A 72,089-nucleotide genomic window follows, 5' to 3' on the forward strand; every position below is an offset into this window, starting at 1 on the left:
AAAGGTGAAGTGGCCAACACTAAGGTGCCCCTGCGGGGACTATAGGGTGGTGAGACCGAGGAGGGCAAATGCCTGGCGCCAAAAGGATTCCGTGGGTGCTCAAGTAGATCCTGTGCCTGCAGCAGCAGCTACGGCAGATGCAGCTCACCCGGCGGATCCGCACCCAGGCGCACGGGTGGGCCTCGCACGCCCTCCACTAGCCCGGCGCGGCCAGTACCCCAAAGCCCTTGGGCGGCCACGTGTACCGCAGGTTTCGGCGGCAGTGGCTTTGCTCAGCGGGAAAGCTGTAAGCCAAGGTCTGTCTCTGGATGCCTTGAGACAAGCCAAGCTACCTCACACCGCCGTCCCTTCTGCGGCCAGCTGTCTGTCCCCGGGGCTGATGTCCCTCACCCCGCTCTGCAGCCAGGTGGGAGACTGCGCTCCTGAACGTCAGTCTCGCCTCCCCAGCGCTGTGCGTCCTCGGGCCTGGGCCGGGTACTCTGCCAGCGGCCTTTCTCCACCGTGGCATTAGACCACCCGGGAACAATGAGAAGGGGAAGCCGCCGGACATCTCCGGGGAAGGAGGGGTGGGCAAACCCTCCACAAGCGTAAGCGTGGGAGCACGCTCCCTTCCACATTTATCCAAGCCCAGCCAACCCAGTCGACAAAGCTGGGGTTCTGGCACAGCAGTTGGACCATCAGCGCGGTCCCCAAGAGAACCCTTTGTTGGCGCAGCCCTGCCGGCAGGCCCAGCCTGTGGGAGTGTGGGAGGAACGCACTGCTAGCGCTCCTCAGATTCACGAGCGGGTGCATACTGCAAGAAGCCTGTTGTATGCAGAATTTGTGGGCGAACCTTTACCACCAAAGGCACCCTGAAGGTCCACTGTATGACACAGGGGCGAACAGCCACCCGGCCGGCCGTGGGAGGAAGCTATGGAGAACACCATGGCTCTAACAGGGCCAAAGAGAGAAAGAGTCTCAGAAATGTTTCCCAAGGAAATCCTGGCCCCTTTGGTGAGCGTGGGCTTGCTGTGTGGAGCCAGGGCACCAGCATGCTCAACGGTGCTTTGGCCACAAAGACCAGTGAGACCTCTGTGGTCCAGAGTGGCCACGTTCCACTCTCCCAGTTTTCCCTGGGGGGCCAGCTCAGTCGTGAATAAGGCCACCATCTCCAAGAGGGATGGCTCCCAGCCAAGCCTCAGTGCAGATGTGGAAGAACCAGGTGCTACTGACCCATCCCAAACACCAGTGTCCTCACTTCCTGGAAGAAAACAAGACTGTGGTCAGCTCAGGCATAGGAGAACTTGCATGGAAGGAGAAATGCAGAGTGAAATCTCTAGAATCTGCTTTAAAAAAAAAACAAAAAAAAAAAGTCCTGTTTTATTGTTCTTACTGATAGGCAAATGTTTGCAAAGGTTGGGACCACAACCTCAGGCAAGTCCGGCAATCACCACTGTTGCTACACTTCTTTGCAAAAAAAAAATTAAAAATAAAAAAAAATCACCCCTAAACACAGACTAGATTGTTTTTTTTATTTTGGATAAAAGCAGGTCTTGCAAAGCAGCTTTATTACTTGTGACAAACTGTATACAGAGAACCTTTGTACAACCTAGAGCTACTTATCCACAAACTGTTACCTACTTCAAGGTAGAACTGCTGAAACTTACTGAACAACAATGGAAAAGACAACTACTTAGCCTAATTGAAGGGAAGGATGCTGTATACTTCCATGGTAACTGAATGCGGGTATCTATTTAGGAAACTGCTTTATATGCCCCCAACCCTGTCCTCATCTTTTTGGTTTTTTTTTTTTTTAATGTACTTAAACACACACACACACACACACACACACACACACACACACACACACAGGCACAGGTTGTAGAATTATAAAATCACTTCAACCTTAGAACCTTAAGTAGGACATCCTCAAATGGATTTATGTTGGTCCTTGGAGTCAAGGTGTGTGTTGCTGTGACACTAGATTTTGGGGGAAGGGTTGTTTCGGAGCTAACACATACACATAAGGCTATTAAATTGGTTTGGTTTGGTTTGGTTTTCTTATAAAAAAATGGAATTAAAGCTAATGTAAACTTCACACTTTTAAACTTGCCACCAGAAATATTAAATACAAATCGTTTCAATGATGATGATGCTTTATTTTTTTCCAAAGCCACCCAAAATGACAGGGAAATCTTTTTATATGGAAAGCACTGTACTTTTAGCTAATTTTCTAACACATAATTTGTCTCTTTTTCTATCATCTTAAAACATATAATTTTGTGAAGGGGATACTCATTAGAAGTGGCGGTGCCTAGCAACTTTTTGCTCTGTTTGCTAAATTATCATTCATAGGAGGAACAGTCTCTGCAGAGACTGTTCAATTCCCACTCCTAGATTAGTGATGGCCCAGAGTACTGAGGGCCCAGCCAGGGAAGACAGTGGATGCCGGACACCGGGGTCTGGTATCAGAGATTAGTGATGAACAGTAGAGATCTCAGGCGAGGTGGCGTGCACAACTGGGATGCTATCCAGCCCAAGCCACACACTTAAAGGAAGCCTGCAGGTGTACAGACAACAGGTCGGAGGCAGAGTCGATGCTTCAAAGCCAACACTATGGGGAAAGACCCGAACTGAGTCCTGCACAAATGAATGAGCAGCATGGCAGTGACTTTGTGGCATGAAATGGTTAAAGACACATTCAGGGAATGAGTCACAAGATTTTCTCCTGTCATTAAAAAGGAGGTATGTTTCTGCCAAATGCAAGGGCTGTACCTTACTTCCTTACTTTATAAAATAAAATTATTCTATGATACCATAATAAACATAGCCAAGTGTAGGGTTCTTGCTTGTTTGTTTTTTCTTTTCTTTTCTTTTTTCTTTTTTCTTTTTTTTTTTTTTTCTGATACAGGCTCTCACTCTGTGGCCCAGACTGGAGTGCAGTGACACGATCTCAGCTCACAGCAACCTCCACCTCCCAGGCTCAAGCGATTCTCCTGCCTCAACCTCCCGAGTAGCTGAGATTACAGGCACTGCCACTCCCACCTGGCTAATTTTTGTATTTTTAGTAGAGATGGGGTTTCACCATGTTGACCAGACTCATCTTGGACTCCTGACCTCAAATGATCCACCTGACTCGTGCTGGGCTTCCAAAAGTGCTGGGATTACAGACATGAGCCACCGCAGTTGTACCTTGGCCAAGTTTTTTCTAAAGTCAAAGTTTGAGAGGACCGGAAAGCAAGGGAAAATCTCATTTTTCCTAATTTTCATAAGTTTGAGAGTTTCTTGTTTTTCATGAGTCACTGACACACATAAAAATAAACTCTCTCTGAGCAAGATAACATCCATTCTGTTTCAATGTCAGAACATAGAATTGGAAATTATTGTTTCAGTTTGCATTAATTTCTTTCCTTATATGTTTGTCTAGGTATGCCTCATTCTGAGAAGAACTGAAAGTGGCTTGTTCAAGTGAGCAAATAAAAAACTGTTTGCTTATCATCTTCCTGAACTACTTAGTTAAGATGCAGCATTGATGCATTTAACAATACATTTGCATAAAATATATTTAAAATGTATTTTGAGATAAGAAGGCAGTCACCTAAGTTAATGCTTTCATGGACACTACATATAATTACATGAGGGATTACTTTCCACTTATACATTTAGAATGAAAATCACATAGAGTAGGGAGTTAGGCAGCAGATTTCATTCGTGTACTTAAAACCAGATAAGTCAGCCAGGCGTGGTGGTTCATGCCTGTAATCCTAGCACTTTGGGAGGCTGAGGCAGGCGGATCACGAGGTCAGGACATCAAGACCATCCTAACACAGTGAAACTCTGTCTCTACTAAAAATACAAAAAAAGTAGCCAGGCACGGTGGCAGGCACCTATATAGTCCCAGCTACTTGGGAGGCTGAGGCAGGAGAATGGTGTGAACCCGGGAGGCGGAGTTTGCAGTGAGCGGAGATGGCACCACTGCACTCCAGCCTGGGCGACAGAGCAAGACTCCGTCTCATAACGAAAACAAAAACAAAAACAAAAAAACCCAGATAAGTCAACAGAAACAAAAGACCTCTTCAAAACTTCCCAGGTTAACACACTATGTAAGAGTAAATTCAGGGATATAAATTATTTCATTGTTTTTCAGAAGCGTAAAATAAAAATTTTAGTGCTAGTAAGTATAGTGAAATGTTTTTTCTTCTATGCTGTTTCTTGCTGTTCCATGCATATGCCACCCCACATTCAATGAGCAGCTAAGCATGTACTGTTAATGTAACTGTGTTACAGCCAGCTTTAGGCTTCTATGATTGAACAGGTAATACTGCTTTCTCTGATCTCACTCACAGAAGACAGTTAAAGTACTCTACAAATTCAAAATAATTATGAAAAGAAATGGATGAGCTTTTGAAAACAGAAATAACAAGGTAGTTGATTGTACTGTGCATATTCCCATACGTGAGGCTATTTGAAAACCACAGATGTTACTTTTCATTCAAGGCTTTCTCCATGTTTTAAGGTCAGAACTTCGCTGTTTTTTATCAAAAGAGTATAGATAAAAAGTTTGAGACTTCATTTTTTATTTAAGAGCTAATTATATTATCACATTACAATGACTATCTTTACCTGTATGACTTATGTAAGGAGGAAAAGATTACAAGTATTTCCCCTGCTCCAATACTTTTGAAAACTGCTTGAGATAATTGCAACCAGATTTGTGAGGCTGTGACCAGTTAGTAGTTACTAACGCAAGGTTGAGGAAAAATGCCATCTTCTTTAAGAAACAACTTAAATAAAAGGTATTGCTCTCTACCAAAAAATTATAGCAGATGTAATTGTCTATAAAGAACATTAATAGTCTTAAGGTTTCAGATCAACAGTCCTTGGATCTGTTAAAGAATAACTCTCAAGATTACAGAACAATGTTTCCTCTTCTTACTAAACATACATACTTTAAGACAGAAATTCAACTTTATGATGACAAGGTGAAAAATAATATTAACTTAAATATTATGATAAATGATATATATTTTTTCTCTACCCTTTCTTATCTTCTCACAATAAAGGGCAATGAATAAATCGGTGCTTTGCATTTTCTAAAGTCCTATGTTAATGGTTCCTTTACTTAAAGAATTCATTAAGTGACACTAAAATTATTTCAACTCTAATTTTAACCAAAGCAGAATGAAAGATTCTAGTACTTATAGTAATTTATTTCTGCATTAGCACAGATTTGTTTCATTAGTCACAAAAATTCAATTGAAAGGGGCATAGTTAAACAACCATTCTTATCTATTTTGATGAGTGAATAAATTTGTATAACCTTTTGAAAAGGCAACTTGAATATATCAAGAGCTGATATTAGTTATCTATTGTTACATTAAACATTATCCCAAAACAAAAGGCATTTGTTACTGCACAGTTTCAGTGGGTCAGGAAGTTGGGAGTAGCTTAGCGGGGTGGTTTCAGGGTCTCTCATGAGACTGTAGTCAATATGTTGGCCAGGGTTGCATCCATTTAAAGTCTTGTCTGGCACTACAGGACCTGTTTGCACAATGATGCACCTGCCTGGCTGTTGGACAGAGACCCTGGAGAAGGTTGCTGACAGAGGCCACCACGTGGGTCTCTCCATAGCGATGCTGGAGCATCCTCGCATGTCATCTGGCTTCCCCAGAGTAAGTGTCCCAAGGGAAAGCAAGGAAGTGACCACAGCCTTCTTATGACCTAGTCTCCAAAGTCACACACTATTATTAATACTTCTGTCATAGTCTATTTGTTGGAAGTGAGAAATTAAGTCCCTCTAACACTCAATAAGAGGTAAATTAAGAGACTTTTCTAGAAGGAAGAAGTATGAAACAAATCCTAGTCATACTTTAAAACCATTTCTATTACAGTATTATGTGAAAAAAAGTATTATATGAAAAACATACATGGAAAAATATTTAAAAGAATATTAAAATGTTAAAATCAGTTGCCCTCGTGTGTTAGAACTGCGAGTTAATATTGTCTTCTCTACTTTTCAATATTCCTATGCAAGGAAACATCCTTCCCTGTCTTCCCAGCCTGAAGTATTCTTACTTGCACCTTGTATGCCATGTGTTTTATTATGAGTACTATCTTTTATTCAAAAGTTTCCTAGTATTTAACATAAGTTATCCTTTCCATTTTAAAATTATCAAACTCTTGATTTTTTAAATTATAAAACCTCAGTCCAAAAGACACAGCACAACAAACACCCCTGTTCATTGCTGGTGGTGGGGAGAACTCCTACCCTCCGCCCCACAAGGGATTGTGTCCCATTCATGAAAGTCCTGTTGGACTGCTGGAAGGAGACAAGACACAGGCAGTGAAGGGCATTTGCAGGCCAGGCCTCTGATCATACCAAGGTGGACTGCTGATCCCGGAAAGTAATTCCTGGCCCCAGAGGTTGGAAGCAGGCCTTTGAGCCAGTTCAGCTCCCATGAACTCACACTGTCACTCCTATAGTTGCCTTCTTTATCCACCTGCCTGAAGACTTTCCAGAAAACAGATCCGCAAAAGACCATTCTCATGAATGGGATGCAGGGGCCTGATAGGTCAGATCCATTCCCCCTTTTCCACCCACTTACATACAGCTTCCACCCACCCTGATCCATCCATGTTCCCATCACAGACACTTGTTACAGACACTGTCTGTGCTGGCCCCCTGGAAGCCTCCTTACTAGTTCTGAGTGTCCATCCCCTCACTCCTGGGTGCTTTGTTTCTAAGGACTTGGACCTGCAACTTGGTTCAGTGATTGCTTTTGAGCTACTGGACTACTTTGGCTACAAGCCCAGAGAGCTGAAAGTTCTTAGGATTTCACAACTAATCCACTCACTGCAATTGCACTTGCCTCCACAACACACGTACATGCATGTACACACACACACACAACCATCCTTAGCCAATGACCGATAGAAGTGGGAACACAAAAGCCCACCTCTTTTTTCTCAAGCCAGGGCAAACTGAAATATTACTCTTTCTTGGTGTGTTCTCTTATTCTGTCCTACTTCCCCAACACCCTTTCCATTTCTCCTGGGAGCTCTTCCTTAATAGGCCCTTTGCACACATTCCTCCTTTCAGGGCTTGCCTCGGGGAACTCATGCAAACCCCAACGACTAGAAGGAATTTAGTTGCCTGGAGACCAGAGATGTTAAAAGACATCCAATGCAAAGAACATCCTATCCAACAAAGAATCATCCTACCCAAAATGGCCATAGCACACTGACCAAGAAATCTGTGGGCAGGGGAGGTGGGGGAGGGAAAGAGGAGGGAAGTGAAGAATATTCAGTTAAGACCAAAACAAAATAAGTCCAAAGTTTGATTTGGTTAAGGAGGAGTCAGCTGATGATATTGACAGGGAGTGGCCAGAGCGAAAGAGGGAGAACCCAGGAAAATGGGATGAATAGAAACCTAAAGTACATGTTTCAAAAAAGAAGGAGGTGTCAACAGTATGTGATGCCACTGAGGTCACATAAGCAAGAACAGAAAACTGGCTACTGGGTTTGCTCACTGGAAGTCACTGGTGCCCTTGACAAATGGAACTGCTGAGAAGCAGGGAGAGCGAAGTCAGGTGAAAGTGGGTTCTACCTAGGTTTCAGAAGGCAAAATAAAATAAAATAAAGTGGGTCGAAGATTGAAAGGACATAAAGGTAGAAGAGATAGCTCATGTGTTTGCCCTTAGATAGGTGCAGAATAATGGGAGAGTGATTGGAAAGGAATGTGGGATAGAGAAAAATTTTAAAGAATGTGTTTTTATAATGAGAAAAATAATCCAGTATTGAAAGAGCAGTAGATGGTGCATGAAAGAGAGGAGAGAACAAGGAGAACATAACTTGAGCAGGCAAAAAGGATTGGGATTTAGATCTCTGAAAATTTAGTTACCCTTCCCCCAAGGACCTAGTGTTTAGTGTCATAATGCCTCCCCAGCATCCCACTTCTGATCTTTCTGTAGGTGAAAGAAAATGCATTAATTTTTCATGAAGACCCACCCTCCCCAAACAACAGATTGAAAGACTTCCTGCTAAATCACACACAAAAACCATAATAATAACACACACACATGTCCACATATATTCAGTTTTCATACCCTATGTGGTCTTGAATAACAGGGCCAGCTGGGGAGCTCAACCTTGATTTTTACAAAGCAAACTTTGTTCCTATGGCCTTCTGTGGCCTCTATGGTGGTACACTACTCAAATATTTCAAGAGAGAACCTGCTGCAAGGAAAGTAGTTAGTGGACCATCTTCAGCTGCTGCATCTTTGGGATCCATCCCAGTGTTCTCTCTGAGGCCACCCTCTTCCCAGGCTACTCCCAGCCAATGACTGAGGTCAGCAGGGCTACCGGAGCTGGGAGATTCCTACCCAACACAAGACTCCTTTAACTGGCAATCTTTGCAGTGAAACTCCCCATCAAGCTGGTCTAGACTTTCTCTGAACTGCGTTGCAGTTTGAGGCTCTTCCACAAATCCTCTCAACTACCCCCTCTCCTTTCACAGCGTCCAAACCTGTGGCATGGTCTAACTAGTTCTAACTACTTCTGTGACCTCTCCCTTTATCTTTCACAGATATTTTCTACAACAAACCTCTTGTACTTCTAATTCTGTCTTGGTGTCTGCTTCCTGGAGGACACAAACTGACACAAATCCCTTTTCCTTTGGAGATTCAAAGTTTGTCCCCCAATTGAGATCTTGTTAGTTTGCCAGTTTCAATCTTGATTTTACATATATGGCATTTTTCAGCCAAAGACTTGGCATCTGTAGAAATTCTAAATCAAATTTTGTACTTCCAAGTAGATGATTAATAAATTGTTATTATTGATAGCTACGCTAGTTTTATAAATGATTACCATAACCTCCAAAAGATCTGGCACCAATTCATATCTCTCTATCCCTATTGAATAAGCATAGTTCAATAGATTGTTTTTCTTGTTTGCTCTTTTCCAACAAAGAAATCACAGTGCACAGTTGCCAAATGAATAGACTAGAATAATGTCATGATACAAATAGAGCAAATGCCACTCAGGCACTCTGTATCAATAGGGTTCTTGATTACAAGCTATAGCTAACTGAAGCAATAGGGAATTTAATTTATCAGCATCATATAGGGTGGAGGAAAGAGAACTGACAGAATCAACAAAAGACTGGGGCACTAGGCTTGGGAATGGATAGAAAGGACCTGGGGGCTCTTAGAGTGGAGAAGCAGGAAATGACTCCACAATCATTTCATGGCTGGGCAATCCTGGGCAGACTGCCACTGCTGCAGCAAGACACCTGCAATCACTCTGATATTCACATTTGTGTGTTCAACTGGTTGGGTTCAAGTCAAAGAGGTGCCATCTGCGTGCACCAGGGAAAGGGAGAAAAGAGATCCAGGAAGATCACCTTACACGGTAGGGGAACAGGTGTTTCCACCACCAAGGCTATGAACAAAGGGGAAAAGAAAATCCTTCAAAGGAAATAAAGGATTTTATGAAGGTGCTGAATGCTGGGAAAATCGAAATTACAAAGACAAATTTCACCACGCATTTCTACATCTGAAACCAGTCCTTTTCCAGCATTCAAAAACCATGGAAAGTTTGTTAGAGCAGTGGTTCTCAACCTTGGCTGATGGAAGAATCACCTGGAAAGGCTTTATGAATCCTAACACTCAGGCCAAAACCCAAACCAATTGAAGAAGAATTTGGGGGGTGGGACCCAGGCATCAGCACCTTTTAAACCTCTCCCAGATGATTCTAATGTGCAGCCAAAGTTGAGAACAACTGTATTAGTAGAAAATCCAATAAATAAAACAGAGCTATTCCAGTGGGTAGGGAAGTTGGCACCTCTCTGATCCCCATTGGTCCCCAAGACATCTCTAAGGAATCCTTTTATACAAGCACTTAAGATAGATGATTACAATACATTTGTTGACTCCTCGATTTTTCTCATACTCCACATCCAACCTGTCAGTTTGACTCAAGCTTCTAAAGATAATTAGAAACTGAGCACCTCTCCCCAACTCTTCTGCTGCCACTTTGGTCCAAGCCCCCAATATATCTTGTTTAGATTAGTGCAACAGCTCCCTGATGGGTCTCTCTGCTTCTATCCTGCCAAGCTGCATGCTTTTCCCAACATAGCACCAGGAGTAATTCTTAAATAACATAAATTAGATCCTGTTCCTCCTCTGCTCGAAACCCTGGGATGGCTCTCATTTCATTCAGAGTAAAGGCTAAAACCCTCCATGCTCTACACCAGAGGTCAGCAAGCTTTTTCAGTAAATATACCAGGCTGTGTAGTCCAAAAGGTCTCTGTCACAGCTATTCATCTCTGCAGTTACAGCCAGAAAGCAGTCATACATGATATGTAACTGCAGCTGTGCTTCAATAGGACTTAATGTACAGAAACAGGCCAAGGGACAGGATGTGGTCCACAGGTTGTATTTTCCAACCCCTGCTATGATCAGACCCCATCACAGTTCCAGATCTACGTCCTCCTGCCCTACTCTTTTCTCTCTCCTTTGCAATCACACAGGCCTCCTTGGAGTTCGAGTTCCTGGCACACTCCAGGCACTCTCCTGCCTGAGGTAACGTGTTCTATGCTCCCTCTGCCCACGATGCTTCTCTGTTCTAGCCCCTCACCTCCTTCAAGTCTGTATTGAAATCCTCCCTTCTCAGTCAGGCCCAGCATGGCCACCCTAGTTCAGACAGTGCCCTGCTTTCCATTCCACCCCCATGGTACCCTAAGTTCCCTTACCCTTTCCTTCTTCAATTTTATTTTTTTCCATAGCGCCTTTAACTTTTAAACATATATACAATGTGCTTATTTATTAAGCTGCCTACTGTCTATCTAAAATGTAAACTCCACAGGGGCAGCATATCAGGGTTCAGAGCAGCAGCACCACTGCAAAAGATATAGAACAAAGGATGCAGTTGGGGGAGAAGGTGGGACAAGCGATGCGGGCTGCTGCCTCTGCAGGTCCTCTGTCACTGATCCCTCATTGTGGATGACTGAACTGGGGCTGGGTTGTCAAGCCTTCCCTTGCTTCCTGCCCTGCCCCCCCGCAGCCTGCAGCCCTAGCTCCCGTCACACTTTGCTCCATGTCCACAGCTGTGAGCCAGCTCTACTCTTTCCCACACTGAGTCTGGAAACAGTCTGAGCAGAGTCCTGGACTCCCCAGTTACTGGAGAGGAAGGCAAATATAGATGAGGAAATCAGGCCCAAGAAGAGGCGTAATATACCAAAAACACACAATCTGCCAGGTCAGGCGGCCCAAGTTTGAAATGCAACTGAGACATCTACTAAAAGTGTGGCCTTGAACAAGGGCCTTAATGCCTCTTAAAGTTTCTATTTCTCAACTATAAATAAGGTATAATGATAATACTGTTCTCTGTTCATGGCTTTTCAAATATTAAATAAGATGGGTATAAGTTAAGTGCTAAGCACAATGCTTGAGACCTGGTAAGCTGTCATAAATATTAACTATCATTATTACTGTTATTATTAAGGTCAAAGAACAAGTAAGTGATAGAGCCAGGAATTGAATCCTTCTCGATCTCATTTCATTTCTCATAGCACACAATTATAGAAAATTAGCATACGATGATAGATAGAAATGGTCACTAGCTTGTGACTAAATATAGACAGGTTTGATTACGAGCTTACTAGGGGTGAGAAAAATATTACTTGCCCTAGATAAGTAATACTCAGCAGTGTCTATTATTTTATTAGTCTTCTCTGACAGAAAGCTCTAAAGGAAATCGCTTTGTTAATAGCTTTATGTGTAAGGTGAAACCCATCTTATTGGTATTTGTTGTTTTAAGCAAATACACATTATTAAATCCAAAGGCAGTCTTTGCAGACTCACAATAGCACACTGCTAAAAGTGTTCTGGGTGGAATGTTTCCCTCTTGCAGGAAAGTTCTAAAATTATTGTACAAAGTTATCTGTGCTATTAACATGTGCAATTTTGCAGTGACTTCCTGGTAAGCTGTGTATGGAGTAAGGGGCAGTAGTCCTTGGGATGACTCTCAATATTAGGGCTACTTTAGGAACTTCCCTGCAGTAGTAATATCCCATGAGGGTACATGGTCCCAAGGAAGGCTTTCAAAGCAGTGCACAATCTATGTGTCAAGTCCATCAGGTAATTAATCATGTGTGTTCCAGTGGAACTGTAACAGCACTTCCAGTTTTTCTCAATAACATGTCTGCAGTAGGTTTTTAATCTTATTTGATGGACAAATTGGCCAGAGTGTTTATTGCGGGCCTCGATCTTTATGAATGTTGACAGATTGTCTTTTGATCATTTCCAGCAGTTGCTGCGGGAGAGGAGATGTGTTCTTGCTCAGATGATAAACTTAACTTACACTTTGCAAAATTTTAAGACATATTTCCAGGTTTTCTGGCAAAGAGGTAAATTCTGGGGACAGCTAGAGCTCTGAAAGGAGCTGGATCATCTATTCAATAAAAAGAAAAAAAAAAAACAGCTTAGCTATGGTTCCTCCGCGTTCACCAGTGGGGGTTTGCACTTCATTGTTTCAAGGTTCAGCCAAGTGTGATTTTATTCTGCTCATCCTGACAATGACCCTAAAAATCCATAGCAAACTGAACATTAGGCAAACAAACCTAATCTAGATGAGAGAATAACTGCTCTGGGCCAAGGACTGTAATAAACACTTCACATTCATGAGCTCATTTGATTCTCATTACAACCCTGTCATGTGGGTGCTACGATCAAGCCTATTTAAAGATGAGAAAATTAATACTCAGAAGGATTAACTATCTTCCCCAAGGCCAAATTGCAAGCAAGATGAGGAGAAGGACGTTACCAGACTTCCTGACTCTAGAACCCCAGCGCCCAGCCATAATTGCCCTCCTTTTTTCTGATCCGGAACCTGCCAAAACAAATACCGCATTAGGGTCTTTGCCAACTTGTTGCCTCAGCAGCAAACACGCTTCTCACAGAAGACTTCTTGTTGTCATTCACAGCTCAGTATAAATTTGTTCTACCTGAGGAGGGTTTCTTTGTCACCTGTCACCTAGTGTGCTCAGGTTTGTCTCAAGCAAGGGACAAGAAAGCTGCAGTGGTTATCCCTCATCTCCTGTCCCTCACTGGCTGAGTACTGCACCTGTGGGCTCTCTAGCTGCTGCTATCTGCACAAACAGAATCTGTGGCCTGCACAGGAAGGGCGAGGGCCCCCCCCAGCAGGCTTTCAAGATTGGTTAGTAGGGAGGTTCACTGATGTCCTCCGAAACCAGACAATTTCCTTCTTTACACTCAGCCATCCACAGTGTCAGATATCCTCTCAAGAGTATTTTCTTCGTGGCCATATACCAGCTTCTAGGAACAACCGAGTCGGCTTGCTTCCTCCTTCATATCTACTGAGATGGACTTTCTCTTCCTATTAAGAGCAGAAAACTTCCCATACATTTGCAGAAAACTCCCCTCACAGCTGATTGGCTCAAATTGGATCATGTGTCCATTCCTGAACCAATCTCTGTTGACAGGAAAATACCTTGTGCTGAGTGGATTAGGCCCAGATTCTTAAATCAATCACTGGCAAGGTGGATGGTGTTACTGGGTGATGTTAATCAGTGCCAAGCCTAGGGACTGGGTCCCTCAGCCTTCCCTGAGATATACAGACACTTGGGAAGTGATTTGTTTAGGAAGGAACAAGGGGAAAATGAATGCTAAGAGGCCATCAAGGCCTCCACTGCATTTAATAACTTCCAGTCTGTTTTAAGACTTTCCTAGGTCCTTGGCATTCTTATTTGCATAAACAAACAACTATACCTTTTCAGTATCCCCTACCCTGACCCCAGTCAAAAATCTCATATACTGGTTTAACTTTCATCATAGCATTTATTTCTATCTAATATATACTTCTTTGATAGTTTATTCCCTTAGTCTGTTTTCTCCACTAGGAAATAAGCTCCAAGAGAATAAGGATATTGTCTGCCTCATGTATCACTATAACCTTCACCCATAACGTAATGTCTGGAATACAGTAGATGGTAAATAAATATTTGCTGATTGAATTCATGAACCAAAAAAATTAATGAATCAATTAATAATGACTTTTACTACATAAATTCAGGAGGTGAGGGAGGTATTTGAGGCCACTGATGGGGGATCCTGTAGTCCCTGGAAGTGCTGGGTGAGAGTGAGAAACTGAGAAAGGGCTAAGGGGAAAGAAATCCCGCTGCTCAGGTCTCCTGGGTCCCAAGCTGCAGTTCGAGCAAAATGCAACCAAATAGTCTCATTCCTGTTGGATATCCCTGGTGGGGTGTGGCTGGAGTTAGGATGGGGACCCTATTTGTGGCAGGAGGTAGCTATTTAAGAAGCTGAACAGACAAGCCAAGGTAACAATCCTGGGGCAGTGGGAACCCATATCCCAAAGTAGATGCAAAAGCCCCAGGGACATAGCCACATCCCAGTCATTTATGTCCTCAGACCACTTTCTCTCCTAAGGATGCTGGATTTCATGTAGGTCTAGAGGATATGCCAGAGAAATGCAAACAAATAATGCAGACTCCATTGGCCTAACAGACTGAGCACTGTGGATGCATAGGACCTAACAGATTAATTACACTCAACACGCTAACCATTTCAGACACACTGGCCTCTCTGGACAGAATGATCACATTCAAAATATGAACCTACTGGGACATGTGAACTAGTGCTGAGGCACTGACCACTCTAAGTATACTGATGATTTCAACAGCAGCAGCAGACTCCAAGTCTCTAAACAGGGGAGCATTAGAGGTGGAAACCTGTTTCGAAGTGGGGACTAGAGGAATTGTTGTAAAATGAAGTACGCGCACCATTGTTACACAGATGTGACTCGGTTGTCAGATCTGCCGCTATGACACTAATCACTCTGGAATTTTGACAGTTTTATATACATCTCAAGGCTGACTCAGAGCATCCTTCCTGCTCAGTGTTATTACTCTGGGTACAATGCTTTACTTGTGTGGACTTGATCCCCAACACAGTGAGCCATTGCTGACCTCTTGCACACTCCCCCAGCCCCAGCATTTTCTAAGATATTACCCTTCAGATTAGAAGTAGAATAATCGGTGTCACAAGGTGGATAGGGAGCAGAGAACTCTCTGCCTTAAAAAGCAGTACCTATGCAGTAGACAAGCTACATAGAATAGTGATCAGTACAATCCTCACCTTCAAAGAGACAGATAAGTGGATGGGATGAAGCTTCTCCCTAACTTGCTAGTGGGCATGTGGAGGCTATTTCTGCTGGCAAAGCTTGGATGAGCCATCTATTATATTTTTTTAAGCAAATCCATCATATCTTCAAGATTCTGGCGATAGGTTGAATAACAGCCCCAGCTTTTAAAGCTAATTTTATTTTTGCTTCACAGGGATTGTGGAAAGCCTTTGGTATGGGCTACATATCTATTGGCCTTCCCAAACTGAACTGTTGGATGTAAGCACATGAATTCTAAGGCGTTCACATCTTTTAATTTTCAGAGGTTTATTCTTGCTGTCTTCAGGGTCTTTGTCCTTTTCTTCAAACATTCCTCATATTTGGTTCTCTTTCTCCCGAGCCTTTCTTTTTGTTGTTGTTGTTGTTAATTGAGGTATAACTTCAATACAGTACAACTAGCTTAACAGTAAGGTTCAATGAATTTTAACATATGCATAACCACAACCTAGATCAAGATATAGAATATCTTTCACTAGAAAAGTTTCCTTTGTGTCCCTTCTTTGCTAATATACCCTCCCCCCCTCAAAAGTAATCATTACTTTAACTTCTAGCACTGCAGATGAATTTTGGTCCGAATGCTCTTTCTTAAATATTTTTTCAGGATAAAGTGCCCCAGAATTCAGAGCACTGCAATCTGCTCCCTTTGACTTCCTGTCATAGGAAGTTAAAAGAGAAGGCCCAATGGTGACGAAGAAAGATGGAACAGAGGAAGCTACAGGCACTTGTGACTCTCGTCATTTAGGGCTGTGGCTCTAAATGGGAGCTGTCTTGGTTGTCACAACTTGGGGAGAGGCTGGAGAGTACTACTATCATCTAGTGAGTAGAAACCAGGAGGCTGCTCAGTCTCACCTACAACAGTTATTTAGTCCCAAATATCAATAATGTCAACGTTGAGAAATCCTGATTAAGAAGATGACTGCCTTTAAACAGGGGCTGACTTAAGATCCTGTTCTATTAGTTTTGAGCCTCTTTATAAAATTAGATGTAAAAAGTGGACAGGTGGTGTGTAGTCCAAGAATAGGATTCTGAATGCATCTTCATCAATGATAGTTACTAAAAATTTCATCCAAAGTTTGACTGGCGGTCCTTCCATTAGTTTCTTCCTCTATTACCAGTTTGGGTTTTTTCTGTGCATACTGGGAGAAAGGGTATCACATAGAGTTAGCCTGCTGTCATAATTACCTATAAGTCTTTACATGTAACTTTTATATTAAAAATGCAATGAAAATCGACATTATTATTTTAAATGGAATGCTTTTGTGACTATGAAATAGTGAGTAATTTGGCCTGATGGGAATTCTAGGGTAGTAGATGAAATTGAACAAACTGTTTTCTTGACTGTCAACCTTAGCTTTTTATTTTAAAAAAGGCTGTGAGGAAGGTTCTTTTTTAAGTGTTTTATTGATCAGGTTCCCAGGGAAATTTGCTAGCACTGCAATGTAGGTCAGACTCACAATTTATAAGTAACCACTGATGCTTTTTCCCTCTAAAATAACAAATGCTGCAATCAAGGGCAATGCATTCTAATTCCCCCTCCTGGATTTTAACAGCGTCTCTCGAGTCTCATTTTCAATAAGGTATAAATTGTACAAGTAGATGAGAAGCACGATTAGAAAGAGAAGCCTCATGGAACCAATGACAGTTTTGTTTTATATCCATTTAGTTTAATCAGACAACAAAATTTTTACAGGAAAACATTCATATTCTTTCCCACTCACCCCATAGCAAATTATTTATAAAGTATATCTCCTTTATCAGTCATTATTATGAAGTCAGGTATTTCATGTAAGTAAACTTTCCAGGTAAAGGAATCTTACTCTTTTAAGGAGGAAAAATGTTACTCTTTTTTTTAAGCATGAAATTTTCTCCTACCTCTGCCAATAAACATTCTATTCATACTTTAAGACCCCTTCTCTTCCTTCATGAGAAGTTTCCCTTATTGATCTAATCAGAAAGAATCTCTTCCTACTAGAATTCTTGCTGTATTTTAATCATGTTTCCATTGCACCTATATCAAGGATCACTTCAAGAATGTGTAAAGAAAATAAATGAGTGTGTGCCCTCAGAGAGATAAACTATCAAACCAACACATGATGGGCAAAAAATGGAGAGAGAGAAAGACATTTTAAAAAGGATGCAATGAGTCAATATATTTAAAGCACTTGGAACTCTGCCTGGCATATCATAAGCCCTAAATAAACATTACTGTAATTATTGATTTTATTATTGGAATTAAATAACATGGATTGCTTCTAGAGAATAATGCTTGATTATACTGGAAAATAATATGCCTATCAAATGGAAGATTTTCCATCATTGAAAATCCAGAAAAGAGAGAATGCTAGAGGAGTATATTGGATGGAGCCATCCCAGCAGTGTCCAAGAGGAACGATGTCTTTGCCTAGGAGACATCCTGTCTAACTAAGGGCAGGTATATTCCATAGTGTGGGGTGGTGATTCCTGTAACTAACCCCACTCTCTCCTGTTCTTCTCATGCTATGCTCATCAATCCAGATTATAAACTATTTTTCACAGTTGAGAGGCTTCACAAAGAGTACATGAAAGGTAGACTGTCATGTGGATATTAAAAAATAAAATAAAATAAAATAAAACTAGATTTGCTGGCATTCAAATGTTAAATTGGCTTTTGGTGTGGTGCATACATGGACAGAAGGTGAGACTGGTTGGACATGTCTGGACCCACGGGCATGTTTTATCTCCTGTACATTCATAAATTGGTTTTGCACTTTGAGCTCTGTGAGTTTGGTCATTGTGTACTTTGGGCTCTGTGAGTTTATCTGTTCCCAAAAAGTGAATCCACTCAGTGAGCCAACAAGTTGTATTTATTAGCTTGCCCATTTTGCTGGAAAGAAATTCGTAATGACATCCCGGGAATAGGATAATACCTCTCCTCTTTGCCAAGCACTAAAAGCTATTACTTCTACAAGTTTAGCTACTTTTACGGTATTATGTTTATTGCCTTATATTACAACGTTCTATTGCAAACTCCATTGAGAGCAATAATCATTCATTATTTCCATCTCCCATGCTTTTTAACATATGAAGAGTTGATGGATAGTCTTAGTAAGCATACTGATTGGGGAAAATATTTGTAGAAAGATTAGGCAGTATTTATTAAGATTTAACATGTGCATACACTTTGACCAATTCCAAGTCTCAAAATCTACTTAAAAACTTGTAAGTGTATGCAAGTAGATGTGTATAACAATGTGATTTAGCATTGTTTATAATCACAAAAAAATTGTAACAATCTATGTGTCCATCAGTAAAATAAACAACCAGTAATATATCCATTTCATGGTTTGTTAATTTGCAATTTAAAAGAATAAGAGAATTCTAATGTCCTAGCATGGAAAGATGTCTAACTATATTGTTAGGAGTGGGGAGGAACATAATACACACACACACACAAACACACCAAAATATAGATTGTATGAGATTATTCATGTAGACAGAAAAATTATGAAAAAAATCAACGTATCAAATATCCTCCCTGGGTACATGTACACATAAGTACATGCTTAGAAAAGTTTGGAGAGGCACATTCCACATTGATAACTGGATAGCCCTATGGCAGGGAAAAGGTATATCTAAATTTGGGATTATAGATTTATTTGTAATGTTTTAACTTTTTAACAACAAGAATGTATTCATATATTAATCATATATTATAGTTGAGTTTTCTAAAGGAAAATTACAAATATTCAATGACGTGAGAAGATTTAAATAAATAGAGAGACATCATAGACCTGGATTTAAAAAAAAAAAAAAAAAACTCAATCTGGCAAGATGTCAATGCCACCCAAATTAACTTGTAAAGTTAACATAATCAAAATCCTAACTCATTTTTTGAAAATTCACAAAATACTTATATAAGGAAACAGTTAAAATTGTTTTAAACAAGTGAATCATAAGAGTAACAGTTAACATGCATTATAAAACAGAATGTTAACAGTGTGATTAAAAAAAAATCAAAAACATAAAAACATTTTAAAAATCCAAAAAATAAAGGGCAAAAATACTCTGTTAGGAAAGAAAAGTCCTGGTATATATTAAAGAATTATATTGACATGAAAGAGTTTTTCAAAATAAATTTACTTTAATGATTAAGTTCAAATAAATGTTATAATTCAAATCAAAAGAAGCTAGGCACTGTAGTACACCTGTCATCCCAGCACTTTGGGATTCTGAGGTAGGCAGATCACTTGAGCTCAGGAGTTCAAGACCAGCCTGGGCAGCCTGGCAAAACCCCATCTCTATGAAAAATACAAAAATTAGCTGGGTGTGGTGGAACGCACCTGTAGCCCCGGCTACTCGAGAGGCTGAGGTGGGAGGATCTCTCGAGCCCAGGAGGTCAAGACTGCAGTGAGCCGAGATTGTGCCACTGCACTCCAGCCTGGGCAACAGAGGGAGACCTTGCCTCAAAATAAAATAAAAGGAAGATAAAATTAATGTCTTTTTAAGCTGGATACCTGTTTTTTACTTTTTATTGAGTTTAGCATGTATTTAGAAGATTTCTAGATCATTAACTACATAGGTTGAAAAAATATTACAAAGTGAAGAAATCCAGATTAAGGAACAGAACATTATCAACACTCAGAGACTCCCCTCCTGCCCATTTGCAATCACTATCCTCTTTACTCCCCCCAAATTATCCACTATCCTAACTTCTAACACCACAACTTAATTTTGTCCTTTTTGAACTTTCTAAAAATAGGGATCATATATTTCACTTTGTTTTATTTTTTTCTTTTAGCGTATGTCTTTGAGATTCATTCATGTTGTTACCTGAATCATATAGTTCATTTTCCATTGCTGTGTAGTATTCCACTGCCTACATATACTACCTGCTATAGACTGAATGTCTGTGCCTCACAAAATGTATATGTTGAAATGCTAACCCTCAAGGTGGCAGTAGAAGATAGGACCTTTGGGAGATGATTAGGTCATGAGGGTGGAATCCTGATGAATGGAATCATCAAAATATATAAGAGATTGCAGAGACCTTCCTTGCTCCTTCAGCCATGTAGGCATGTACTGGGAAGAAGTCTAGGAACCAGGAAATGGGCCCTCCCTAGACACCAAATCCATTAGCAACTTGATCTTGGACTTCTCAGTCTCCAAAACAAAGAAGTAAACGTTTGTTGTTAAAGCCACACAATCTAGGTATTTTTGTTATAGTAGCTAAAACTAAGAGACACCATTATTCATCCATTTGCCATGTATTGTTCATGCCTCCCTCTTATTCATGCATTTACCATGCACTGTTGCCGGATCTGCCTATTAAAATACGATAGAGAAATAGACAGTCTCAAACACTGGTGGTAGGTGATTTGACCACTTTGGAAAATGGTTTGGCCTTATCTATCAAAGCTGAACAGAGCCCTTGTGATCCAGCAATTTTGCTCCAGGTATATACCCAAAAGAAATGCATGCACTTGCTTACCAAAATGAAGCTACAAAAGCATGCATAACAACATCATTTCTGTTTTGTTTTTATTATGTGAACATGGCAATTACTATAACTGTCATATGAGTTTGAGATAAATGGGATAATGGATATGTTTATATTTAGAAACACTGATGGAGAAGCTGTGGAACAACGTTCTTTACATGCTATGTGATTTAGCTAAATAAAATCATGACCAGAAATGAACCTAAATATTAAACTTCAGCCCACTAAAAATAATACTGCATACAGGACTTCCATCTGCCAACCTTACTATTGCGCTGTTTTATTAAAAGAGCTACACACCAGCCAGCTCACAGTCTTTGCATAGCCCTTGGACCTAAGATTTTATTTCATTATGAGTTTAAGGATTACAGTGAGTTTTCCATTTAATAATTAGCTTCACTAATGATTGAATTGTCATCTTAAATTACTGCTAACTGAACCTGAAATCCACTTCATTAACTTTAAAAATATAAGACCACAGCTAAATTGAATTTAAAATGTCAGCAGCTAAAATAACAAAGAAGAAGGATATTCACTCCACAATTTTCGAACCTCCTATTCCACAGAAGATTATTTTAAAGACAGAGAATTTACTCCGTGTGTTACATGTGCTAAAACAAAAATTTAGAGAACATCTTTATTTAAAGACACTCTTAATCAAATCACAAATTGAGCACCAAGATAAAGAACCTATGAGCATAGAGAAATTATTTCTCAATATTTAAAACAGTATGGTGTACAGACATTTTTTATTTAAATAAGCTAAAACTTCAAGTATATCACAAAAGCTAGTTTTATAAATTTATAAGTAATAGCAAAATAATTAAAATTACTTGAAGATGGCAACTTATCAAAATAAAATCATGATGTACATTGTTCTGGGTTTAAAACTTTGAAAATTAATGTAAACACACCCCCAAAACCAGCAATCTACTCCCCTTAAATCTTCACTCAAGAGAGATTAAAACATATTTTCACACAATGTATGAGAATATCTAAAGCAACTTTATTTATAATGGCCAAAAGTAGAAATAACTCATATGTCCATCAACTGATGAATAATAAGCAAAATGTGGTACATCCATGCGATGGAACATGATTCAGCAATAAAAAGCAATGAGGTACTGATACATATTAAAATGTGGAGGAACGTTAAAAACACACTAACTGAAAGGACCTGGGCATGAACAATCATATACTGTATTATTCCATTTTTATAAAATGTCTAGAAAAGGCAAATTTGTAGACAGAAAGTAGCTTAGTGGTTGGCTAGGCTAGAGATGGGAATGGAAAATGACTGCTAATGGTCACAGTTTTTGTTTTGTTGTTTTTTTTTTTTAAGACAGAGTCTTTCGCCCAGGCTGGAGTGCAGTGGTGTGATCTCGGCTCACTGAAACTTCCACCTCCTGGGTTCAAATGATTCTCCTGCCTCAGCCTCCTGAGTAGTTGGGATTACAGGTGTGTGCCACCACATCTGGCTGATTTTTGTATTTTTAGTAGAGACAGGGTTTTACCATGTTGGTCAGGCTGGTCTTGAACTCCTGACCTCGTGATCTGCCCGCCTCATTCTCCCAAAGTGCTGGGATTACAGACATAAGCCACCGTGCCCGGCACATGGTCACAATTTCTTATTGGTGTGATGGGAATGTTCTAAAATCAGAATGCAGCGATGGTTGCACAATCCCGTAAATATGCTAAAAGTCATTAAATTAGTCACTTAAACTGAGTGAAATTTATAGTTTGTAAATTATGCCTCAATAAAGTCATTTTAAAAAATAAGATTGAATTGTGAAAATGAGCCAGGCTATAGCAGATTAGTTGTAGTTTGACATCAGTGCACAGGTTTCTTTCTATTTGTCCTCAAAAATTCCAATGTTGAATTATCTGTATTTCCAGAAATTAGATCTCACTACGCAAAAAAAAAAAAAAAAAAAAATACTAAAATACTAAAATTCAAAACATGAATACATTCCATTAGCTAATATAACTGGGAATCTGGGAATCATATATGAACTAATATAACTTTAAAATATATATATCCACGGAAAACAGAATTGTTTATAAGAACTTTTCTTAATTTACCTTCTTCTACGCCCTCACAAAGTTCCTTATCCATCCAGGCTCCAGAGAAATTTTTTTAAGCCTAGAGCAGATCATATCACTACTGTTGGAAGCTGCCAGCAGTGAGAATAATCTACATCTCACTCTCCCACAGTCTGAAAGGTCCTCAATGTTCTCACCTTTGCCTGCCTCTCTGGACCCACTTCACATCATGTTTCTCATCCCTAAATTTAAACACCAGCCACACTGGCCTTGTTGCCATCCTTCCAAAAACCCCAAGCTTGTTCCAGCCTCGGAGTCTTTGCACTGGCTCTGCCTTAAAAGGCCATGAAGTATAGTGGTTAAGTGTGCAGACTCTAGCTTCAGACTGCCTGGTTTTCTGCCTGTGTTTAAATACCAGCTACGATACTTTCAGTAAGTTACTTAATTCCCCTGTGCCTAGTTTCCTCATATGTATCATGGGAATAATAACCATATCTACATCATAGGGTTGTTAGAGGATTACATGAACTAATGTTTGAAAAGTGCTTAGGGCCGGGCGTGGTGGCTCACGCCTGTAATCCCAGCACTTTGAGAGGCCGAGGCAGGCGGATCACCTGAGGTCAGGAGTTCGAGACCAGCCTAGCCAACACAGCAAAACCCCGTCTCTACTAAAAATACAAAAACTAGCCAGGCACGGTAGCACTTGGAAGTAATCGCAGCTACTCGGAAGGCTGAGGCAGGAGAATCACTTAAACCCAGGAGGCAGAGGTTGCGGTAAGCTGAGATCAGGCCATTGCACTTCAGCCTGGGCAACAAGAGTGAAACTCCATCTCAAAAAAAAAAAAAAGAAAAGTGCTTAGAAGAGCTTTTATATAAAACTTCTTCTTAAAGTATCTTCCTGAAATGATCTTTCCCTCCATCTCTTCAGAGGAGACCTCCTATCATTCTGAATTCAGTTCAAATGTCCTTACCTCAAGCCCCTCATTAAGTAATTCTTAACTCCATTTATTCAATACATAGTTATTAAATGCTTGCTTTGTGCCAGGCACTGTTTTGGGTGCTGAGCAAGTATGAGGAAAACAAGCAAAGACTATTGCTCTCATGGAACTGACTTTCTAATGTGGTAAGACAGAAGATAAATAATAATCATACAAATACATCATGTCAGAAGCAATCCGTGCTGGAGAAAACAGGAAATGGAAAGCAGAGTGAGTGGGGTGAGGAGTGCAGGAGAGGGGCTAAGAAGGACTAGTTTGCATCATTACAGGGGGCAGCCAGGGACACTGAGAAGTAGCATATAAGCAAAGAGTTGAAGGAGGCAAAGGAGTTAGTCAGAGGTGATGGACAGGAAGAGTGCTCCATGCATTGAGAACGGCCAGAGCAGAGGCCCTGAAGCCAGGCTCCGGAGGCTGGAGTGTGCCTGGCCTATCTGAGGGCCTCAGGGGCCATTGAGCTGCAGTGAAGGGACAGAGAAGGAGAAAAGGTTAGTCCTAAAAAAAGGGAGCTGTGCTTAGAGAGGTATAAAGGGCACTGGGTAGATTATAGGAGGCCTCCAGGGCCATTTAAGCTCTTTGCCTTCTTATCATGTGGGGGGTGGCAGATAGACACTAAGAGGACACCCAGTTATCCCCACTGACCCACTGATATTGTAAGATAACAAACGTGTGTTGTTTTAAGCCACTACTTGTAGTAATTTATTACCCAGCAAAAGATAATGAAGAGGGAGACGAAAGGGTTTTAGCAAAGGAGTGAAGTGATCTGATTTGTTTTACAAGGAGTGCTCTGGCAGTTGCATGGAGAATAAGCTAAAAGAGAGCAAGCATTGAATCAAGGAAACCATTGCAATAACCTAGGCAAGAGATGATGGTGACTTAGACTTGGACTAGGATGTGGGATCATGAGAAGCAGTCATATTTCCTCTTTCTCATAGAACTTCTGCCTAAAACTTGCATACGTTTTAACTCATTTGCTATAACTTCTTTCATTCCTCAACCCATCCCTGAAAGAACCAAAGTCTTCTGAGCACAGACACCTTGTCCATCTTTTGCATTATTTTAACCACTGCACCTAACACACAGAGTGGGTGCTAAATAAAAGTTTGTAGAATGAGTGAATGGAAGAGTGAATTTGTGAACGAATGAGTAAACGGATAAATGAATGAGTTCAAATTCACTTTTATCCTTTGTGCAGTACACACATGATTTTCAACTTACGATAAATGAAATATTTCAAATTAATGAAACAGCTATTTTTATAGCTGTTACTGGAAGAGCTAACAATTTGGAATAAAAATTAAATTCAATACTTTATACACTTCAAAAGATGGCAGATAGCTTAAAGAGTTTACTATTTAAAAATAAATCCTAAAAAAACAAAAAGAAAATATAACAATTATTTTAATATGGAAAAGGACTCTCCAAAGGCAGAAACTACTTTAAAAAGACTGATAGGTTTGATAACACAAAAACTCTTCTGTGCAGGAAAATCATTATAAACAAAAATTAAAACCTAACAAACATACAAAAAATGTAACTACATATGGACCATGAAATAAAACCCTTCATGCATAAGGACATTTACAAAAAAATAAAGGAAAAATCCTCCATAGAAAAATTTGACTAAAGCATAGAAGAATTTATAAGGACATATAAATGCTCAAAAAACGTAAGAAGTATCCAACCTTACTAGAAATTAAATATATGTAAATTAAAGCACGATAAAATAATACTTTTCACCTATCAAATAGACATTTCTTTTAACGTTAATACCATGTTGGCCAAGTCACTGGTTAATGAACATTATTATTCATTTTGGCTCACATTAGTATTAACTGATACATTTCAAAGGGTGATTCAGTAGTATATGGCAAGTACCTTTAAAATGTCCATAGCCATTGACCACCTAATTTTACTTATTTTAAAGAAATTATCCCAGATGTACATACAAAGATGCATGTGTATACAGTGGAATACAAGACAGACACAAAAATGTTATCATTGTAGGACAGATAGTAATAGTATGGAAAAATGTACTCCATGCAATATGTTGTTAAATGGGAAAAAGTTATAAAGCAGATTATACAGAATTGTTTCCATTTTTAAAATATACATATACCATTTTTATTGTGTGGTGGCTATACAAATATATCCAGGTGATAAAAATGACATAAAACTATATAAACTCATTGTACCAATGTCAATTTCCTCGCTTCTGATGACATAGAACTATATACACTCATTGTACCAATGTTAATTTCCTGGCTTCTGACATTGTACTTTAGTTTTATAAAACAGAACCATTGGGTATGAGTGGGTGAAATGTGTAACATTTGACTAATTTTTATTTTCATCACATGTTTAAACTTTTGTTCAATGAATATTTTCATAAGAAAATATTATTGAATAACGTAAAAACCTAAAGATGTCCCAATAATTAAAATCTTTTTGAATATATATTTATGTGTGTATGTGTATTATAGATGTAAGACATATATATGAGGAAAGATGGATGGATGGATGGATGATAGAGCCATTATGAAACTTATATATTAAAATGAATTATCACAAAAATGATTCCGATAATACAAGTTGGATATGTGAGGAACAGACAGAGCTTTCATATTAATTAGTGGTAAGTTACTATACCTTTAAATTAAGTTAATCAGTTCTTTACATTACGTCACATTTTTATAATTGTATATTTTTTATGTGATCAGTTACATATATAGATGTCAACATTAACAAATATAAAACAGCCTTGTTTTTCTTCTCTCCTGTCCCCATCACTGTAACGTCCTTCAGCTCTTTCCTTTCCCTTGCCTTCAAGAATTACGATGAAAACAGTTTGAAATGGGGAAAAAAAAAAAAAAAACTGCAATTTGAATCTGATTTCTTCTATTTAGCATCTGTGTTCGGGGGCAAATCTCTTATCCTCTCTGAGTCTTGGTGAACTCCTCTGTAAATGGAAATATTAATTAAGCCACTTACAGAGTAGTTGGGAGCATTAACTGAGAAGATACGTGCAAAGTAACAAGGACTAGTAGGTTCTTCACACTTGTGACTTTCCTCCTTTATCTTTCTCCATTTGCTTCCCATTCCTTGACCCCTCCTATTGCCAACACTTTGAAATTCTTATTTTCTGAGAAAACACAAGGATTTTTTTTTAAGCTGTGCAGACTGGGACACTAATTTTCTCTGCAAGATCACATTTTAAGAACTAAGCATCCCTAAGGGCTTTTTTCTTTTGTGGGCGTGAGAGGGTGTGGAGGAGAACAGAGACTAATATTTTTTTGGCACCGCTCACAGCCCAGTGCTGTATGGAGCACAGCCTCCCCCGATTATAACAGCTGTTGGATATCTAGTTTTACTGAACCCACCAAGTGTACATTTCTCTGGAAAAACTCCTCAGAACACTAAAGAAAGCTAAGAGCAATTCTATTCTCGAAGCACTATTTCTTCTCCATGTCGTTTTTAATGCTGCTGAATGCCATTATGCAATGATTTTAGTAGAAGATGGCTTTTCAAAATGGCATATTTTTTCACCTATCCCCAAGAATTCATCTTATATTTCAAATGGCCTAGTTTCAAGCTGTTATATCAGTCAGGCTAACACATGGTCACAGACTTAGCAATTTAGGGGTGGGGGAGGGGAGAGGGGGATGAAAGGACTTGATTTGCCACTATGGTATAGCATGGCCCTTAAATCTTTAGGGTTCTTTAAAGTCTTGGCTTCACCTCCTCTATTGTTCCGCATCCACACATACTCAGCATTTCACATTCAGGTCATCCAGCCCTTGTTTCCAGCTCACTGTCATAACCCTCAGGGCAGTCCACTGTGGTCTTTCCCATCATTCAAATAAATAACAAAATCGTGTGCTGCAAAACAGCAAGAAGTGAAAAATGCAAACCTGCCTGTCCTGTGTGTGACTCATGGTGCAGCAAGCTGAAGGATCTTCAGTGTGCTAGTCTCATTACATAATAACCCCTCTGGTTCCAAGCTGCAGGAGCCCTTCCAATTTATATCAGTGTCTGCGTTGTTCACCTTTTTTTTTTTTTTTTTTTTAACTATTCTGGCCTCCAGCCTATATCTATTCTCTGTTAGCTCTAATCTAAGTAAGTAGAATACATTCTGCAGAGTCAAGCAGGCAGGCCTGATTTTTAAATGTGTGCATATTTAGGTAGAATATTCTAATGCTTCATTGTAGTGGGCATTTGTTTTCCATTTTCTGAGCGTGGTTGGCCCATCTTCTCCCCGCATCCTTGGAGCTGCCAATACTTCCAGCAGACTCTTTTCCTATAGAATGTGGCCCGTTATTTTCTGTTATTTGCAACCAAGAACCCTGAGTAATATAACCTTCAAGTCATCACAATACGGTCTCATAATCTAAGATAAGGGCAATAAAAATATGTGGAGAACTTCAGATAACATGAGTACTAATAAAATGTACACTGGAAAGAAAGATGTATATGAAACATTGTCAGGGAAAACAAGCAACATATAAAACAGTATATATAGTATGATCTTTTTGCAAAAGAAAAAAATACAGGTATATATTTACATGTCAAGAAAACTGAAAGGATACTATCAAAATATTAATAGGGTGGGTAATCTTCATGAGAAGAACTCACGTGTGATTTTTATTTAATTCTTTTTGCTTCTCCATGCTTTCTATAGTTTCTACTATGAACACATATTCCTTTTGCAATATGAAACAAATAATAAATGTTATTTTAAGGAATGCGTGCTCAAGGATGAACTTTCAGAATAATTAGGGGTCGCTAATGATTGAAAACTATGTGGGCAATTAATGAAATGTTAGTCCAAGGACCCGCCTTTACAGCAGCTCTTGAATCTTAATGATACCACTGGAATATTCACCTATTGTTATACAGCCCTCAAAAGCTAAACATGTAGAAATAGGTTATGTTGTTAATCATGACTCACAAAGATGAATCACAGCATATAATGCACGCCACTAAAAGGCAGTAGTTAAACAAACTATCAATCTATGTATAAAATATTGCCCGCTATTTTGAGAATACCAGTACTTTTAAAAAATGATGTCTACATTGGCTTGGCATTTGAGTAGCGATTCCTTCCCTGTATCAGTTAGAACTACATTAAAGCTGCCAGCATGTATAACAATGAACAACATTAATAAAGAAGTTTAACCAAGCGTTAGTTAATTTAATACTATGGACTGAGTGTTTATGTCCCCCCGAAATTTATATGTTGAATTCTTAACACCCAATGTGACAATATTAGGAGGCGGAGCCCTTGGAAGGTAATTAGGTAATGAAAAAGAAGCCCTCATGAATGGGATTAGTACCCTTACTGGAAGAGGTCAGAGAGCTACCTAGCTGCCTTTCCACCAGGTGAGGATATAATGAGAAGCTGGCAGTCTGCAGCCCAGAAGAGAGCCCTCATCAGAACTGGATCATGCTGGCACCCTGATATCAGACATCAAGGCCCCAGCATCAGGAGAAATAAATTCCAGTTGTTTATAAGCCACCCAGTCTATGGTACTTTGTTATAGAAGCCTAAGCTAAGACATTTAGCAATATTGCAATTTCAGACAAATTTCCCCCTTTTTTAAATAAAGAAAATACAAATAGAAATTTTTTAGAAAGTTTCAAAGCTTACTAGTTAAATTCAAACTTCTTCCATTTATTTTTAAAAGGCTCTGCCATTACAGTCCTGATAATTTGCTCACCTCACATGAATTCCTCTCCTGCTAGGATCATTGTTTAGAAACATTTGTCTGTTGTTATTTTTTTTTCTTTTCATTAATTATTCAGCATTGTGTCTGGTTTTGCTTCAAAGGTTGGAGGCAAAACTTTTAAGTGCTCTTAGAATTTACTTATTTTCCTTCAAAAGCGTTTAGAATAAAATATCCAGAGTAATATAATCTGTTAAACATTAATTGGTCATTAGAAATTCTACATCTCTTGATTGTACCATTTCTAGAGTTCAGTCCTTGCTCTCTTCGTGTACATCATTGGTTCTCAAACTTTTTGGTCTTGGGATCTCTTTATACTTATAAAAATTACATAGAGGTTTGGGAAGGGGGGAAATGGCAGATAGGAAGCAGAACTAACTTGCAGCTCCCACTTAGACAAACAGAAAAGTGCGTGGAGACTTACATCATAAATTTTTGCTCCTAGAACCACCACAGGAACATACCAGAAAAACCGAAAGAATCCACAGACCCTTTGAAAGAAGCAGCTTGCCACTGCAAACTCCATGAAACAGCTGAAAAACTGTGAGTGCCCAAAGTGTGAGAAGGGGAACGTCCACCTCCAAACACACATCCTCACTGGGGAACCTGAAAATCCAGATTTTAGATCCAGATTTAGAGCGTAGAGCAAAATATAAAAGTAGAAGAAGCAGGGGAAAGAGCCCTGTAGGCACTCCCAGTCCCCAGGGAGGCCATTTCTGACTTTGTCTCACAGGGGTTCTTGGGGAGGGCAGCCAATAAAATTGGGGAAGGGCCACAGGGAGACTTCCAGCTGAACTTTGCAATAATTTTGACTGAGCGTGAATTTTCCTGGGCAGAATCCAGGGGGTGAGTGGGAAGCGCAGATAAGAGCACAGAAGCCACAGCAGGCAGGGAGGGATGAAGCCTGCAAGCCCTGCTTGCTTTCTCAGCAGGGAAGTTTATAGCCTGGGGCAAGATCTGATCCCTGCACACTGGAGGCCTGGATATGAATTCAGCTCTGTTGGCTGTTGAGGGAGCACAGTGGGAGTAGGACTGGCCTTGCTGGGTGCCTGGGAGCTGAGTGGGAACTGTCACTGCTGGCTTTCCCCCACTTCCCTGGCAACCTGTACAAAGCACCAGAGAAAGTCATAATTCCCCATGGAACATAACTTCATTGGCCTGAAAACCACCCACTCTACCCCTACAGTGGATGCAAGCCCCACCCAAGGACAGTCTGAGCTCAGACATGCCTAACACTGCCTTCACCTGATGGTCTTTCCCTACCTGCCCTGGTAGCCAAAAACAAAAGACATAAACTCGTGGGAGCTCTGTGCCCCCACCCATCACCTGAGAAACCTGAATACTTAGCCAGGTGACCTTAGAGCAAGCTTGTATCCTCCCCATACTACCGCAGCTGACGCTTTCTTGAAAGCACCACCTTCTGGCTGGAGGTCAATCAACTCAAGTCGTTAAAGCAACTCATAACAGAACAACCCTGCTCCAAGAAAGGAGAAAACAACAGCTAGCTCCACCACTTGTAACATCCTTACTAACCAGAGCTCCTGAGTCTGCCTACATACATGACAACTGCACTGCTAGCAAAACCAGCATTCGAGAAAACCGGCACACTAAACCAAACTACAACCAAGGACTCTCACAGAGCCCAGTTCACTCCCCTGTTACCTCTGCCAGAGCAGATGCTGATATCCATGGCTAAGAGCTCAGAAGATAGATCACACCCAGGACTCTTTGCAGGCACTCCCCAGTACCAGCCAGAAGCCCAGTAGCTCTGCTGGGTGGCTAGACCCAGAAGAGCAACAACAATCACTGCAGTCTGGCTCTCAAGAAGTCCCATTTCTAAGAGAAGGGGGTGAGCACTACATCGAGGGATGACCCCATGGGACAAAAGAATCTGAAGAGAAGCCCTTGTATTCCAGATCTTTTCTCTGATATAGTCTACCCAAATGAGAAGGAACCAGAAAAACAATTCTGGTAATATGACAAAACAATATAACACCCCAAAAGATCACATTAGCTCACCAGCAATGGATCCAAACCAAGATGAATTCTCTGAATTGCTAAAAACAGAACACAGAGGTCTATTATTAAGTTACTCAAAGAGGCACCAGAGAAAGGTGAAAACCAACTTAAAGAAATTTAAAACATAATACAAGATATGGAAGAAAAAAAATCTCCAGATAAATAGATACCGTAAATAAAAATAATCACAACTTCTGGAAATGAAAGACATACTGTATTAGTCTGTTTTCATGCTGCTGATAAAGACAGACCCAAGACTGGGCAATTTACAAACGAAAGAGGTTTAATGGGTTTACAGTTCCACGTGGCTGGAGAGGCCTCACATTCATGGCAGAAAGTGAAGGTTATGTTTCACACGATGGCAGGTAAGAGAAGAGCTTCTGCAGGGAAACTCCCATTTTTAAAACCATCAGATCTCGTGAGACTGATTTCCTATCACAAGAACAGCGCAGGAAAGACCCGCCCCCATAATTCCATCACCTCCCACTATTTTCCTCCCACGACATGTGGGAATTGTGGGAGTTATAATTCAAGATGATATTTCGGTGGGGACACAGCCAAACCATATTACACGCTTAGAGAAATGCAAAATGTGCTGGAAAGTATTAACAGCATATTGAGATTATGTTAAATGCCAGATCTAAGAATAATTGGTGTTCCTGAGGAAGAAGAGAAATCTAAAAGTCTGGAAAACTTATTTGAAGGAATAACCAAGGAAAACTTCCCTGACCTTGCTAGAGATCTAGACATCCAAATACAAGAAGCTCAAAGAACACTCAAGAAATTCATCACAAAACATCATCTCCCAGGCACAGAGGCATTAGGTTACCTAAAGTCAAGACAAAGGAAAGAATCGTAAAAGCTGTGAAGCAAAAGCATCAGGTAACCTATAGAGGAAAACCTATCAGATTAACAGCAGATTTCTCAGCAGAAACCCTACAAGCTAGAGGTGATTAGGGTCCTATCTTTAGCCTTTTTAAACAAACTAATTATCAACCAAGAATTGTGTATCCAAGGAAACTAAGCTTCATAAATGAAGGAAAGATAAAGCTTTTTTTAAACAAACAAATGCTAAGAGAATTCACCACTACAAAGCCAGCACTACAAGAATTACTGAAAAGAGTTCTAAATTCTGAAACAAAACTTTGAAATACACCAAAATAGACCTCCTTAAAGCATAAATCTCACAAGGCCTGTAAAACAATAACACAATGAAAAAAACAAGGTATTCAGGCAACAACTAGCACAATGAATAGAATAGTACCTCACATCTCAATACTAACCTTGAATGCAAATGACCAAAATGCTCCAATTAAAAGATACATAATGGCAGAATGGATAAGAGCTCACCTACCAAGTATCTGCTAAGAGACTCACCTAACACAGAGGACTCATGCAAACTTAAGGTAAAGGGGTGAAAAAAAAGATAATCCATACAAATGGCCACCAAAAACAAGCAGGAGTAGCTTTTCTTATATCAAATAAAATAGACTTTAAAGCAACAACAGTTAAAAAAGACAAAGAGGGACATTACATAATGGTAAAAGGACTAGTCCAACAGGAAAATATCACAATCCTGAATATATATGCGCAAACACTGGAGCACCTGAATTTATAAAACAATTACTACTAGACTAAAAAATGAGAGAGGTGGCAACACAGTAATAGTGGGGAACTTCAGTACTCCAGTGACAGTACTAAACAGGTCATCAAGACAGAAAGTCAACAAAGAAACAATGGACTTATGAAGCTATACCCTAGAACAAATAGACTTAACAGATATTTACAGAACATTCTACCCAATAACTGCAGAATATACATTTTATTCATCAGCTCATGGAACATTCTCCAAGATAAACCATTGATAGGCCAGAAAACAAGTATCAATACATTTAAGAAGACTAAAATTATACCAAGTACTCTCTCAGATCACAGTGAAATAATATTGGAAATCAACTCCAGAAGGAACCCTCAAAACCATGCAAATACATGGAAATTAAATAATCTGCTCTGGAATGATCTCTGGATCAACAATAAAATCAAGATGGACGTTTTTAAGTTTTCTGAATTGAGTGATAATGGTGACACAGCCTATCAAAAGCTCTAGGTTACAGCAAAAGTGGTGGTAAGAGGAAAGTTCAAAGCAACAAATGCCTACATCAAAAAGTCAGATAGAATACAAATAGACAATCTAAGGTCACACCTCAAGGCCCTTCAGAAACAAGAGCAAACCAAACCCAAACCCAGCAGAAGAAAAGAAATAACAAAGATCAGAGCAGAACCAAATGAAATTGAAACAAAAAAACACAAAAGATGACTGGTAAAAACAGTTGGTTCTTTGAAAAGATAAACAAAATTGATAAATCAGTAGCAAGATTAACCAAGAAAAGAAGATACAATAAGCTCAATTAAAAACAAAATGTGAGATATTACAACCAACACCACAGAAATACAAAAGATCATTCACGGCTACTATGAACACCTTTATGCACATAAACTAGAAAACCCAGAGGAGATGGATAAATTCCTGAAAATATATAACCCTCCTAGCTTAAATCAGGAAGAATTAAACACCCCGAACAAATCAATAACAAACAGCAAGATTGAAATTGTAGTAAAAAAAATTGCCAACAAAAAAAGTCCAAGATCAGATAGATTCACAGCTGAATTCTATCAGACATTCAAAGAAGAATTTGTATCAATCATACTGAAATGATTCCAAAGATAGAGAAAAAGGGAATCTTCCCTAAATCATTATACGAAGCCAGTATCACCCTAATAACAAAACCAGGAAAGGACATTTAAAAAAAAGAAAACTACACACCAATATCCCTGATGAACATAGATGCAAAAATCCTCAACAAAATACTAGCTGACCAAATCTAACATCATATCAAAAAGATAATCCACCATGATTAAAGTGGGCTTCACACCAGGGATATACGGATGGTTTAACATACACAAATCTACAAATGGGATACACCACATAGGCAGAATTTAAAACAAAAATCACATGATCATCAATAGATGCAGAAAAACCGTTTGACAAAATCCAGCAGCCATTTATGATTAAAGCCTTCAGCAAAATCAGCATAGAGGGGACATATCTCAATGTAATAAAAGCTGTCTATGACAAACCCACAGCCAACATTATAATGAATGGGGAAAAGTTGAAAGCATTCCCCATGAGAACTGGAATAAGACAATGATTGCCACTTTCACCACTTCTATTCAACATAGTACTGGAAGTCCTTGCCAGAGCAATCACACAAGAGAAAGAAACGAAGGGCATCCACATTGGTAAAGAGGAAGTCAAACTGTTGCTGTTCACCAATGATATCATCGTATACCTAGAAAACCCTAAAGACTCATCCAAAAAGCTCCTAGATCTAATAAATGAATTCAGTAAAGTTTCAGGATATAAAGTCAATGTAAACAAATCAGTAGCATTGTTATACACCAACAGTGACCAAGCTGAGAATTAAATCAAGAATTCAAACTCTTTAACAATAGCTACAAAAAAATAAATATTTTGCAATATACGTAACCAATGGGGTGAAAGACCTCTACAAGGAAAACTACAAAACACTGCTGAAAGAAATAATAGATGACACAAACAAATAATAGAAAACCCCCATGCTCATGGATAGGTAGAATCAATATTGTGAAAATGACTATACTGCCAGAAGCAATCTACAGACTCAGTGCAATTCCCATCAAAATACCATCATCATTCTTCATGGAACTAGAAAAAACAATCCTAAAATTAATATGGAGCCAAAAAAAGCCCACATAGCCAAAGCAAGACTAAGCAAAAAGAACAAATCTGGAGGCATCACACTACCTGACTCAAACTATACTACAAGGCTATGGTCACCAAAACATCATGGTACTGGTATAAGAATAGGCACGTAGATCAATGGAATAGAATAGAGAACCCAGAAATAAAGTCAAATAATTACTTGACATAGCAAACAAAAACATAAAGTAGAGAAAGGATACCCTATTCAACAAATGGTGCTGGGATAACTGGCAAGCCACATGTTCAAGAATAAAACTGGATTCTCGTCTCTCACCTTAAACAAAAATCAACTCAAGATGAATCAAACACTTAAATCTAGGACCTGAAACTATAAAAATTCTAGAAGATAACATTGGAAAAACTCTTCTGAACATTAGCTTAGGCAAAAACTTCATGACTAAGAACCCAAACACAAATGCAACAAAAACAAAAATAAATAAATAAGACCTAATTAAACTAAAAAGCTTCTGCACAGCGAAAGAAATAATCAGCAGAGTAAACAGACAACACACAGAGTGGGAGAAAATATTCACAAACTATGCATCTGACAAAGGACTAATCTCTAGAATCTACAAGGAACTCAAACAAATCAGCAAGATGAAAAACAAATAATTTCCTGAAAAATGGGCTACAGACACGAATAGACAATTCTCAAAAGAAGATACACAAATGGCCAGGAAATGTATGAAAAAATGCTCAATATCACTAATGATCAGAGAAATGCAAATCAAAACCACAGTGTCATACTACCTTACTCCTGCAAGAATTGCCATAATCAATAAATCAAAAAACAATAGATGTCGGTGTGGATGTGGTGAAAGGGGAGCACTTTTACACTACCGGTGGGAATGTAAACTAGTACAACTACTATGGAAAACAGTGTAGAGATTCCTTAAAGAACTAACAGTAGGTCTACCGTTTGACCCACCAATCCCACTACTAGGTATCTACCCAGAGGAAAAAAGGTCATTATATGAAAAAGACACTTGCACATGCATATTTATAGCAGCACAATTTGCAATTGCAAAAATATGGAACCAGCCCAAATGCCCATCAATTAATGAGTGGGTAAAGAAAATATGGTGTGTGAGAATATACATAAACATATATATAATATATATCAATTTTATATATAATGGATATATATATGATTTATATTCGTGAATACTGTTTTCATAATCTTCTCCTGGCTGTATATAGTATATATATCCATGACATATATATAATATACATGCTATATAATGATATATAAAGAAAATATGGTGTGTGTATATATACATATAAATCTTCATTTTATGTGTGTATATATATACACACACACACACATACACATATGTGTGTGTGTACTACTGAGCCATAAAAAGAAATGAAATAATGGCATTCACAGAAACCTGGATGGAGTTGGAGACCATTATTCTAAGTGAAGTAACTTAGAAATGGAAAACAAAACATCATATGTTCTTACTTATAAGTGGGAGCTAAGCTGTGAGGATGCAAATGCATGAGAATGATAAAGTGGACTTTGGGTACTCAGTGGGTAGAGTGGGAGGGGGGTTGAGGCATAAAAGACAACACACTGGGCATAGTGTACACTGCGTGGGTGATGGGTGCACCAAAATCACCACTAAATAAATTATCCACATAACCAAACACCATCTGTTCCCCAAAAACTATTTAAATTAAAAAATAATTATCTAGAATTCCAAAGAGCTTTTGGTTTACATGAGTGATATTTATCAATATTTGACTGTATTTAAAATTAAAACAGATAATTTTAAAACACTTATTAACTTGTTTATAAATTTCAGTAACAAATTCATTATCAAAAATAGCATATTGTATGAAAAATATATTTTTCCAAAACAAAAATTAGTGAAAGAGTAGCATTGCTTTACATTTTTGCAAATCTCTTTCACACTTTGCTCAATAGATCAGAGTTGCATTGTCCTATTCTGCTTCTGCTCTGTTACAATATCACACATTATTTTGCCTCTAGAAAAGTCCATTGTACACTCATGAGAAAATGAGAGTGAAAAAGGCAAATAACACCTCAGTATCATGATGAAAATGGTTTTGGTTTCATGGACACCCTGAAAGGATTACCGGGGGCTTCCTCCCCAGGGACTCCCCAGGCTGAGAACCACTCTTCCTACATCAAGTCCCAAGAGGCATAAATGAGTTGGTCATCTCATGGTTGTGCAGGAACTAAATCAGATATCTAGCACATGACATTAATATTTCCTGGGTCAAGGAATACTTTCCTGATGGCTCTTTTTGGCCCTTTAAGCCACAGCAATGGATAGAGATCTTCTTGAACTTTTCATTGAGATGCAAGGAGAATTGCTTCACTTTCCCAATTTTCAGCTAGAACAGGACTCAGGGTTACAAGAATGAACAACCCCAATTCTGTCCTATCTCAGAAAGGTAATGTTTGTCCCAAAATAACTGAAAGATCCCAAATATCATTCAAGAAAGAAACACTCTCCATCCTCACCACAGACTATCCCAAAGATAGCTCCTGAGGCTGCCTTAACTTTCTTATTAGTCTTCAAAAAAAATTGTGTATTAAGATTCAACTAATAATGACTGTACATCTATCTTGTGTCATATACTGTGCTAACCACCTTACATGCATTTTCTTACTGAATGCAAGGAGGACTCTAACCTTCCTCTATGAAACATTACTATTTGATGAAAACACTTTAGTGACCATTCTTTAATGCAGTAATTGTTTCAATGATCCGTCGTGTAGTAATTGTTTCAATGATCCATCATGGTCAAACCATCATCTAAACTGAAAGACTGAAATGAAAAAATTAATATAGAAAGTTAATATAGAAGAAACCCTCGTAAGTGTCTTCCACTCACACATACAATCACAGATTAACTGAGACTTTCCCAACCCCTCCAGAACATGTATTGACTGATACCAACAGTATGTTGACTCTCACGACCAGTATGAACACATATGCCCTACTAATCACAGGGATTATACCAGTTGAGTTATATTTTAAGCAGTCAGTTAGGTTTGTTTCCAAATTATTAATGTCAGTTGCACTTGTTATTATAATTATGTAATTGAATTTTATTATATTAAAATTATGTAATGTAATTTAATATTCTATTAGCTGATGAGTATGAAGATAAAAGGAGAGTTGTTTCTATGAAAGCTCAGCTTTTTCTTTTGGAAAGTTACAATAAAGTCAAGTTTGTAAAAAATACTAGAGTTGAAATAAGTCTGAGTATAACAGCTTTCAAAAAACTGGAGAAAAGGTAAAATGCCAGAATAATTATATTCTTTAATTTCTCTACAGAATGTCTTTAATATCTTGCTCAAGAAATTGAAAATTTTAGATAATTCATAATAGGTGAATTTTATACAAGGAAGACAACACAATGTTTCAATCAACAAACTCACATGGCAAGAAAAGAATTTTGCCTTACAATGAAAGATTGACAAATGAATGTTCATTCACATTTCAAATAAAAGTTAAATGTTTAAGGTATTTAATATGTTAAAAATCATTCTTCTTTTTAACCAACTTTTTGAGCACTTTTTATATGGTCACAACTGCTGAGTCCATGGAAATATTTAAGAAGGTGTAACTTTTCTTTGGAAGAAGGCATGTTCATAAAACAAATAGAAAATAAGCTAGCCCTGACCAAGTGCTAGTATTGATTGCCATATTGTAAATGATAGTATTATTATAAATGCTATAAAAATTCCAACAACAAACACTAAAACTGTGCTAGAATAGTCAGGAAGGTTCCATGAAAGAAACGGGGCATAAGATGAGCCCTGCCAGACTGGTGAGGAGTTGTTCCTTTTTCTGTAAATTGAGATTTTCAAATGATGAAATAAGATGAACTCAATTCAATAAAAATTTGGCATTACTTCGTGGTCACATCTTACCTTCTCACTGCTCTGTAATTTCCATCCACCAAAATTTAGCAACTAATAACATACCTTATAGTTGCTGCTTATTTATTTCCACCTCTCAAATTCTCATCTTACTGTTTTCCCTGTGAAAATTTCCCTTCATTACATCTTTAATAACGTTCAGTTTGCCAATTCCAAAGGACTCAACCTCTGCCCATTTACAGTTTGGACATCTTTTTCCTAACCTTTATTGCTTTTTTCCCTAATTGCAAAAAGATGTTCAAATAGCAGAATGACTGTTCTAAAGATTTTATGATGCAAGTATTGAAAGAAACAAACTTACTCTAGTATATTCCACTTCTACAAAACTATTCCCGGAATCCACATCCCTTGAGTTCAAAAAAAGTTTAAGTGTTATCAGGAAAGGTAGATAGAAAAAAAAATTTAAGTGTTGTCTGTGCATATTCTTTTCATTTCCACACTTTTCATATTCTTCTCCTGGCTGTCAAAGCGTGCCTCTCTCCCTTCTTTCAAATGTCAGATTAAATATCACCACTCTCCCTGACAGAGGCTTCACTCAACCCACCAGCTCATCTAAGTAGCGCCTGCCTCCACCATATCATTCGGCGTCACAGTGTACTCATATCCTGCTTATCTCCTTCTGAGCAGTTATCACCATCTAATTATTTATCCATTTACTTGTTAAGTGTTTCCTTTTTCTCTAGATTTTAAATGCCAGGAGAGCAGGGAGCATATCTGTCCTATTTACAAATACCTACACAGAGTTCTGAATACTGCCTAGCATGTAATATACTCAATAAACATATATATATGTTTATATATACACATAATAAATATATATATATAATTTCTTTACCAAAAAAAACATGTTATGCATATTGTCTGTTATCTATGTTGTTCACCTAAAATATCTCATAAATGTCTGTCTGTGGCAGACATTGCTTATCTTCATCTTCATTTGAATATAGCAGAGGTCTCCAATATATGGAAGCTAACCAATATTCTACTTTTGAGCATTCAGAGTGGTTTTTAACTAATTCAGATATATGTAGCCTCTGTTTTCTGAATGTGAAAGAAATTGTCGTGCTCTCGTGAGTTCCAAGATAACTATAAAAAAAAAGAAATATTCATTCTCTTTTAAGAGCACTCATTCATCAACTGTAGTAAATTTCTCTTTATACATTATATCATCTAAGAACTCTTGTTTCTGTCCCTTTCTACTTACCAAAATTATTGTACATTCTATTTTAGTATAGCTCTTCTACGTGTTACTTGATTTCTCATATTATTTCAACAGTAGAGAAAAAATAGTCATTTTCCGTATCAAACTGCAAGAATTTTCTACTCAAACTACACCATTTTTACTCAAACAGCAATACATCTTATTAACACTTATTCTATACTCCTCTCTTCCTTCGATTTTTTTTATTATACTTTAACTTCTAGGATACAAGTGTACAATGTGCAGGTTTGATACATAGGTATACATGTGCCATATTGGTTTGCTGCACGCATCAACTCATCATTCACATTAGGTATTTCTCTTAATGCTATCCCTCCCCTAGGCCTCCACCCCACAACAGGCCCCAGTGTGTGATGTACCCCGCCTTGTGTCCAAGTGTTCTTGTTGTTCAATTCATACCTATGAGTGAGAACATGCAGTGTTTGATCTTCGGTCTTTCTGATAGTTTGCTGAGAATGATGGTTTCTAGCTGCATCCATGTCCCTACAAAGGATATAAACTCATCCTTTTTTATGGATGCATAGTATTCCATGGTGTATATGTGCCACATTTTCTTAATCTAGTCTATCATTGACAGACATTTGGGTTGGTTCCAAGTCTTTGCTACTGTGAATAGTGCTGCAATAAACATACGTGTGCATGTGTCTTTATAGCAGCATGATTTATAATCCTTTGGGTATATGCCCAATAATGGGATTGTTGGGTCAAATGGTATTTCTAGTTCTAGATCCTTGAAGAATCACCACACTGTCTTCCACAATGGTTGAACTAATTTACACTCCCACCAACAGTATAAAAGCATTCCTATTTCTCCACATCCTCTCCAGCATCTGTTGTCTCCTGACTTTTTAATGTTTGCCATTCTAATTGGTGTGAGATGGTATCTCATTGTGATTTTGATTTGCATTTCTCTAATGACCAGTGATGATGAGCATTTTTTCCTATATCTGTTGGCTGCATAAATGTTTTCTTTTGAGAAGTGTCTGTTCATATCGTTTGCCCACTTTTTGATGAGGTTGTTTTATTCTTGTAAATTTGTTTCAGTTCTTTGTAGATTCTGGATATCAGCCCTTTGTCAGATGGGCATATTGCAAAAGTTTTCTCCCATTCTCTAGGTTGCCTATTCACTCTGATGGTAGTTGCTTTTGCTGTGTAGAAGCTCTTTAGTTTAATTAGATCCCATTTGTCTATTTTGGATTTTGTTACCATTGCTTTTGATGTTTTAGTCACGAAGTCCTTGCCCATGCCTATGGTCTGAATGGTATTGCCTAGGTTTTCTTCTAGGGTTTTTATGGTTTTAGGTCTAACATATAAGTCTTTAATCCATTTTGAATAAATTTTTATATAAGCTATAAGGAAGGGATCCAGTTTCAGCTTTCTACATATGGTTAGCCAGTTTTCCTAGCACCATTTATTAAATAGGGAATCCTTTCCCCATTGCTTGTTTCAGTCAGGCTTGACAAAGATCAGATGGTTGAGGATGTGTAGTGTTATTTCTGAGGCCTCTGTTCTGTTCCATTGCTCTATATATCTGTTTTGGTACCAGTACCATGCTGTTTTGGTTACTGTAACTTTGTAGTGTACTTTGAAGTCAGGTAGTGTGATGCCTCCAGTTTTGTTCTTTTGGCTTAGGATTGTCTTGGCTATATGGGCTCTTTTTTGATTCCATATGAACTTTAAAGTAGTTTTTTCCAATTCTATGAAGAAAGTCAGTGGTAGCTTGATGGGGATGGCATTGAATCTATAAATTAGCTTGGGCAGTATGGTCATTTTCATGATATCCAGTCTTCCTATCCATGAGTATGGAATGGTCTTCCACTTGTTTATGTACTCTTTTATTTCATTGGGCAGTGGTTTATAGTTCTCCTTGAAGAGGTCCTTCACATCCCTTGTAAGTTGGATTCCTAGGTATTTTACTCTCTTTGTAGAAATTGTGAATGGGAGTGCACTAATGATCTGGCTCTCTGTTCGTTTGTTATTGGTGTATACGAATGCTTGTAATTTTAGCACATTGATTTTGCATCCTGAGACTTTGCTCAAGTTGCTTGTCAGCTTAAGGAGATATTGGGCTGAAACGATGGGGTTTTCTAAATACACAATCATGTCATCTGCAAACAGAGACAATTTGACTTCCTCTTTTCCTAATTGAATATGCTTTATTTCTTTCTCTTGCCTGATTGCCCTGGCCAGAACTTCCAATACTATGTTGATTTGGAGTGGTGAGACAGGGCATCCCTGTCTTGTGCCTGTTTGAAAAGGGAATGCTTCCAGGTTTGCACATTCAGTATGACATTGGCTGTGGGTCTGTCATAAATAGCTCTTATTATTTCGAGATACGCTGCATCAATACCTAGTTTATTTAGAGTTTTTAGCATGAAGCACTGTTGAATTTTGTCAAAGGCCTTTTCTGTATCTATTGAGATAATCATGTGGTTTCTGTCATTGGTTCTGTTTATGTGATGGATTATGTTTGTTGATTTGCATATGTTGAACCAGCCTTGCCTCCCAGGGATGAAGCCAACTTGATTGTGGTGGATAAGCTTTTTGATGTGCTGCTGGATTTGCTGTGACAGTATTTTATTGAGGATTTTTGCATCAATACTCATCAGGAATATTGGTCTAAAATTCTCTTTTTTTGTTTCTCTGCCAGGCTTTGGTTTCAGGATGATGCTGGCCTCATAAAATGAGTTAGGGAGGAGTCCCTCTTTTTCTATTGTTTGGAATAGTTTCAGAAACAATGGTACCAGCTCCTCTTTGTAGCTCTAGTAGAATTCGGCTGTGAATCTGTCTGTTCCTGGGCTTTTTTTGGTTGGTAGACTATTAATTATTACCTACCAACTGCTTCAGAGCTTGTTATTGGTCTATTCAGAGATTCAACTTCTTCCTGGTTTACTCTTGGGAGGGTGTATGTGTCCAGGAATTTATCCATTTCTTCTAGATTTTCTAGTTTATTTGCATAGAGGTATTTATAGTATTCTCTGATGGTAGTTTGTATTTCTGTGGGATCAGTGGTGATATCCCCTTTATCATTTTTTATTGTGTCTGATTCTTCTCTCTTTTCTTCTTTATTAGTCTTGCTAGCAGTCTATCAATTTTGTTGATCTTTTCAAAAAAACAGCTTCTGGATTTATTGAATTTTTGAAGGGGTTTTGGCTCTATCTGTTTCCGTTCTGCTCTGATCTTAGTTATTTCTTGTCTTCTGCTAGCTTTTGAATTTTTTTGCTCTTGCTTCTCTAGTTCTTTAAATTGTGATGTTAGGGTGTCGATTTTAGATCTGTGCTGCTTTTTCTTGTGGGCATTTAGTGATATAAATTTCCCTCTACACACTGTTTTAAATGTGTCCCAGAGATTCTGGTACATTGTGTCTTTGTTCTTATTGGTTTCAAAGAACATCTTTATTTCTGCTTTCATCTTGTTATGTATCCCATAGTCATTCAAGAGCAGGTTGTTCAGTTTCCATGTAGTTGCATGATTTTGAGTGAGTTTCTTAATCCTGAGTTCTAATTTGATTGCACTGTGGTCTGAGAGACAGTTTGTTGTGATTTCTGTTCTTTTACATTTGCTGAGGAATGCCTTACTTCCAACTATGTGGTCAATTTTGGAATAAGTGTGACGTGGTGCTGAGAAGGATGTATATTCTGTTGATTTGAGGTGGAGAGTTCTGCAGATGTCTTTTTAGGTCTGCTTGGTGCAGAGCTGAGTTCAAGTCCTGGATATCCTTGTTAACTTTGTGTCTCGTTGATCTGTCTAATATTGACAGTGAGGTGTTAAAGTCTCCCATGATTATTGTGTGGGAGTCTAAGTCTCTTTTTAGGTCTCTAAAGACTTGCTTTATGTATGCATCTGGGTGCTCCTGTCTTGGGTGTATATACATTTAAGATAGTTAACTCTTCTTATTGAATTGATCCCTTTACCATTATGTAATGGCCTTCTTTGTCTCTTTTGATCTTCGTTGGGTTAAAGTCTATTTTATCAAAAACTAGGATTGCAACCCCCACTTTTTTTTTTTTTTTTTTTTTTTGCTTTCCATTTGCTTGGTAGATCTTCCTCCATCCCTTTATTTTGATCCTATGTGTGTCTCTCCACATGAGATGGGTCTCCTTATTACAGCACACAGATGGGTCTTGATTACTTATCCAATATGTCAGTCTGTGTCTTTTAATTGGGGCATTTAGCCCATTTATATTTAAGGTTAATATTGTTATGTGTTAATTTGATCCTGTCATTATGATGCTACCTGGTTATTTCACCCATTAATTGATGCAGTTTCTTCCTAGCATTGATAGTCTTTACAATTTGGCATGTTTTTGCAGTGACTGCTACTGGTTGTTTCTTTCCATGTTTAGTGCTTCCTTCAGGAGCTCTTGTAGGGCAGGCCTGGTGGTGACAAAATCTCTCAGCATTTCCTTGTCTGTGAAGGATTTTATTTCTCCTTTACTTATGAAGCTTAGATAGGCTGGATAAGAAATTCTGGTTTGAAAATTCTTTCCTTTAAGAATGTTGAATATTGGCTCCCACTCTCTTCTGGCTTATAGGGTTTCTGCCCAGAGATCCGCTGTTAGTCTGATGGGCTTCCCTTTGTGGGTAACCCAATGTTTCTCTCTGGCTGCCTTTAACATTTTTTCCTTCATTTCAACCTTGGTGAATCTGACAATTATGCATCTTGGGGTTGCTCTTCTTGAGGAGTATCTTTGTGGTATTCTCTGTATTTCCTGAATTTGAATGTTGGCCTGCCTTGCTAGGTTGGGAAAGTTCTCCTGGATAATATCCTGAAGAGTGTTTTCTAACTTGGTTCCATTCTCCCCATCACTTTCAGGTACACCAATCAAATGTAGATTTGGTCTTTTCACATAGTTCCATATTTCTTGGAGGCTTTGTTCATTTCTTTTTACTCTTTTTTCTCTAACCTTGTTTTCTCACTTCATTTCATTCATTTGATCTTCAATCACTGACACGCTTCTTCCACTTGATCGAACCAGCTATTGAAGCTTGTGCATGCCTCATGAAGTTCTCGTGCCATGATTTTCAGCTCCTTCAGGTCATTGAAGTTCTTTTCCACACTGTTTATTCTAGTTAGCCATTCATCTAACCTTTTTTCAAGGTTTTATCTTCCTTGCAGTGGGTTTGAACATCCTCCTTTAGCTCGGAGAAGTTTGTTATTACCGACCTTCTGAAGCCTACTTCTGTCAACTCGTCAAAGTCATTCTCCATCCAGTTTTGTTCCATTGCTGGCGAAGAGCTGCAATACTTTGGAGGAGAAGAGGTGCTCTGGTTTTTAGAATTTTCAGCTTTTCTGCTCTGGTTTCTTCCCATCTTTGTGGTTTTATCTACCTTTGGTCTTTGATGTTGCTGACCTACAGATGGGGTTTTGGTGTAGATGTCCTTTTTGTTGATGTTCATGCTATTCCTTTCTGTTTGTTAGTTTTCTTTCTAACAGTCAGGTCTCTCAGCTGCAGGTCTGTTGGAGTTTGCTGGAGGTGCACTCCAGATCCTGTTTGCCTGGGTATCACCAGCAGAAGCTGCAGAACAGCCAATATTGCAGAACAGCAAATATTGCTGCCTGATCCTTCCTCTGGAAGCTTCGTCCCAGAGGGGCACCCGCCTATATGAGGTGTGTCAGCCCCTGCTGGGAGGTGTCTCCCCATTAGGCTACACGGAGGTCAGGGACCCACTTGAGGAGGCAGTCTGTCCATTCTCAGAGCTCAACCGCCATGCTTGGAGAACCACTGCTCTCTTCAAGCGTCAGACAGGAACGTTTACATCTGCAGAAGCTATCTGTTGCCTTTGTTCAAATATGCCCTGCCCACAGTGGTGCAGTCTATAGACGCAGTAGGCCATGCTGATCTGCAGTGGGCTCCACCCAGTTCAAGCTTCCCAGCCTCTTTGTTTACCTATTCAAGCCTCAGCAACGGTGGACGCCCCTCCCCAATCCAGACTGCCACCTCACAGTTTGATCTCAGACCACTACAATAGCAGTGATCAAGCCTCCATGGGCACAGGACCTGCTGAGCCAGACACAAGAGAGAATCTTCTTGTCCGCCAGTTGCTAAGACCTTGGGAAAAGCACATTATTAGGGCAGGAGTGTCCTGTTTTTCCAGGTACAGCCTGTCCTGGTTTCCTTTGGCTAGGAAAGGGAAATCCCCCAACCCCTTGCACTTCCCGGGTGAGGTGGTACCCCGCCCTGCTTTGGTTTGCCCTCCGTGGGCTGCACCCAGTGTCCAACCAGTCCCAGTGAGATGAACCAGGTACCTCAGTTGGTAATGCAGTAATCACCCCTTTTCTGCGTCTATCACGCTGGGAGCTGCAGACTGGAGCTGTTCCTATTTGGCCCTCTTGGAACGGATTGCTTCCCCCTGTATTAATCATTAAATTTTCTTCTTCACATTTTAACATTTCCATGGAATTTTTTTTTTTAATTTTCATAGAGTACTCTTCCCCTTGCCTGACTTCTCTCAAGAATACTAAGGTGAAGACTATAATAATTTTGCCCCATTATTTTTACCATACTATTTTTTTCCAAGAACAGTAATTTTTTAAATTTTATGCTATATCAATGTATTAGTTACTATTTAAGTCAATATCTCTAAGTCCCAGATGAGTTATTCATTAATTTCCTTAAATTCCCAACTAAACTCTTTGACATCTCTCTGCTCTAGACTCTCCCTTAATGACTCTGTTCTCCACTTCTTACATACTTTCTGTTTTTCTTATGTCATTTCTATAATTAGAAAGAACACTGGGGCTACAAAATGTGGTCTTTAAACACCCAAAGGGCAAAAGCAAACATTCCATGAGAGTCAAAGAGAAACTGAAGCACCAAAAAAAGAACAATGACTTAGCCAAATTAACTCCCCCAGGAAATTATTTAAACTATTATGAATGTGTTCTACAGTATGATAACAGTAAAAAGCAAAAATAAAAAGACAGATATTCTGCTGCAAAGTTTCTCTTGTAGTTAGGTAGATACATAAATATAGACAACTAGATGATAATTATCATATCAAGAGATGCTATTATACCCAAGCGCATGGAGAATTCCTGCCAATTTTGGAATGTGAAACAAATTTGGTACAATAAAGCAATGTGCATACTGTCCTGCTGGAAAACTATGTTTAAACTAGGAAGCAGTAAATGACATCACATACCCAAGGTTGATGGGTATAGTCACTTGCTGTGGAACCACGAAGACAGTAAATCCAGCACCACCCAAAAGGTGGACGCAAGGACTGCTCCTTGCACAGAAATCCTCCATCCACTAAGAAATGCCTTGTTTTTTGTTTTTTCTCTCAAAGGAAACTTTCTGTTTTCTGTAATATCTCCATTAGGCCAAAATATAAAATATATCTACTTTCTTGCTTTTTTCAGCTATTCCTCACTCGTTAAATTTCCTACTAAACATGTTATTGATTTTTAAAGTTCTAATAATTACATGAGCACTTTAGCTACTAAAATAGCCATCAATTTTTGAACTCCTACTATGTACCAGCCAATAGTAAGCATTTTCTATATATAGCACTTTTTATTCACAGAACAACTATATGAAGCAGGAATTATCCTGATTTTTACAGGAGAAGAAATTGAGCCTTAGGTGAAGTAACTTTGTCAAGGTCTCCCAGTTATTAAGGGGCAGAGGATGACTTGAAACTCAGGTCTGATTTTCAACATATATATTTTTTCCACATTCTTCTGTCTTGTCTAGAAAAGTGATATTTTTGGCTGGGCGTGGTGGCTCATGCATGTAATCCCAGCACTTTGGGAGGCTGAGGTGAGCAGATCACCTGAGGTCAGGAGTTTGAGGCAAGCCTGGTCAACATGGTGAAACCCTGTCTCTACTAAAAATACAAAAAATTAGCCAGGCATGGTGGCATGCACCTGTAATCCCAGCTCCTTGGGAGGCTGAGGCAGGAGAATTGCTTGAACCCGGGAAGTAGAGGTTGCAGTGAGCCAAGATCATGCCATTGCACTCCAGCTTGGGCAACAAGAGCAAAACTCTGTCTCAAAAAGAGGAGAAGAGAGGGGAGGGGAGGAGAGGGGAGGGGAGGGGAGAAAAAGAAAAGAAAAGAAGATATTTTGACAGCACACAAGCTAGGAATTCCTTCCTTCAAAGACATGAAAAAGCAGGCTTAATTCATTTTGTTGTCATTGAACCAATTCAAAACAATTACATACAATTTAAATTTGTAAGGAAAACATAAATTTATAAAATGAATGTTTTATGCCCTTGGAATGCATAGGATATTGATAACGATCCATTGCTATCTGAGTTTTAAATTTTGCCATTTTTCTGCCTGAATCATTTGAAGATCAGGTAGAAGTTCAAACCAAATTTTATTGAAAAACAGGCAAAAATTTCATCTATATTCACTAACCCCTAAAGAAGCTGAAATTTTCCCTTCCCATTGATCCATTGCTGTTTTTTTAATCATATTCTCTCCTACTAAATCAAAATAAATGAGGCTGTGTCCAGCAGTTAAGCACTGTCCAGCATGCTTGTGCTCAAGTGTACCCAGTTAAAAGTTGATGAGATTCATGTTGAAAATCCTTCTAGAAATACTTCCTCATTTAGAGCTAGTTTAATGTGAAAAGTGCTAAGCCACATCTTCTCTTGTAGAATTGCCTTCTTTTAACAATAGAAAGAAATTTTATTAACCAGCCAAATTATTTTCCACCTACTGGAAAGTATCTCGTAAAATTATTCTACCTAGTGATAACAAGAGCTGAAGCCAATGCCAACCCTCTGAAATGATAGCCACAATAATCCACTACAAAAATGACTACATGATGTTTGCTTTTAGGAAATAACGCAAAAGTAAAAATTACTCATACTAAACAATTGATGATTTCCCATTACAACCATCCACAGAAATATTTATGATGAATATCTTCACTAAATTTAGAGTAGTAAAATATTCCTCTCTAATTACAATAACTAAATCATTCCATCATTGGAAGAGTACTGTGTCTAATGTCAACGTTATACAGTGAATCTTAGCATTGGAAAATACCACTCAGTTCTACAAACTGCTATTTGTAAGAACTGAACTATGTTAGGCATCATGAGGCACCGACAGATAAACATGAGATTCTACCTGCCATTCAGGTGTCTATTATGAAGGATTCTTAAAATCTATGCACTAAAAAATTAACAAAAAATTGTTAAATATATACGAGAGTCTCAAAGAAAATGGCATGAAAAACTGAAGTGTTTGTTTCAGGTAAGAAAAAAATCAACAAAAACATAATGAAAGAGTTAGTGTAAGCGCCTCCACTTTCAGTTTGCATAGGTTGTCAAGAGGTGAGGAAGAGGATAGAACAGTGTGGGCAGAATAGGAAAATAGGAGAGGAAGAGACATGTTTGACTAAGATCTCAAATTACAAAAGGGACAGACATACCAAAGGAATCTGAATAAAAATATAGACATTATAAGATCACTCCAGAAATGGAAGAACCTTGGGAAGTTCTCATTTTCCTTTGAGTCCTTTGAGCAAGAAGTATATGCTCTAACTTATCCTTAAAGAAGTCACTGCACAAAGGGCCAAGATCAATAATCTGGAGAGATGATAGACTGGCAAAAAGACTCCTGCGATTGTAAAAGTCAAAGGTGTAGAAAACCTAAAATAAGGCAGTGACCAAACATAATGTTATAAGCCACTTAATCTTCCCATATCTCAGTTTATCAATTTGCTAAATACGGACAATATATATGTTACAGCCTACAAACAATTGAAACGTTAGCAATGAAAAGAAAAGTTTGTTAACTAAATTCAAAAATTTTAAACAATGCATATAAAATTTAGATGCGCCATAAAAAAACACTACTTAGAAATTTAGTTTGGTATATCTATAAAGAGCTTTTAACATTCATAATTTTCTAAAACAATGCTGAACTCACTTTGAAAGTAAATTAGAGGTGACTTTTAAAAAGTTACATATTGGCCAGCCACAGTGGCTCACACCTGAAATCCTGAGATCAGGAGTTTGAGACCAACCTGGCCAACATGGTGAAATGCTGTCTCTACTAAAAATACAAAAATTAGCTGGGCATGGTGGCACATGCCTATAATCCTAGCTACTCAGGAGACTGAGGCAGGACAATTGCTTGAACCCGGGAGGTGGAGGTTGCAGTAAGCTGAGATCGCACTGCTGCACTCCAGTCTGGGTAACAGAGCAAAACTCTGTCTCAAAAAAAAAAAAAAAAAAAGTTACATGTTAACTGTGCTTAAATTATCTCAAGCTAATGTTTAGTGTTCATCTTATTGCAGTAAACGTTGTTCACGTTTTAGCAAGAGCTTTGGAAAATCTAGGGCTATTCGAACTGCATGCATTTTTTTTAGAATTGGAATTGCTCATCTGAAAATGTATGTATTTGGAGTTTTTATTTTTATATATAATTAATTTGTGTATATGAATTTCTACCCTCTTTGGTTACTGTGGTATGACACAAATATTTGGTAAGATTTGAAGTGTTAAACTTTAAGGTACTACATGTTAAGATACTACATTGTCTTAGAAGTGGAAATCTATTATACATTTGTTAATTAACAATTAGTCTATATAACTATAGATTACTATGAATTTGCTGGTTCAGTTACTGTGAGTATAAATGTTAGAAAAAATACTGAAATGCTTTACAAAGTGGCTTATGAGTTTAAACCTGCTAGTGATTTTTCAAAATGTGAATAGGAATAATTCTTTCTCTCACTTCATCTGCTTATAACAAGAATAAAAATTCTACAACAGTAATGACTATTTATTTTTAATCATAAAGAAGAATTGTACAAGATATGTGTAAAGAAATTTTACTGAGACATTAAAAGACTTAAGTAAATGTACATTGACCATATTTCTGGATTGGAAGACTCAAAATTGAAAATATATTAATTCTCTGCAAAATAATATGTGAATATAATAGAATACCAAATAAAATTGTAAGAAAATTTGAGGAGAGACAAAAAAAAAAATTCCCAGTTTTATTAGAAGAATAAAAAACATGAAAATTGAATATCCAGGAATTTTCTGAAAAAGAATGATAAGAGAAACTTATTATACCAGATTTTTAAATATATTTTAAAGTTACAGGCTGAGTGTGATGGCTCATGCCTATAAACTCAGCACTTTGGGAGTCCAGGGTGGGTGGATCACTTGAGCCCAGGAGTTTGAGACCATCCTGGGCAACATGGAGAGACCCCATCTCTGCAAAACATGCAAAAAAAATTAGCTGTGGTGCCAGCTACTTGGGAGGCTGAGATGGGAGCATCACTTGAGCCTTGGAGGCTGAGGCTGCAGTGAGCTGAGATGGCACCACTGCACTCCAGCCTGGGTGACAGAGCAAGACCCTGTCTCAGTAAGTAAGTAAGTAAGTAAATAAATAAGCTATAAAAATGAAAAGGGCTTGACAAGGGAGCCAGAAAAATCAATGAAACAACAGAATAATAATGGTCATAGGGAGGGACTTTGAGTCAGTGGACAAATGGTAGGTATTCAGTAAAAATTGCCAGGACACTGGAGAAAAATCTGTGGTCAAACAGAAAAAGAAAATTGTATCCCTAATTCATACCTTCTTTCAGAATAAAATTCAAATGAACTACAAATATAAATATTAAAATGTAATTATAAGCATACAGAAGGAAAACTACCCATAATCAAGGCATGGAAAAACTGCCCAAATGCAATATAACCTGAAAAAGGCCAATAAATCTGACTGCAGAAAACTATTTAACACTGAACTGCAGCAATGCTGAAAACAAGATTAAATTTCAAAATGGGGCCAGAGAAATTGTAATATATGAGGCAAAGTGTTACCATAAAAATGAGATGTTTTTCACATCTATTAGTCAAGGTCCTGGCAAAAAACAGACGGTACACTCAAACAGGGTAACTGGAGGAGTTTAGTAAGAGGACATTTTACAAAAGTGTGGACAAGGCTAAGGGAAATCAGCCAAGGGTGATGAAGCACCCCAGGGCTAGCAACAGCCTAGAAGAGATCCATTTCCCACCCTAGGTCAGAATGGAAAAGGGTGGGAGAAGTTGCTGGAATCTCGAATTAGTAGAGACCACCAGATAGAAGCTGTAGCCTTTGGTAGAAGGATACAGCCCACCCACCATCAACCTGGCAGAAAGGAGGCAAAGGAATAATTGCCTCGACCTCGCTCTGCTTCCATCTGTGCTTGTCCCGCCAATGGCTCCATTGGCTGACCTGTAAGGAAGCCAGAGGTCACAGAGCCCACAAATGCTCCAAAGGGCAGGGTGGGGAAGGGTGGGGAGTACATTTGGAGGTGGAAATGGAAAACTCGTCATTGGAAAATATTAAAAGAATGATTTATCAGTGCTGGAGAGGGTGTGGCGAACTGGGGATTCATGGGAGTACATGTTTGTGGTTGCGGAAGTATTTCCACCCTTCTGGAGGTTAAGTTGACAACATGAAATGTCAATATCCTGCAACCTACAAATTCTACTTCAAAGGATCTATCATTCAGAACTAGTCAATGAACTAGTATGTGTGTATATACATACCTGTATATATGTGTATGTGTGTATATATACACATGAATATTCATCACAGCATTGTTTATTACAATGAAAATTTTGTAATAACCTAAATGTCCATTAGTAGGAAGTTGGTTAAATATATTATTGTATTTACAAACTGGATGACTATGCTGACATTAAAATTGATTATTTAGGCTTATGTATCTTAATAAGGAAAGATTACCATAATAAATCATTAAATGACAAAATTAATACATGGGGCATATGTGCAGAAAAGAAATCTAAAGGGATATGTACCTAGTGGAAGTGGCAAAATTGTGGGTTGTTTCTGTTTATTACTTTTATTTCTGGTTATGTGTGTGTTTTTCAATTTTTTCAAACAACAAACATGAATTACTGCTTAGTGGTTGATGGTGTGTTCTAGAAAAAAAGAGGAAATTTTTTTAATGTGGAAGTAACTCTAACAACAGATATTTTGGGCTTTTTTCAATTTGGTTTCTTTCTTGTTTCAAAAGAAAAATGTGTGCCCGTTATTAACCAAGAAAACTAGATAGAGCTCTGCATCGGGCAAATGAGGGCCTCTGAAATAAAAATGGAGAGCTATAAATATTTATAAGAGAATTGTATTTGGTGAGGAAAGATGTTTCTAATGATTTTTTTAAAGTACATTATAGAGTTGCTTCAGCCACGAAAATGACAGGCTCACCACTCATCAAACTCATCTTTTTTTTCAGCTTCTAAAATATAGTGTCCACCTCTCAGCATGAATCCAATTACAAATTGCAGTCTTAGTTTTACATTAATATCAAAATAAGACTAACAAAATTTAAGTGTCAAGCACCATACTGTACATAGTATTATTTATGTTTTATAGAGAAATGGGTTTTTAAAAATCCCTCAATATCAATTAGATTAACTGGTTGTTCTTAGCTATTAGGAGAAGGAAAAGACAATTTTTTCATAGAGATAATCAGAAAGTTAGTCTATGAAATAAAAGTATGTCCCATTCCATGAGCTGCATTAAAAAACACAATTTCTGCCTTCAAGTTAAAAATCACAAGTGACCAAATACATTTTTCTTTTCTTCCTCCTAGGACCCCCCTACTAATCATTGTGAAGGTATACAAATATATATATATATACACACACACACACACACACACAAACACACACACAGACTCAGGCATTGGGCAATCAAACACTTATATATATATGAACTAAACTGATGAGTCAAAAGGGATCCCCCAGCACAGCAGAGCTGCACTACCAAAACATAGCCAGACTGCTTCTTTAAGCAGGTCTCTGATCTACTTCTCCTCACTGGATGGGACCTCCCAACCAGGGCCTCCAGCCACCCTTATCCATGTTCTCTGGCCAGAGATTTGATTTATCCCTGGGACAGAGTTCCAAGAGGGAGGGATGGGCCACCATCTTTGCTGTTTTCACAACTTAGATGTTCCAGTATGTGTCCTTGGAAGATTGCAAGCTATCCAGGGGTAGAAGTGGTACCCCAGCACAGCACAGTGGCTCTACAAAAGAATGGCTAGACTGCTTATTTAAGTGAGTCCCCAATCCCATTCCTCCTGACTGGGTGAGACCTCACAACTAGGGTCTCCAGCTATCTCCTACAGGTGTGTTCAGGCCAGCAACAGGTCTGCACCTCGCTGGGACAGAGCCCCCAGAGGAAGGAGTAGGCTGCCATCTTTGCTGTTTCACAGCCATCACTGGTGATACCTCCAGGTTCTGGAAAAACTGAGATGACTAGAGCAGACCCCCAGCAAACCACAGCAGTCCCATGGAAAAGTGGCCATACTGCTAAAAGGAAAAAGAATCCAAAAAAAAAAAAAACCCATCCAACAACCTCAAAGATTGAAGGTAGATAAGCCCACAAAGATGAAAAAGAATCAGCACAGGAACACTAAAAACTCAAAAAGCCAGAGTGCCCACTTTCCTCCAAATGACCACATCACCTCTCCAGCAACGGTTTGGAACTGGGCTGAGGCTGAGATGGCTTAAATAACAGAAGTAGAATTCAGAATGTGGATAAAAATAAACTTCAGTGAGCTAAAGGAGCACATTGTAACCCAATGCAAGGAAGATAAAAACCATGCTAAAACATTGCAGGGGCTGCCAGACAAAGTAGCCAGTATAGAGAGGAACATCACCAACCCGACAGAAATGAAAAACACACTACAAGAATTTCATAATGCAATCGCAAGTATTAATAGCAGAATAAACCAAGTGGAGGAGAGAATCTCAGAGCTTGAGGACTATCTTTCTGAAATAAGGCAGGCAGACAAGAACAGAGGAAAATTTTAAAAATGAAGGAACAAAACCTCTGAAAAATATGGGATTAAGTAAAAAGACCAAATCCACAACTGATTGGCATAGCTAAAAGAGAAGGGGAGAATAGAACCAATTTGGAAAACATATTTCAAGATGTCGTCCATAAGAACTTCCCCAACCTGGCTAGACAGGCCAAAATTCAAAGTCAGGAAATGCAGAGAACCCCAGTAAGATATTCCATGAGAAGATCATCCTGAAGACACATAATTATCAGATTCTCCAAAGCTGAAATGGAAGAAAAAAATGTTAAGGGCAGCCAGAGACAAAGGCTAGGTCACCTACAAAGGGACATCCATCAGACTAACAGCAGACCTTTCAGCAGAAACCCTACAAACCAGAAGAGATTGGCGGCCAATATTCAACATTCTTAAAGGAAAGAATTTCCAACTCAGAATTTCATATCCAGCCAAACTAAGCTTCATAAACGAAGGAAAAATAAGATCCTTTTCAGATAAGCAAATGCTGAGGGAATTCATTACCACCAGGCCTGCCTCACAAGCGCTCCTGAAGAAAGCACTAAATATGGAAAGGAAAAACTGTTACTGGCCAGTACAAAGCACACTGAAGTACACAGACCAGTGACACTATAAAGCATCTACATAAACAGCTCTGCAAAGTAATCAGCTAGCATCATGATAACAGGGTCAAATTCATACATAGCAACACTATACCCCAATTAAAAGGGCATAGTATTGGGGCATACTATGGCCCAATTAAAAGACACACAGTAGCAAGCTGGATAAAGAACCAAGACTCAGTTGGGCATGGTGGCTCATGCCTGTAACCCCAGCACTTTGGGAGGCCAAGGCAGGTGGATCACTTGAGGTCAGGAGTTCAAGACCAGGCTGGCCAACATGACAAAACCCCATCTCTACTAAAAATACAGACACTAGCTGGGCATGGTGGCATGCCCCTGTAGTCCCAGCTACTTGGGAGGCTGAGGCGGGAGAATGGCTTGAACCTGGGAGGCAGAGGCTGCAGTGAGCTGAGATGGTGCCAATGCACTCCACCCTGGCAAGACTCTGCATCAGAGAAAAAAAAAAAAAAAAAGAACCAAGACTCTTTGGCATGCCGTCTTCAAGAAACTCATCTCACATTCAATGACACACATAGGCTTAAAATAAAGGAATGGAGGAAAATTTACCAAGCAAATGGAGAACAGAAAAAAAGTAGGGGTCACAATCCTAGTTTCTAACAAAACAGACTGATATGGTTTGGCTCTGTGTCCCTACCCAAATCTCACCTCGAATTGTAATCCCCATAATCTTCACATGTCAAGGGCAGGACTGAGTAGAGGTAACTAGATCATGGGGACAGTTTTCCCCATGCTGTTCTCATGATAATGAGTGAGTCTCACAAGATCCAATGGCCCTAATAAGCTTCTGGCATTTTTTCTGCTCGCGCTTCTCCTTTCTGCCACCCTGTGAAGAAGGTGCCTTTCTTCCCCTTCACCTTCCACCATGATTGTAAGTTTCCTGAGACATTCCCAGACATGTGGAATTGTGAGTCAATTAAACCTCTTTGCTTTACAAATTACCCAGTCTCAGATTTCCTTATAGCAATTTGAGAATGCACTACTACACAGACTTAAAACCAGCAAAGATCAAAAGAGGCAAAGAAGGGTGTTACATAATGTTAAAGGGTTCAATTCAGTAAGAAGAGCTAACTGTCCTAAATATATATGCATCCAAGACAGGGGCACCAAGATTCATAAAGCAAGTTCTTAGAGACCTTAGATTCCCATACAATAATAGTGGGAGAACTTCACATCCCACTGACGATATTAGACAGATCACTGAGACAGAAAATTAATGAAGATATTCAGGACCTGAACTCAGCTCTGGATCAAATGGACCTTATACGTATCTACAGGACTCTCCACCCAAAAACAACAACATATACATTCTTCTCATCACCATGTAGCACTTACTCTAAAATAATCATAAGTGAAATATTCCTCAGCAAATGCAAAATAACTGAAATCATAATAGTCTCTCAGATGAGAGTACAATCAAATTAGAATTCAAGACTAAGAAATTATCTCAAAACCATACAATTATATGAAAACTGAATAACCTCCTCCTGAATGACTTTTAGGTAAATAATGAAATTGAGGCAGAAATCAAGTTATTTGAAACTAATGAGAACAGAGATACAACATACCAGAATCTCTGAGACACAGCTAAGGCAGTGTTAAGAGGAAAATGTATAACACTTAATGTCCATATCAAAAAGCTAGGAAGATCTCATGTTAACAACCTAACATCACAACTAAAAGAACTAGAGAACCAAGAGCAAACAAATCCCAAAGCTAGCAGAAGACAAGAAATAACCAAAAATCAGAGCTGAACTGAAGGAGATAGAGACACAAAAAAATCTTCCAAAAGATCAATGAATCCAGGAACTGGTTTTTTGAAAAAATAATAATAAAATAGACTACTAGCTAGGCTAATAAAGAAGAAAAGGAAGAAGATATAAATAAACAGATAAGGGGGATATTATAACTGATCCCACAGAAATACAAGCAACTATCAGAGAATATTATAAACACCTCTATGCATATAAAGAAAATCTAGAAGAAATGGATAAATTCCTGGACACATACATCCTCCCATTACTGAACCAGGAAGAAATTAAATCCCTGAACAGACCAATAACAAATTCTGAAATTGAGACAATAATAAATAGCCTATGAACCAAAAAAAAACAAGGACCAGATAGATTCACAGCTGAATTCTACCAGAGGTACAAAGATGAACTGGTACTATTCCTACTTAAACTATTCCAAAAAAATTGAGAAGAAGGGCCTCCTCCCTAACTCATTCTATGAGACCAGCATCATCCTGATACCAAAATCTGTCAGAGATACAACAAAAAAGGAAAACTTCAAGCCATATCTTTGATTAACAGCCATGCAAAAATCCTCAACAAAACACTGGCAAACTGAATCCAGCAGCACATCAAAAATCTTATCTAGCACGATCAAGTTGGCTTTATCCTCAGGATGCAAGTTTGGTTCAAAATATGCAAATCAATAAGTGTGATTCATCACATAAACAGAATGAAAGACAAAAACCACATGGTTATCTCAATAGTTGAAGAAAAGGCTTTTGATAAAATTCAGTATCCCTTCATGTTAAAAACTCTCAACAAACTAGGTATTGAAGGAACATACCTCAAAATAATAAGAGCCATACATGACAAACCCATAGCCAACATCATACTAAGTGAGCAAAAGCTGGAAGCATTCCCCTTGAATACTGGCACAAGACAAGGATGCCCCATCTCACCACTCCTATTCAACAAATATTGAAGTCCTGACCAAAGAATCAGGTAAGAAAAATAAATAAAGGGCATTCAACCAAAATAGGAAGAAAGGAAGTAAAACTATCCCTGTTTGTGGATGACATGATCCTATATCTACAAAACCCCATTGTCTCAGCCCAAAAGCTTCTTAAGCTGATAAACAACTTCAGCAAAGTCTCAGGATACAAAATCGATGTGAAAAATCACTAGCATTCCTATACACCAAAAACAGGCAAGGTGAGAGCTAAGTCATGAACAAACTCTCGTTCACAATTGCCACAAAAAGAATTAAATACTAGAAATACAGCTAACTAGGGAGGTGAAAGATCTCTACAAGGAGAACAACAAACCACCTCTCAAAGAAATCAGAGATGACACAAACAAGTGGAAAAACATTCCATGCTCATGGATAGGAAGAATCAATATTGTTTAAATGGCCATACTGTCCAAAGCAATTTATAGATTCAATGCTATTCTCATTAAACTATCATTGACGTTCTTCACAGAACTAGAGAAAGCTATTGTAAGATGCATATGGAATCAAAAAATAGTCCAAATAGCCAAGGCAGTTCTAAGCAAAAAGAACAAAACTGGAAGCATCGTGCTACCCAATGTTAAACTATACTACAGGGCTACAGTAATCAAAACAGCATAGTACTGGTACAAAAACAGACACATAGACCAACGGAGCAGAATAGAGAGCCCAGAAATAAGACTGCAGACCTACAACTATCTGATCTTCAAACAAACCTGACAAAAACAAGCAATGGGGGATGGATTGCCTATTCAATAAATGGTACTGGGATAACAGGCTAGCCATAAGCAGAAAACTGAAACTGGACCCCTTCCTTACACCATACACAAAAATTAACTCAAGATGAATTAAATATTTAAAACCCAAAATTATAAAAACCCTGGAAGATAATTGAAGCAATACCATTCAGGACATAGGCACAGACAAAGATTTCATGATGAAGACATCAAAAGCAGTTGCAATGAAAGCAAAAATTGACAAATGGGATCTAATTAAACTAAACAGCTTCTGCACAACAAAAGAAATCTATCAACAGAGTAAATAGACAGCCTACAGAATGGGAGAAAAATTTTGCAAACTATGCATCTGACAAAAGTCTAATATTCCACATCTACAAGGAACTTAAACAAATTTACAAGAAAAAAAAACCCCATTAAAAAGTGAAAAAAGGACATTAACGGACACTTCTTAAAAGAAGACATACGTGGGGCCAACAGTCATATGAAAGAAACCTCAACATCACTGATCATTAGAAAAATGAAAATCAAAACCACAATGAGATACCATCTCACACCAGTCAGAAAGGCTATTATTAAAAAGTCAAAAATAATAGAGGCTGGTGAGGCTGTAGAGAAAAAGGAACTCTTATACAGTGTTGGTGGGGGGAGTGTAAATTTGTTCAACCATTGTGGAAGACAGTGTGGTGATTCCTCAAAGACCTAAAATCAGAAATACCATTTGACCCAGCAATTCGATTACTGGGTATATCCCCAAAGAAATATAAATTGTTCTATTATAAAGACACATGCATGTGTATGTTTATCATAGCACTATTCACAATACCAAAGACACAGCATCAACCTAAATGCCCATTAACGATAGACTGACTGGATAAAGAAAATGTGGCACATATATACCATGGAATACTATGCAGCCATGAAAAAGGATAAGATCGTGTTCTTTGCAGGGACATGGTTGGTGCTGGAGATCATTATCCTTAGCAAACTAACTCAGGAACAAAAAACCAAATACGGCATATTCTCACTTACAAGTGGGGGCTAAATGATGAGAACACATGTGTTCTTTATGTGTACAAAGGAGAACAAAACACACTGGGGCCTATCAGAAACTGGAAGGATGGAGGAGGGAGAGGGTCAGGAAAAATAACTAATGGACACTAGGCTTAATACCTGAGTGATGAAACAATCTGTATAATAAACTCCCAAGATACACGTTTACCTGTGTAGCAAACGTGCACATGTACTCCTGAACTTAAAAAAGAAAAATAAAAGAAGATCACCATGGCAAAAAAAATATATATGTATTTTTATATATATATATGTGAACTCTAGAGTCAGACTACGATATATACGTATATATAGTATATGTGTATAGAAATAGAGACACATAGATAGATGATTGATTGATTGGCTAGCCAATCACAAAAAAGCAAGAAAGAGAACAGGAGGGAGTCCACTGGCAGACAGGAGAGTTCAAGAAAATCCTGAAAGATGGAAAGAAGAGTGCTTAGGGAAGGAGGCACAGCATAATTTGGACATAGAGGCAGCCATGGAAACAAGGACACAAAGTTGCCTGACTTCTTGACAGAACCCCAGAAGGGCTTTAAATAAAGTTACATCAGAAAGTACATGAAGGTAAAATTAGGAAAATGAATTGGAAGTCAGTGTGATAACCATTTTCCAACATGGTCTTCAATAATCCTAACTCCCTGGTATTCATCTGTTTGGCCCTCTCCTTTATTAAATAAGGAATGGCCCTATGTGGCCAATGGAACATTGAAGTGACAATGAGTGATTTCTGAGGCCAGGTCTTAAAAGACTTTGCAGCTTTCACCTGTTCTCTTGGATGGCTCACTCTGGAGAAGCCAGTTGCCATGCTGTGAGGATACTGAAAGCTTCCCAAGGAGTGGAGAGGAAAGGAATATAGGAAGGGGAAGGCAAGGAGAGAGGGAAGGGAAGAAAAGGGAGAAAATCAGATTGTATACAAAGCAATAGTAATATAAACTGAACCACATTTTCCTAAGAGCAAGTAATCCTGGCTACTGGACACAATTGAGGAATGCCTACATAATGTTGAAAGAAAGATGGTGTGGTACTTATAAGCATGAACTCTAGAGTCGACTGCCTGAGTTTAAATTCCTGGTATTTCCACTTACTAGCTGCCTGACCTAATTTTAACTACTTTCCCCTGCCTCCAAGTATGTGTCAATGGCCAGAGGCAGTTAGATCTATGATGAGCAAAACAGAAAAAAAGGATCAGGACTTCTTGGTCAGGTTAGACAGGATGGCTAACAGGAGTAAGGCCTAGCCCAGTGCTGACAGCAACCAGGATAAAGGACTACATCTTCAATCTACCATCTGCAGTAAGAAGCAAAGGAAACCAAAGCCAGTTCTGTGAAGCAGGGGCTAAGAGGGATCAGGAAATTGAAAGAGATTTCCAGGCTTCTTTCCCAAGAGAGAGCTGGAAGAGAAAGCATACAACATGGGTGGGATAGAACCAGTCTGGCAAACTGGCTCCATGCGGTGGGAGTTAGATTACGAAGCTAATGCATCACCAGACTCAGACAGTGGGCCACCAAAGACTATGTTTACAGCTTGCTTCCTAGAAAGAAGGGCAGGATCATCATTTCCAAGACAAGGTCAATTTAACCAAGCAACAGTGGTTAAGAATAAACCCTATTATGTTCATTAAACCGTAATGAATGTCTCTACCCCAAACTATGAGAGCTCCAGGGACAGAGATTGCGTTTTGGTCCATCTTTATCCCCAACGTTTGGCACCTGGTCAGCACTTGATAAATAAAGGAAAGAATGTATAAATGAGGCCGGGCGCAGTGGCTCAAGCCTGTAATCCCAGTACTTTGGGAGGCCGCGGAGGGCGGATCACGAGGTCAGGAAATGGAGACCATCCTGGCTGACACAGTGAAACCCCCTCTCTACTAAAACACACACACACACACACACAAAAACTAGCCGGGCGAGGTGGCGGGCACCTGTAGTCCCAACTACTTGGGAGGCTGAGGCAGGAGAATGGCGTAAACCCGGGAGGCGGAGCTTGCAGTGAGCTGAGATCCGGCCACGGCACTCCAGCCTGGGTGACAGAGCAAGACTCCGTCTCAAAAAAAAAAAAAAAAAAAAAAAAGAATGTATAAATGAAAGGTGACTTTTTTGTGTTGAAATAATTAAAATGGAGGCCTGAAGAATCCTTGAGCAGACGAAGATAGTTAGGCTTCATAAGTGACCTTAACCTTACTTGATTTAGAAACAAAAGTGAGCTTTAACTTGGGCTACTTCTCGTAAATGCCCATATTAAAAGAAAAATGAAACTTAAGGCTAGCCAATAAGAAGCCAGCAACTAACCTATATAACAAGGGATTTTCCAGCAGGATAGACCACATGTGGCAACTGTAGAACTAAGCAATCAAATCTGGGGGACTACTTCTTTGTCTGCCCTGTAAAAGCCTTCCCCTTCTACTCTGAACCACTTCTGGAAGAGTCCCTAAACCACTTTTGGTTTGGTACTTCCTGATTCACAAGTTGCTCAAACACACACTTAAATTTTTTATCATGCCTCAGTTTATCTTTTAACATTAGAGACTACTGAATTAAACACTAAAGGCTTACGATGGAGATCCAGATCTGGGCTTAGAATTAGTTTATTGCCCAACTGTGGCTGCTCCTTAGAGGCAAGATTCCCCCTGCTACTCTAGTTTCTGCCCTCACAGTGAGTACACGCCTTCTGGCCACTGCCTCCTGCTGGTCACCTCCAGATCACACCCTCTGGAGCCTGAACTGCCCGAAAGGATGCCTGCACCCCGGCAAGGGCATAAATGGCTAGCCATCCCCTCTGGCCCAGCTAGTCAAGATGGCTAAACCTGTCCAAAGCTCTCCTGTCTCTTTTTCTCAGGCATGAGACTCTGCTCTACTGGAGGAGAGTCACACAAAACTCCAACTTCCTTGATTTGTCCCCGGTTGTCTCCACTCTCAGGCATCCCTTATCTTTTCTTTCACTTTTGGGAATGCAGTTCAAACTCACCGCAGTCACTTCCCAGAGAAACTGGCTCAGTGATATACAGACAAGGAAACTGAGTCTCAGAGAAGATGGGAAACTTGTCCCCGATCACAGAGCTGCTAGGTGTCAAAGATAAGATGGGGATTGAGCACCCCATGAAACCTTCAAGACTCTGCTCTTCCAGTAGCAGGCTCCCTGGCTGGCCCAACAGACCACCTTCAATCTCCGAATAAGCACGAACTGCCCTGGGCTGACTCCACTGACCTCCACATACACTTTCCTTCCAGAGCGAGGAAACGCTAGCAATCTCCATGGCCTGTAAATCCTTGAATACACTTTTGTTTCAAAAAGGTCATTTCCAAGCACACATCTTTTTTGAGATGGAGTCTTGCTCTGTCGCCCAGGCTGGAGTGCAGTGGCGCAATCTCGGCTCACTGCAAGCTCCACCTCCCGGGTTCACGCCATTCTCCTGCCTCAGCCTCCCGAGTAGCTGGGAGTATAGGCACCCACCACCACGTCCAGCTAATTTTTTTTTTTTTTTTTTTTTTTTTGTATTTTTAGTAGAGACGGGGTTTCGCTGTGTAGCCAGGATGGTCTGGGTCTCCTAATCTCATGATCTACCTGCCTCGGCCTCCCAAAGTGCTGGGATTACAGGCGTGAGCCACCACGCCTGGCCCCAAGCACACATCTTAAAAGCACCTGAGTTTTTGCATTGATCCTAGAAATAAGGCCTCTAACTTCAAGGACAAGAGCAAAATACCATGAATTTGGAACAAATTCAAGGGTCAAGCCTGCCTAAAACAGAGAAAAATAATACAATAATGATGGTGCACTATTTTCAAGGAAATGAGGCTTTGCCATGGTCATGTCCATGTACTAACTAGAACTGCACATGGCAGTCATACTTAGACGAAGACGTCATTTAACGGATAGGTAAGAATTATTTGAGTTAGCAAATCAGAGCATCAATCTGAGCCATTACAAGACCCAGCTTTCAGAGACCTTTCACTTTGTCTACATAAGCGCAGTTACTGAAGCCTTTTATTTATTCTACAAAGTATATAAATACCTCTTCCTTGACTCTTATTTACACTTCTGCTTCACTTAAAAACATCCTTTTTTTCTTGATACAGCAAACAGAAACCTTGTTTAAAATCCTTTCTGCAGAAGCAATTGTACGCCAAACCTCAGGATCGTTCATTTTACCCAGGCCACAGACTTGCACATGTGCCCCTAGAATCTAAAATAAAAGTTGAAATTATTAAAAATAAAGTCCTTTCTGAATTATTACAAATTTTAAATTGATATTCCTAGGATCAGTGAAATTTTAACATAAGCCTGAATTAACTGTGGATTTAAAAAATAAAGGTAACACGCTCGTTTATAAGTGGTATTCCCTAACATGAGGCATTAATAACGATACATTTGCTAAAAATAAAGAAGTCGAAATATGTTACTGTTTATTTCATTTAATTCTACTTTTCTTAATTGTGTGATTGTGGAGAATTTCAGCCTATTTTGCTAGACTTTTCAAAAGAAGGCATATTTTCACTGTATTTTATTTTCTAAAGTGGCTATTCTCAATGTTATTGAGTTGTAAAAGCTCATTACAACTATAAGCAAATGTTGATCATTCGCTTTCATCAGTCCTTCCTTCTAAAAACACTCAATGCCCATAATACCGGCCATACCCAAGAACAACCTAAAATATATAGCCCAAACTATGCCACTTCTAACAGCAATGATGGGGGCCATACCCAAGAACAACCTAAAATATATAGCCCAAACTATGTCACTTCTAACAGCAATGATGGGGACTATTAATAAAGACACCAGGCACAAACTGGCTGTGTCCTAGGCATATTGAAAAGCAAGATCAGCCCAACACAGTAGTCCTCCTCCTGATAATATATTCTATGTAAACACTTTCAAAAGATAAAGCTAAATGCACAAAGATTCTCATTGCTATAGAATATACATCAGTAAAAAATAAGAAGCAGCCTAATATGGGAGATATTAAGGTATGGGAATATTAGCTTGATTATACATACAATTAATTGAATATTATATAAATCATTACAATCAATTATGAAAACAGCGTAACAGTATAAAATGGCATGAAAAAATATTTAAAATACAATTTTGAGTGAAAAAAAGACAAATTCATATGAGCACTGGTATTACAACTATGTAAAATTATATTCAGATATATAAAGACATGACCAGCTACATAATTTGTGAGGCCCAGTACAAAATGAAAATGAGGGTCCTCTTGTTAAACAGTTATTAAGAATCTCCAGCCGGTGACAGTAGAACATTAAACCAATGTTCTATATGAGGCCCATCTCAGTCTGGGACCCTGTGCCACTGTCTCTTCGTCCACTTGTGCTGCTGTAACAAAATACCTTAAACTAGGTAATTTACAAACCACAGAAATTCATTTCTCACAGTTCTAGAGGCTGAGAAGTCCAAGATCAAGGTGCCCATAGATTTGGTGTCTGGTGGGTGCTCACTGTTTCATAGGTGGCACCTTCTTGCTATGTCCTTGCATTCCCAGGGGGCAAACTGGATCCCTCAAACCTCTTTTATAAGGGCACGAATCCCACCCATGAGGGCTCCACCCTCATGAGCTAACCACCTCCCAAGGGTCCCACCTCCTAATACTACTGTAGTGGAGATGGGGTTTCAACAGATTGATTTTGGAGGGAATCCATTCATTATTTGAATCAACATAGCACATTGCAAAGGTCACAGGACCATGAAGCCTGGAGAAGAACTACTTGAAGAGAGAGAACATTAAAACAAATCAGTTATTTGGAAGGGTCATAGGGTTTTTTGTTTTATCTTCATTATTGTTATATTTTTTTCATAAATTAAATTTTAATTGGTAACAGCTTTAGATTAACATATAGTAAAATCAACTTTTAACAATATGAATATTTTCTGACACTCTGAAAACAGACACATCCTGGGGCTCCAGCTCTCCATACCGCCTGAGCATCAGTATCTCCCAGGCAGCTTTATACATTCCAAATGTCCACCCCTCACTCTTAGAGACTTTGACTCACTGGTCTGAAACAAGGCAATTGAAACCTAGCTAGGTAGCATCCTAAACTGCCTCTTTCAACAGAAGGATTTCAAGTATTGTATTTGGCCTTCAGGATCTTATTCTCTCTCAAAAAAAAGAAAGTTTTCATGACTTAATCATGACTACAAGTCATGTAGGAAGAGGAGTCTCTGGTTTGTGGTTTTGACTTTCATATTGTGTTGTTTTGTCTGTTTTCAACACTAAACTTGATGTTACTCATCCTGAGGTAAGCTTTCAAAATAGTAAATAAACAAGCTATGTAATTCTATGGTGAAATAATATTATATCTGCAAGAAAACCAAGAAGAAATTTTAGATACAGAGAATGAGAAATCTGTTAAGAGAATTGTTGAGATTTTTCCCTTTGTATGGCTTCAAGGTAAGAACAGGCATGGTTTTATATGGAGCTTATTATAGCCTACCACAAACTTATCAATAAGAAACAGTGTTCCAGATATTATTAGGTCATCAACCAAAGATAAGTGCAAGATATTTTCTTTTTTTTTTTTTTTCTTTTTTTTAAGGATGGCCCTAAGAATAAACATTCCTTACTTGATTTCATGACAAATTGAGACATAAGGTAGTAGATGGTGAGAGGGAGATCAAAAAACCTCCCTTTTGATAAATAGGTTGGAAGAAATGTAATTTATTTAATTATTGTTATACTTTAAGTTCTAGGGTACATGTGCACAACGTGCAGGTTTGTTACATATGTATATATGTGCCATGTTGGTTTGCTGCACCCATCAGCTCATCATTTACATTAGGTACTTCTCCTAATGCTATCCCTTTCCCAGCTCCCCACCCCACAACAGGCCCAGGTATGTGATATTCCCCTCCCTGTGTCCATGTGTTCTCATTGTTCAACTCCCATTTATGAGTGAGAACATGCAGTGTTTGGTTTTCTGTCCTTGTGATAGTTTGCTTAGAATGAGGGTTTCCAGCTTCATCCATGTCCCTGCAAAGGATATGAACTCATCCTTTGTTATGGCTGCATAGTATTCTGTGGTATATATGGGCCACATATTCTTAATTCAGTCTATTATTGATCAACATTTGGGTTGGTTCCAAGTCTTTGATATTGTGAATAGTGCCGCAATAAACATACATGTGCATTTGTCTTTATAGTAGCATGATTTATAATCCTTTGGGTATATACCCAGTGATGGGAATGCTGGATCAAATGGTATTTCTAGCTCTAGATATTTGAGGAATTGCCACACTGTCTTCCACAATGGTTGAACTAATTTACACTCCCACCAACAGTGTAAAAGCGTTCCTACTTCTCCACATCCTCTCCAGCATCTGTTGTTTCCTGACTTTTTAATGATCACCATTTTAACTGGCTTGAGATGGTATCTCATTGTGGTTTTGATTTGCATTTCTCTCATGACCAGTGATGATGAGCATTTTTTCCTATATCTGTTGGCTGCATAAATGTTTTCTTTTGAGAAGTGTCTGTTCATATCGTTTGCCCACTTTTTGATGAGGTTGTTTTATTCTTGTAAATTTGTTTCAGTTCTTTGTAGATTCTGGATATCAGCCCTTTGACAGATGAGTAGATTGCAAAGATTTTTCTCCCATTCTGAAGGTTGCCTGTTCACTCTGATCATAATTTCTTTTGCTGTGCAGAAGCTCTTTAATTAGACCCCACTTGTCTATTTTGGCTGTTGTTGCCATTGCTTTTGGTGTTTTAGTCATGAAATCTTTGCCGATGCCTATGTCCCGAATGGTATTGCCTAGGTTTTCTTCTAGGGTTTTTGTGGTTTTAGGTCTTACATCTAAGTCTTTAATCCATCTTGAATTAATCTTTGTGTAAGGTGTAAGGAAGGGATCCAGTTTCAGCTTTCTACATATGGCTAGCCAGTTTTCCCAGCACCATTTATTAAATAGGGAATCCTTTCCCCATTGCTTGTTTCAGTCAGGCTTGTCAAAGATCAGATGGTTGTAGATGTGTGGTGTTATTGCTGAGGTCTTTGTTCTGTTCCATTGCTCTATATATCTGTTTTGGTACCATCACCATGCTATTTTGGTTACTGTAGCCTTGTAGTGTAGTTTGAAGTCAGGTAGTGTGATACCTCCAGCTTTGTTCTTTTTGCTTAGGATTGTCTTGGCTATGCAGGCTCTTTTTGGTTCCATATGAACTTTAAAGTAGTTTTTTCCAATTCTGTGAAGAAAGTCATTGGTAGCTTGATGGGGATATCATTGATTCTATAAATTACCTTGGGCAGTATGGCCATTCTCATGATATTGATTCTTCCTATCCGTGAACATGAAATGTTCTTCCATTTGTTTGTGTCCTCTTTTATTTCGTTGAGCAGTGGTTTATAGTTCTCCTTGAAGAGGCCCTTTACATCCCTTATAAGTTGGATTCCTAAGTATTTTATTCTCTTTGTAGCAATTGTGAATGGGAGTTCACTCATTATTTGTCTGTTTGTCTGTTCTTGGTGTATAGGAATGCTTGTGATTTTTGCACATAGATTTTTGTATCCTGAGACTTTGCTGAAGTTGCTTATCAGCTTAAGGAGATTTGGGACTGAGCCAATGGTGTTTTCTAAATATACAATCATATCATCTGCAAACAGAGACAATTTGACTGCCTCTTTTCGTAATGGAATACCCTTTATTTCTTTATCTTGCCTGATTGCCCTGGCCAGAACTTCCAATACTATGTTGAATAGGAGTGGTGAGAGAGGGCATCCTTGTTTGTGCCAGTTTTCAAAGAGAATGCTTCCAGTATTTGCCCATTCAGTATGATATTGGCTGTGGGTCTGTCATGAATAGCTCTTATTATTTTGAGATATGTCCCATCAGTACCCAGTTTATTGAGAGTTTTTAGCATGAAATGTTGTTGAATTTTGTCAAAGGCCTTTTCTGCATCTATTGAGATAATCATGTGGTTTTTGTCATTGGTTCTGTTTATGTGATGAATTTCATTTATTGATTTGTGTACGTTGAAACAGACTTGCATGCCAGGGATGAAGCCATGCTGATCGTGGTGAATGAGCTTTTTGATGTGCTGCTAGATTCGGTTTGCCAGGATTTTATTGAGAATTTTTGCATCGATATTCATCAGGGATATTGATCTAAAATTCTCTTTTTTTTTGTTGTGTCTCAACCAGGCTTTGGTATCAGGATAATGCTGGCCTCATAAAATGAGTTAGGGATGATTCCCTCTTTTTCTATTGATTGGAATAGTTCAGAAGGAATGGTACCAGCTCCTCTTTGTACCTCTGCTAGAATTCAGCTGTGAATCCGTCTGGTCCCGGACTTTCTTTGTTGGTAGGCTATTGATTATTGCCTCAATTTCAGAGCCTGTTATTGGTCTATTCAGAGATTCAACTTCTTCCTGGTTTAGTCTTGGGAGGGTGTATGTGTCCAGGAATTTATCCATTTCTTCTAGATTTTCTAGTTTATTTGCATAGAGGTATTTATAGTATTCTCTGATGGTAGTTTGTATTTCTGTAGGATCGGTGGTGATATCCCCTTTATCATTTTTTATCTCTCTTTGATTCTTCTCCCTTTTCTTATTAGTCTTGCTAGTGGTCTATTTTGTCGATCATTTCAAAAAACCGGCTCCTGGATTCATTGATTTTTGAAGGGTTTTTTGTGTCTCTATCTCCTTCAGTTCTTCTCTGATCTTAGTCATTTCTTATCTTCTGCTAGCTTTTGAATTTGTTTGCTCTTGCTTCTCTAGTTCTTTTAATTGTGATGTTAGGGTGTTGATTTTAAATCTCTCCTGCTTTCTCTTGTGGGCATTTAGTGCTATAAATTTCCCTCTACGCACTGCTTTAAATGTGTCCCAGAGATTCTGGTACTTTGTGTCTTTGTTCTCATTGGTTTCAAAGAACATCTTTATTTCGGCCTTCATTTTGTTATTTACCCAGTAATCATTCAGGAGCAGGTTGTTCAGTTTCCATGCAGTCTTGAGTGAGTTTCTTAACCCTGAGTTCTAATTTGATTGCACTGTGGTCTGAGAGACAGTTTATTGTGATTTCTGGGACTTTTTTACATTTGCTGAGGAGTGTTTTACTTCCAATTATGTGGTCCATTTTAGAATAAGTGTGATGTGGTGCTGAGAAGAATGTATATTCTGTTGATTTGGGATGGAGAGTTCTGTAGATATCTACTAGGTCTGCTTGGTCCAGAGCTGAGTTCAAGTCCTGGATATCCTTGTTAACCTTCTGTCTCATCGATCTAATATTAACAGTGGGATGTTAAAGTCTCCCATGATTATTGTGTGGGAGTTTAAGTCTCTTTGTAGGTCTCTAAGAACTTGCTTTATCAATCTCAGTGCTCCTGTATTGGGTGCATATATATTTAGGATAGTTAGTTCTTCTTGTTGAATTGTATTTTACCATTATGTAATGTCCTTTACCATTATGTAATGTCCTTCTTTGTCTCTTTTGATCTTTGTTGGTGTAAAGTCTGTTTTATCAGAGACCAGGATTGCAAACCCTGCCTTTTTTTTTTTTTTTTTTTTTTTTTTTGCTTTTTTTTTGTGGGTCTTCCTCCATTCCTTTATTTTGAACCATGTGTATCTGTGCACGTGAGATAGGTCTCCTGAATACAGCACACTGATGGGTCTTGACTCTTTATCCAATTTGCCAGTCTGTGTCTTTCAATTGGGGCATTTACCCCATTTACATTTAAGGTTAATATTGTTATGTATGAATTTGATCCTGTCATTATGATGTTCACTGGTTATTTTGCCCGTCAGTTGATGCAGTTTCTTCCTAGCATTGATGGTCTTTACAATTTGGTATGTTTTTGCAGTGACTGGTATCGGATGTTTCTTTCCATGTTTAGTGCTTCCTTCAGGAGCTCTTGTAAGGCAGGCCTGGTGGTGACAAAATCTCTCAGCATTTGCTTGTCTGTAAAGGATTTTATTTCTCCTTCACTTATGAATCTTAGTTTGGCTCGATATGAAATTCTGGGTTGAAAATTCTTTAAGAATGTTGAATATTGGCTCCCACTCTCTTCTGGCTTGTAGGGTTTCTGCCCAGAGATCCACTGTTAGTCTGATGGGCTTCCCTTTGTGGGTAACCTGACCTTTCTCTCTGGCTGCCTTTAACATTTTCTCCTTCATTTCAACCTTCATGATTCTGACAATTATGTGTCTTGGGGTTGCTCTTCTTGAGGAGTATCTTTGTGGTGTTCTCCATATTTCCTGAATTTGAATGTTGGCCTGCCTTGCTAGGCTGGAGAAGTTCTCCTGGATAATATCCTGAAGAGTGTTTTCTAACTTGGTTCCATTCTCCCTCTCACTTTCAGGTGCACCAATCAAATGTAGATTTGGTCTCTTCACATAGTACCATATTTCTTGGAGGCCATGTTTGTTCCTTTTCACTCTTTTTTCTCTAATCTTGTCCTCTCACTTTATTTCATTAATTTCATCATCAATCACCGATATTCTTTCTTCAGCTTGATTGAATCGGCTATTGAAGCTTGTGCATGCCTCACCAAGTTCTCGTACTGTGGTTTTCTGCTGCATCAGGTCATTTAAGCTCTTCTCTACTCTGTTTATTCTATTTAGCCATTCATTTAACTTTTTTTCAAGATTTTTAGCTTTCTTGTGATGGGTTAGAACATGCTCCTTTAGCTTGGAGAAGTTTGTTATTACTGACCTTCTGAAGCCTACTTCTGTCAACTCGTCAAACTCATTCTTCATCTA

The sequence above is a fragment of the Papio anubis genome, chromosome 2 (genome assembly GCF_008728515.1).
Source record: "Papio anubis isolate 15944 chromosome 2, Panubis1.0, whole genome shotgun sequence".
Classification (NCBI taxonomy): domain Eukaryota; kingdom Metazoa; phylum Chordata; class Mammalia; order Primates; family Cercopithecidae; genus Papio; species Papio anubis.